Consider the following 72089-nt stretch of genomic DNA (forward strand, 5'->3'; position numbering starts at 1 on the left):
TTGCCTTCAGACAAATGAAATGGTTTTGAATTTGAGTGAACAGAAGCTTCCCAGCTTCCAGGCAACCATAATAGCAAACCAATTCCTTTTCTAGGGGTCCTGCAATGAATAGCGGCTGCCTTGAAGGACATCCTTAGAGACACTTGAGAAACTGCATGGCCATCTGTTCTGGATGATGCAGAAGAAATTACTGCATGCAAATAGAAGGTCACTCTAGACAATTTCCAAGTTGACTTCTAATTCTAAACGTGCTATAAAAGATTATGTAGAATACAATCAGTATGAGTACCATTTAAAATTTCTCTTCTTGTTGATATATATATTTCTCAACTTACAAAATAACAAATTATGTTGGTCAATGCAATCAAAAGGGGCAGTAATTTGAAAGACAATGCCTCAAACAAGATTCCCTTATGAAGAGAGATGATGAGAATGTTCCTGATATGCAAAATAAAACTGTTTCCTAAAAAAGAAATGGCAATTCTCCTCAGGAAACACTGGCATTGATGTTTCCTGCTCTTTAAAAATAACATAAGTGTGTAAGAGTCTTTTTTCTTTATGAAACTAATGTTTTATTGTTAGGTCTCCTTGGAGAAATATAATTTTTTTACGATTTTAACGGGCATCTGAAATCTATTTTTGTGGCTTAACAAGAGAAGCAACACTACCATCATGTGGCAAAGAGATTAAATTTATTTTTTTAAAAAAGTTCTAGTTAGAAATGAAATTTAAATACACAAATAAAAATTCTATCCAAATGCATCTTCATTCTTACAATATTTACATAAAATTTCTGTCTCTCATTAAATAATTTGCAATTATAATAAAGGCAAAATTTATATGAGTTAAGAAACTGTAATTAGTTTTCTCACTTAAGTTACACTGTTAGTAGTGGCTTCCTGTTTCCTTGTGCATTATCAGAAAAGCAAAGAAAAAATTGAAAGCCCAGAAATGTATTGCTGATTTTACTGCAACACAGATGCTAAAACAAACAAGCAAGCAAAGAACTCTACAAAGACAATCAAGCAAAGCTAGATTTTTTTTTTATATTATGAGGTATGTTCACATGTGTTATCTTAATTGCTCTTGACAACAACCCCTACTATAATTATTAATACCCCATTTTACTTACTTAGAGAAACTAAGATGCAAAGATAATAGTTTACTCCTCTGGAACAACACCTATAACAGGGTAATGTTGTTCCAACAAAGGCCTCAACACATCTTACAAGGAACTCTGAGCCCTTCAGTGCTGAGATCAGAGACTCTGGATTCCCACATCAACCACTGAATACAGCCAGGGAGGGGTATAACCTTATGCAAGACAATTCCCTTCTGCAAAGGGTAATCCTAGAGAGGAACTGACCTGTGATCCATCAACAGCTGGAGAAAGGAGAGTTTTGGTCCAGTTAGGGGCTCATGTTTGGGATTGCTTTCAATGCCTGAAAACTAAAGGAAAAAATGCAGAATTAGAGAAGACTAAACAAAAATTAAGCATTATAATGTTGGTGCTATTTACCCTGCTATGTCTTTTCAATTTGTCTTCATGTTTAGTTACCTCTTTTAAATCATAATTACCGGAGACATAAGAGGTTCATATAGGACATAAGGAATTGTGTCTCTGTAATTAGCAATCCTAGTCAGGACACTTCACTAATTTGTCATTTCAAAATATCATACTGAGCTTTCTTTATAATATTGAGTTTTCAATCCATAAACATGATGTCTTTTTATATATTTAGGTATAATCCTAAATAATAAAAGGCTAATATGCAAATTGTCCCCTTGGAAGTTCTACGGACCAGGAGTTTGACTGCTTGCTATGACATGTGCTGACCACCAGGGGATGGCACAGAACAAAGGAAGAGCAGCTGGCAGCTGGGGGAAGGAAGGCCCCTGCTGGCAGCCAGAAGGCCCCAATTAGCCCAGATTGCTGGCCAGGCCTAGGGACCCTACCCATGCATGATTTTCATGCACTGGGCCTCTAGTTTAATAATATCTTTCAATAAGATGTCTTAAACTTTTATGTTATATTCAAAAAACAGCCCGGCTGGCGTAGATCAGTGATTGAGCATCAACCTATGAACGAGGAGGTCATGGTTCCATTCCCAGTCAGGGTGTATGCCCAGGTTGTGGGCTCAATCCCCAGTGTGGGGTTTGCAGGAGGCAGCCAATCAATGATCCTCTCTCATCATTGATGTTTCTATCTCTCTAGCCCTTTTCCTTCCTCTCTGAAATCAATAAAAACGTATTTAAAAAAAAACACATTGTGTGGCTATTGCAAATGATATCTTCTTAAATTACATTTTCTAATTAGTTGTGATAGAATATAAAAATAAAATTGATTTAAGTATCAATATTATATATTACTAGAAGCCTGGTACATGAAATTCATGGACTGGGAGGTGGGGGAGGTGTCCCTCAGCCCAGCCTGCACCCTCTCCAATCTGGGACCCCTCGGGGGATGTCCGACTGCTGGTGTAGGCCCAATCCCACAGGATCAGCAGTAGGACATCCCTCTCACAATCTGGGACTGAGGGCTCCCAACAGCTCATCTGCCTGCCTGCCTGATTGTCCCTAACCGCTTCTGCCTGCCAGCCTGATCACCCCCTAACCACTCCCCTGCCAGCTTGATTGACGCCTAACTACTCCCCTGCCAGCCCGATTGCCCCCAATTGCCCTCCCCTGCTGAGCTGGTCCCTCCCCCCCACCCCCAACTGCCCTCCCCTGCTGGCCTGTTCGCCCCTAACTGCCCTCCCTTGCTGGCCTGATCACCCACAACACCCTCTCCTGCTGACCATCTTATGGTGGCCATCTTGTGACTACATGGGGCGGACATCTTTTGCAAGGGCGTGATCATCAATTTGGATATTACCTCTTTACTATATAGGATAGCCTTGAAAAAACTCTCATTACTTTTAATAATTTCTCTGTAAATTCCTCTGAAATTCTTAAATTTCAAGTAGGCAATTATATTGGCTGAAAATAATAATTCAAATTTTCCTATGTATTCCAAAGGTTGTTTTAATTGACTTATAAAAAAAAGGCTGATAAGAAAATGTTGAATTAAAGTGGTAATATCAGACACCTGAGTTTTGTTTCAAATTTAAGAAAATTCTCTAGGGAGCGATGTTTGGTGTGAATTTTTGTGGGTATCTTTGTCAGGCTAAGGAAGTTCTCTTCTATAATTTGTTTTCTAAGAGTTTTTATTTTAATATTGAATTAGTATTACATTTTTTCAATTATATTTTATATCTTGAGATGACAGTATTATTCTTGTCCTTGAAATTGTTATTAGAGTGAAAAACATTGATTTTCTAATTCTAAACCGATGTCATATTCCTAGAATAAATCTAATTTCATAATGATGCATTAGCTTTTGATGAATTCTGTTCTCTAATATTTATTTATTTATTTGTGTGTGTTTCTGTGTGAAACAAATCTATCATATTTTTTCTTATTCTTTTCTCATTTGGTTTTGTAGTAAAAGATTAGGTACATGCAAGTTTACAATTTTATATTTTCATAGTGAACAGAAACTTTTATCAAGGTGTACTGTTTTTCACTAGTAATGCTTGTATTACATTTAAGTAGCAGGCAGTTTATACAAAAACCTTTTGGTGTGGTATTAACATACAATAGATATGAAATTCCACACCAAGTCTAAATTTTTCAATGACAGATCTGAGAACTGGTTTCACATATTTAAAAATCATTTGCTCACAAGCAGGATCAAACATATCAAAAGTGATAAATAGGTAGGATTTAATTAAAATAATTCTGATTAATAGTCAACCCTTCAACTATCACCATAGGCAGAAAAACAATGTTAGAAATAATTCTCTCCATGTATATTTTCAGTTCTGTTCTCCAGTCAAAATAATTATGAGTAATTGGATCTCTTTTGTATCTCTTCCATGCCTATACATGTCTCTCTAGCCTTTTATTATTTTCCTATGGCTACTGTTATAAATTACCACAAACTTGGTTTAAAACAATACACATTTGTTCTCTTACAGTTCTAGAGGTCAAAGTCTGACATGGGTTTCACTGGGCCAAAACCAAGATATGGGTGGGACTGTGCTCCCTCTGGAATTTCTAGGAGACAATCTGTTCCATCTTCAGAGTCAACAACATATTATCTTTAAATCTACCTCTTCTTTGTCATTACATCACCTTCTCCTTTTCTGTCTTTGTAGTCAAATCTCCCTCTGTCTTCTTTCTATAAGGACCCTTTTGACAATCACAAGGATAATCTCCCCACTTCAAGATGCTTAACCACATCTGCAAAGTCACCTTTGCCATATGGGTAACATTCATAGGTTTCAAGGGTTAGAATCTAGATCTCTTTGAGGCCATTATTCAATACTATAAATCCTCTTTAATTACGTATTCATTTCCAATTCATTTTGGTAGCTTCTCCCACTCTTACTGTGTTTTCAACAACAGTTTCTGTTCTCTGTTATTATTCACATGTGATCATCATCTCAGGGAACATTTTACTTTTCTCGATGATTTCTTAAGATCTGAGCTCATGATTTTTTTTAAATTGATATTTAATATTTAAAACCTTCAAAAACCACTATGATGATTTTAAAATATTTGAAAATTCTTTGATCCTATCCCATCAAAAGTTGGAGCCTAACTTCCCTCCCTTTTAATGTGGGTTGGACTGTTGACTCACTTCTAACAAACAGAATATGGCAGAAGAGATAACATGAGCTTAGGAAGCTAGGTCATAAAAGGCACTGAACCACCAATCATGGAGATATGAACCACAATGTTGTGAGGATACTCAAGCAGCCTGTGAGGATGCTCACATGGGGAGAAACTGAGGCTTCCCACCGAAAACTAGCACCAATTTTCCAGCCATTTGAGTAGGCTACCTTCAGATGACTGTAGCTCTAACTGATCATTTATCTGCAACTTCTTGAGAGACTTCAAACTAACTAAATTGTTTCTGAATTCCTGACTTAGGAACTCTAAGGACAATATTTTTTTAAGTCACTCAGTTTTGGAATAATTTGTTATGCAGCAGTAGAATACTAATACATACATGTAACATATTGTAAGTTAGGAAATATAACAATAAAACAGAGAGCCATGAAGTAACCACCATCTGAAATCCAGAATATTGCCAATACCATTGCACCAGAGGTGTTGATAATACTGTCTCCCACTTTGCCTCATCTACTGACTGTTCTCTTAAAACATCTGTATGATTCCTCTTTCAGCTCATGTGATTCTTCTCTGTGCTAACCTGAACCCTGAAAAGTTTCTTCAATTAGCCCAACAATCCCACTCCTCGTTTAAAGGGAATTATTGGTATATTTACTTTCATTTTCATGGCACCAATTTTGGAAAATGATACTCTGTTTATTTTCTCTCCTTTTTTATTTCCCTGCTCTTAAAAGACCATGATTTCAGAGATGTTATGTAAGAGATATGCTTTAAGGACTACATTAGTTTCTAATTTTTTATAAGATTCCTAAAATGTTATCCATGCATTAGGCAAAGCTTTATTAAAAGTAGCATTACTGAATCACTACATTCTCTAGTTTCATTTTACCCCACCCACTCACCAGCTACTAACCATTTCTGCATATACCTGTGCTTTCTCATTATTTCACTGACTTTCATTGAAGGCCACTATAAAGAAAAAAGTAGAGAAACACCATTGAACTTCCTTTAAAGTTGCTCTCAATTTCACTTTCTATTATGATATTTTTAATAAATTTATCTTAGGATTCAAGGCCAAGGAGGGAAAAATGGTTTTATAATGAACTAGTATATAATTCCTTACTAGTAAATGAGAATTACATAGTTCAGAGTTTACAACAATGGGATTCATTTGCTTATATTTAGTGTGAGCATTACATTAATACCAAGTAGAAAGGAAGATTTAATGGTCAGTGTAATAAAAGACAGGGGGGAAAAAATGATGGAAGAATTGAATCTTACAGAAGAGAAATTAGTAAAAGATTCCTCTGTTCAACTTAACACCAGAAAAACAAACCACCCAATTAAAAAGTGGACAGAACCCCTGAATAGACACTTCTCTAAGGAGGACATACAAATGGCTAATAGATATATGAAAAGTTGCTCCATATCACTAATCATCAGAGAAATGCAAGGCAAAACCACAATGAGATATCCCCTCACATTAGCTAGAATGACGATCATCAATAAATCAACAAACAAGTGTTGATGATGATGTAGAGAAAAGGGAACCCTTGTGCACTGTTGGGATTGCAGATTTTGTACAGCCCACTGTGGAAAACAGGAGTTACCTAAAAAAAGTAAAATTTCTTTTAACCCAGTGGATTCCATCTCTCAGAACGTATGCAAAGAGAATAAAAACACTAATTTGAAAGAATATATAAACAACTATGTTCATTATTTACAATTAAGCCAAGGTTTGGAAGCAACCCAAATGCCCATCAGTAGATGAGTGGATAAAAAAGCTGTGGGTATGAACCAGCGGGTCACGATTTGATTCCAGGTCAGGGCACATGCCCAGGCTGCAGACTCAATCCCCAGTAGGAGGGCGTGCAGGAGAGAGCTAATCAATGATTCTCTCTCATCACTGATGTTTCTATCTCTCTCTCCCTCTCCCTTCCTCTCTCTGAAATCAATAAAAAAAAAATTTTTTTAAATAGTTAAATCATGGGTTGGAAACTCACCCTGCAGCTTGTTTTTGAATGGCCCATGAGCTAAGAATAGGTTACAAAGAAGAAAGAGGACAAGGAGCAAAAGATGTAGGAGAAGGGGAAAAAAGGAGGAGAAAGGGGAGGAGATGAGAAGGAGGAGGAAGAGGAGGAGATGTGACAGATTATATGAAGCCCATATGCCTAAAATATTTACTGTTGGCCCTTAAATGAAAATGTTTGCCAATTTCTAGACTATATCCTGAAGTCTTTATGACTGAAGAACTCTTCTTATATTATGGCATTGGGAATTCAGCATAATTAGCTGTACAGAAATAATAAATAAAAACCTGGACTTGGAAATAACTATGTTTATCAACAACATAAAACAAAAGAAGATTGAAGGTATAACAAATCTGTGATTAGTTTTAGATATTAGAAAAAATAATTCTTAGTTACCTAGAGTCAAAATTAAATTCATATGAATTGTTGCGTAAATTATTGGAGGGCTTCCAGTTTTGCAACCAAAAAGGCTCATTGCATCATATATTATTTAAATATTATGGTAGCGAAAGTTAAAAATGCTTAATTAAAATGCCTGAACAGTAACATTATTAGTTATTTATTAAGCTATTTTAGAGCTTTAGAGGAAATACAATTTATATCTTAAGCAGTCAATAAAAACCCCAGCATGAAAGTCAAACTTCCAATGACCTTTAAATCCAACAGAAATTTAAGTTTCTTGCCAAACCCAATTTATTTTCACATATTCAGGCATATAGAAATGAGCCTAGAATTTAATCAAAATACAAAAGAATCAAACTGTGGCCAAGAAGTCTAATAAAAATTAGAAAGGTAACCCATGATATTACTGGTCTTCAGTCTATGAGTCCTGATATTCATCGTATAGATAGATATATGAGCCCCCTTTTTGTAAAATAGCAACACACAAGCCTGAGCCCCCTATAGCCCTGCTTGTCCCAAATGATCCTGTCAGCCTGGCCATCCAAAGTTAGATAATCAAATTTTTCTCCTAAAATTAGGCTCCCCAGTCATTAATAAGACTCTGTTAACTAAGTACTTGTAAAGCTAAGAAAGGGTTACTTGACTACTTATAGGGAAGTAGAAAGAAAAATATTTAAACAAGGAAAAATTCAGAAGATTCAGAGCAAGACCAAGACAGACCATGCCATTTACATTTAAAGTGATTATTGATAGATACACATTCATTGCCATTTTATTCTTTTACCTATGTTCTCTGTTTTCTTCTCCTCCTCCTTCTTCTTGTTCAAGCAGGCCCTTTAACATTTTTTGTAATACTAGTTGGTGGTAATGAACTCCTTTAGCTTTTGCTTGTTGGGGAAGCTCTTTATTTCTCCTTCAATTTTAAATTATATCTTTGATGGGTAAAGTAGTCTTGCTCATAGGTCCTTGCTTTCATCACTTTGAATATTTCATGTCAATCCCTTCTGGTCTGAAATGTTTCTGTTGAGACATCAGCTGACAGTCCCATGGGAGCTCCGTTGTGGGTAACTATTTTTCTCTTATGGCTTTTAGGATTATCTCTGACTTTAACCTTTGTCATTTTAATTACGATGTGTCTTGGTGTGGGCCTCTTTGGCTTCATCTTATTTGAGACTGTGTTTCCAACAGTGCGTAAGTTCGGCAGGGGGTCAACAGGGAGTCCAGAGAGCGAGCGGGGCTATTGCTTTCTCCCAGGCTGATGCCACATGGAGGGGAGTGCTCCACCCAAGGAAGATGGCATCTGTAGTGTGGCAGAGTGACTTAGCACAGGGATCCTGGCAGCTGACCCTTTAGCTCCTTCCCCAGAGCCACAAACTACAGACTTCTCAGGAAACTCTAGTACACTCTGCCTTCCCTCTGCTGGAGCCCAGGGTGTGTGTCTGTGAGCAAAATTCTGTGTTGGCCCTTTAAGAGGGTGCCTGTGTCTCTACCAGACTTATCTCTCCCTGGTGGACAGAAACCCTGCTACTTTTCACAGCCAAAAGTTATGTGGGCACCTCTTCTCAGCTCTGGTGATCTGGGCTGGGAAGCCCAGCTCCATTGAGACCCCATGCTTCTCAGAGGGAACCCCAAAAGCTAAAATAGCCCTCTGGAACCTCAGCTGCCAGCCTGTGGGAGTGGGGCCAGCTCTTTTGGCATCTAGGTCTCAATGTGGCTTCTTCTGTGAATCCTTGGTTATAAGACTTCTCTTTAGCTAGTCTTCTGTTGGTTATTCTGGGTCAGTGGTTGGCAAACCGCGGCTCGCGAGCCACATGCGGCTCTTTGGCCCCTTGAGTGTGGCTCTTCCACAAAATACCACATGCGGGCGCACACGTACAGTGCGATTGAAACTTCGTGGCCCATGCGCAGAAGTTGGTTTTTGGCCTGGGCGAGTCTATTTTGAAGAAGTGGCTTTAGAAGAAGTGGGGAGGGGTCAGTCAGTTGAGCGACTGGCGATGCGGTGCAGGCGGCCGCGGGATACACAGCGCTGGGGAGGTGCGTGTGATTCATGCACCAGTTGAGTGAGAGTGGCTACAAGATGAGTGTGGATGGGAGAGTTGGAAGGGGTCAACCTCAGCGAACATACCTCAATCAGATTGAGGACGTTTTTAGCAAAGGCCAGCTTAGGAGTACCCTAATTAAGTTAATAACAATGTACCTACCTATATAGTTTAAGTTTAAAAAATTTGGCTCTCAAAAGAAATTTCAGTTGTTGTACTGTTGATATTTGGCTCTGTTGACTAATGAGTTTGCCAACCACTGTTCTGGGTGATTATTCTATAATTTAATTGTAATTCCCATTTGGCCCAGGGAGGATGTGAACGTAGCTTCCACATACTCTGCCACCATCTTGGATCTCCTCTCCTGATGGCTTTTCTGTTTCTGTTTCCTATCCCTCATGAGGCCCAAATGACCTTCCTGTTCCCAACTTATGTGAAATATGATCAATCCACATGCAGTACATATAAATTTGTTCTACAGCACTACTCCCTAGAGTTTCTGATTTGTAGGCCTGATAATTTGTATTTCTAAAATGTTTACAGGTGATTCTGATATGTGAGAAGGGGACCACACTTTAAGAATTACTACTACCCTAGGATCATATATCACTGGGTTGGAGTGATGGGATGGGGTGGTTACATAGTTCAACAAATTAGAGAGTCTTCAATTCTAGATGTGATATGAATTATCCCTGTGATATCAATTGTCCAATCATCCAAGCATCCCTTTATAGAGTAGTGTTTCTACCCCCCTCTGTGATAACTTAGGACTACAGGAACTATTAATGTGTCTCAACCAATGAATTCTAGTGCCACAATCCATTCAGTATTACAGAAAAACCAAGATTTCCAAGAATTATGGGTATGATGAGAACAAGATGCTGGTTCCTATTACTCAACAACCTTCTACCATCAGTGACACCCATACCTAAGGACTCTAACTAACATTGTCTCTTCCAGGATGGACCACTTTCTTGGAATCCTTCTCAGCCCCAAACAATCAATTTCCATTTCCCTGATGAGCCTAGATTTTAAAAACAAAGGTTCTATTTGATATCCTGTGAAGGCAAGAGGCTAAGTTGCTGGAGGAGGAGGATGAGTTAAAATCTCTGAATGAAGAATGCAGGTAGTTATTTTTTGGCAAGTACTGAAGTAGATATCTAATAAATCTGTACTAAGCACAAGCTTCATAAAGTATAGGGTCTATGTCCCAGCCTTGAAGAAAAAAACATACCAACAAGTCCTTAAGGTCAGAATTTCAGAATATCAAGTCACTTTGGCATCAAAATCGATTCCTGAAGGTATTTATTTATTCAACAAATATTCATTGGGCATTCATATCTCAGTGGTGGATCTGGCTTTATGACATCTTACTATTATACAATTTGGGAGAAAAGGGTCATCTTTTCTCAAAATCATCTAGGAAAGTATTTATTTTGAATAAGAACATAAATCACCACAAATTACAAATTTTATACAATACCTAAAACATAAAATCTAAAGATGGAACATTTCTATTAATTAATTTCCTTTACTAAATTAACTTTCAGTTTCACAATTAGTTACTGGTAGAACCTTGCAAAATATGTTGTCATATTTCTGAAAACTTCAGTCTGGAAGAGAAGTGTTTTTGATTAAGTCTTGATAGCATCCATTTTTCTACTTACATTTTACTAAAATTAGCTTCTGGATCTGAACATTTCCAACTTTGTTCTCCTCTTTCTACATATTTTGTGTACTGAGGCTGTAGAATGAATTCATAGCATGAACTATCTATGATGCACTTTTATGTCTCAACCCTGATAAAGTCAAAAGAGCAGATTACAGTAACATTCCTAGAAAAGATTTTTGCAATAACATGGCTAGCAGTAATTTAACTATGCAGGGGAATGACTGCCAATCACATAAATAAATTTCATTACATCAAATATATTGCAAATCAATTCCTCTAAGCCAGATCCCAAAACTGCCCCCAACTACCTGAATGCCAACTCAATACAAGGGGAAGTAAGAAGTATGCAGTGGAAACACTGATCATAGATTGAAAAAATTTTGCTTTTAAAAAATATTGCCCAAATTTACAAAAATATATGAACATTGTTAGGGCCTCTCCCAAGAATTTGGAACAAGCCCATGCAAAGTGAGGGATCCTGAAACTATGTTTTCTTTAATTCATGTTAAACCTACCTCTGCATCTTCTCACAAGCAAGAATAAGAATTAGGATTATTTTAGAAAAATGGGTGATGCGTAAAGTGTAAATGCTCTGGAATCAAGGAAGCTGGGAACAACTTACAAGTTCCTTCCTACTTAAACCCTGTTGGCGACAGGCCATGTACTTCACTTTAGTTTCCTCATTTCCAATATGAGGGACATGACAATGCTGTCTCCCAAAAGACTAACTTAAGTGGGTGCAGTTTTTAACTATAGAATGTTTTATAAATTTTATAATTATTTTTATTAATTGTATCAGTACTACTGTTAGCAATATGATTAGTATGAATACTAAACTTAAGGTTATAAAATTGCTTTTGCTCTTCTGTATTCCTAGCATCCAGTTTCTACAATGTTTGCTCTCTGTGGCTAACCTAGATGAAATGAAAGCATAGCAAGATTATAGCCTTGCTATGCATGGACTCACAGAACACAATTATTCTTTTCCAGTGAGGAAAAGGTTTCCCTGGTAACTTGTCTTACTAAGCCCATTTCTCATAGGTACCTGAAATAGCCAAGCAATTGGTTGAGAATACAAGTTATGTTTTAGCAATCTCTATAAATTCCAAGCCATTTTTTAAACAGATTTCTTCAAAAGATTATATCTTTTTCCTTTTTCTTAAATATTATTAAAATGCACTGGAACAGAACCTTATGATTATTCTTATTTGTATTTTTAATAAAGAAATGTAGGAATTTGCTCATACCAAGTGATCAAACTAATAGATCTCAAGATAACTCATGGCTTATCTCTAAGGAAAATTTACTTGGGAATCCAGTAATATTCTCAAAATTTCTAAGGAATAAAACATATCATTCAGTAATTTTAATCAAATGTCCTGGCACACTAAATTAAATTACAATTTAGATTTAAATTTTCTCTTAAATTCTTTGCTTAGAAATCAATTTTTTAGAAAAGAAAATTTTAAATCTAGGAAAATAATCAGCCATTTTAAACTAAGCATAGAACTCTTACAAAAGCACTTACGTGCAAAAGGGACTGTTTTAATGTGATTTGAAAAAGCATGAACAAAAATAAAAAATATTTCTTGGACTGTACCTTTTAATAATCCTGAGTAGACCTGAGATCATTTCATGTCATTTTCTTATAGCAGAACTCTCTGCACAAGCACAATAAAGATTTAAATTTATTCCTCCAGTTCTCATAAAGTAATTATTTAACTAATTTGTAGAAAGTGAAACCAAAGCATATGAAAATCTACACAATAAACACAATGGTATCAAAGGGACCAATTTAAGAACATTAGGTGTTATAAACTATTAAGATGATAGCAATTTCTCTGGGTACCTATTTCCAGGATTGTCTCTTCTCTATCTATTGTGTGCCATAAAGCTTAAGGTCAGCTTTTCCATGTATTGTAATTTGCTTTTCATTCATTCAACAAATATTTATTGAAAACCTATTATTTTAAGATCATATATTCAACACTGGAATATAAAGTGAGAACAAAGACTAATGGCCCCATTTCTGTGGTATAGGCAATTTTGGTAAAGTGTAACAGATTCATATGAGATTTTGTCCTGTTTTCCAGGAATAACTGCAGAGGCTCAAAATTATACACAATACATGCAAAGTTCTGGCATTCTAAACTCAGAGATTCACCAGTAGTTGGAGCAACGCACTTTTATCTTCAAGGTCTAATGAGAGGCAAGAATCAAGAATCTTCTTCACCACACCCAATGCCCATCATCTCTGACAATCAAACACATAGAAGACTGGAAGTAAGAGAGTGAATTGCCTTTTCAGATACATGGTATCCAAGGAGAAAGACTATTTTCTTTCTTTCTCAACACAAGTCTACAGGACTGCTTCTCTTTCTAAAATCAACTAGAAATAGGGAGCTTCATGAAAATCACTTATACAATAGTGGAATTTCTACAGGAGAAGGAGAAAAGCATTTTGTTCCCCAGTTATACACTTGTGTAACCAGCAGAGTCACTAATCTGCTCTCATGGGTCACCATGAGCTGGGAAGAGAGAAGGAAGATGGGGCTAAGAGAAGAAAGCAGTGAGACTACACCTTGACTGTGAGGGCTGGAGCAGTGAACACCTCGGAGGCAGCTGGATTTGAGCTATCTCTCAGGAGCTTCTCACAAAAGGAACCACAGTGGCAAGATGCTGTGAGACAAGCCAGGAGCTAACGGTGCAGGGGGTGGAAAATACAGAGACAGATCTCCCCTATCTAGGAATCAGTAGGAAATCTGAACAGGGCCTTCCTGAGTCCCATGAAAAAAACTAACCAATGTGAACCAGAGACCGCTCCTCAATTCACAAGTAATTGCTTCTACTCACAGCTCAATAAAGACAGGTTTGCCTTTTTCCTCTCCTTCCTCTTCACCATGTTCTGAGATAGAAGCTAGCACCTAGCAGATGGAAAACTTTGCTCTAGCTGCTGAAGACAGATCATCTTAGCTATGCTTTGAAGAGAAAAGGTAGCTTTGAATAGAGTTTGAGACAGCCGTCTCAAAATATACGAGACTTGATGTTAAATGCTGAAATGGTACTGTTCTAACAACTGAAAGTGCCTGGAATATTAAACAGACTGTTCACAATTCCATTAGGCAAAGTGAATGGCCTTGCTCTCCCCAGTGTTTGGCCTAAGTCATGAGCGAAGCTATCAGCAACAGAAATGGAGTTAAGTAGATGGGTTGCTGAAAGCTAGATGTGAGGTTTAATTTAAGCAGCCTGAATCCCAGAAAAGATACCTTAACTGAAGATACAAATTTGGAAGCCCTCAGTACTTTAAGATGATAGCACCGCCCAGCTGGTGTGTCTAAGGGAACGAGCATCGACCTATGAACCAGGAGATTCCAGTTCAATTCCCAGTCAGGGTACATGCCTAGGGATGCGGACTTGACCCCCCAGTGTGGGGCATGCAGGAAACAGCTGGTCAATGATTCTCTCTCATCACTGATGTTTCTATCTATCTCTCCCTCTCCCTTCCTCTCTGAAACCAATAAAAATATACCTAAAATAAATAAATAAAATGATAGAACTGACAAATAATATTAACAAAAATATAATATTAACAATAACAATTAACATTTATTGGCCTCTAACTATTTTCCAGACACAGTACTAAGAGTTTTATATGGGTTATATAATTTAATACTTAGGACATCTTGATGTACCAAGGGTACCACTTTTTTGTCCATTTTATATAGAAGGGAAAAAGTTAGAGACTTTAATGAACTTGCCCCAGTTTCCCAGCTGGTAAACAATAGTACAGGTATCCAAACTAAAGTAGTCCTGACTCCAGTGGTCACTTGCTTAACTGAATTCATTAAACTGCCTTCTGAACATTTTCAACAGTATAAAAGTAGATGTTATCCTTTAGAGATACATAATGAAGGAGAATTCTGAAAAACACTAGATCAGACAAACCAGAAAAATATATTTTAAAAAGTGATTAATTTAGATATTTTGTCAGATGAGGACAGTGAGAAAATTACAGAAATATAAGAGTTTCTTTTTGTGCTGTTTTTTTTTTTTATCCCCCAACAATCTTGAAAGCCAATTTAGGATGGAGAACATGAATTTATAATAGCACCTATTTTGCTGGTGATTGATATATTTCTTGTTTTCTTTAAGAAATAATACTTCATCTCTCAGTTCCAGTCTCTATTCATTGATAATAGCAGCACAAAATAGAGTACATAATTAATAACTTTGTAAACACACACCCCTTTATGGAAAAGATACAACAACTGAATGGGCATATATACCTTTTCAAAAATAAAAGTTTACTGTACAGATCACATTCTTTTAGCCTGATTAATTTCATGGGATACTTACAGCATATTCTAGATTTACAGAACCATTCAGGCAATTGAACAAAGACTGTAGTCCAAAACTATGGCATTCACTATCCCTTTTATTTTAAATTGTCATACCTAACTTAACTGACACTGCTCAGGAATGAGGTGTGCAACATAAATCAATTTTCAGGTAGTTGAAGCTTACCCAGTGTTATATCGAACTGATTCTATTTTACTGAATTTAATAGAAACCTAAAATATATTCCATACTTCTAGTCCTTCTTATAGAAGATATAAAATGTATCCTTTCCTAGATAGTCTAGAATCATCATTACACACATCAGTATTTGTGCTATACTATAGTACAAATAGTATAGTAAAGTGTCAATGCCCTGAGGAGCTATGCAGGTAGTTTTCCCTTTGACTAAGACCACTTCAGAGTTGGCATAATATTTTGAATAAAACAAAGCACAACAAAGAACACCATGTGCCTTAGATCTGGCCATTTATAGATTAAAATCTTGGCTGTCCCATTTACGAGTTTGTTAGGTAAGCTTTTAACCACTTATGAGCCTTGGTTTTCCCATTAGCAAAATGGAGGTAGAACACGAGCTAACACTGAGCGTGTACTGAGTGCTGGCCGCAGTGCTATGGTTTTGACTCCAGAATGAGATGCAGTATATCTTGTGCAGGTACTAAATACACGGATTCTGGAGCGGAACCATTTCTAGCTCTGCTCTAAGTAGTAAGCAAACTACTTAACCCCTCCATGCCTTAGATTCCTTATAAGTAAAGATAAGAGCATGAAAAATAGTTTTTATAGAGTTATTGTCAAAGTCAATATATTCAGAATACTTAGAGTACCTGGATCCTAGGAAGCATTGAATAAATGATGATGGTGATGACAACTCATTTAATCCTCATAGCAATCCTGAGAAGTACTTAATATGATGATTCATTATTTTGAAAATGATGAAACTAAGGCTGAGAGACCTGCACCGCTCTGGGAAGCAGTCCTGCCACTAAGGCTGCCTCCCATCTCATGCAATATTTTTTGAAGGTTACATGAAAGTATGGAGGCACCCCACACAATTTTTTGCACACAACCTTTCACTAAATGATAACGTCTTGTCACCTCTCCATGCTTCAGTTTCTTTAGCCCTTTTTGGCTGCATCCAATACACCCTGAGCCTAATGAGAAATGAGATACTTGGTCAATTCAATAATTAATGCTAAGCCACTTTCTGGCCTAAGTGATATGCTTTTACCTCTTCCTAGGAAAGGTTCATGGCTTGTTGACAGATATTTTAACCTGGGTGTGGCAGGCAGTTTCTAACATGGCCCCCAATGATCCATCCCCACCTCCTGCTATCTATGCCTTTGTACAACCTATTTCCCTTGAGAGGGGTTAATCTAGTGACGTGCCTCTAACAAATAGGACAGGGCAAAAGTGATGGATATCACTTCTGACATTACATTATAATTTAATGACTCCCATGTTGCTTGCACTCCCCTCTCACCCTCTCACTTTCTCACTTTAATAAAGCCAGTGGACATATTATGGGCTGCCCCATGGAGAGGTCCACCTGCTGAGAAACTGAAGGTGGACTCCAAGCAATAGCAACAGAGAACCGAGGCCTTCCATGCAATAACTCACCAGGAACTGAATCCTGCCAACAACCACAACAGTGTGCCTAGAAGCTGATCGACCCCAGACAAACCTGGTGATGACTAGAACTCAACCTTGATTGGTTCTGAGTCAGAGAACCCACTAGGCCAGCCCCGGCTACTGACCCACAGAAACTTCCACATAACAAGTACTGTGTTAAGCCCGTGGTCGGCAAACTGCGGCTCGCGAGCCACATGCGGCAATTTGGCCCCTTGAGTGTGGCCCTTCCACAAAATACTGACTTCTGAGCATGGGCCACAAAGTTTCAATCGCACTGTACGTGCGCGCCCACACGTGGTATTTTGTGGAAGAGCCACACTCAAGGGGCCAAATTGCCACATGTGGCTCGCGAGTCGCGGTTTGCCGGCCACAGTGTTAAGCCATTAAGTTCTGGGATAATTTGTTACATAGCAATAGAAAAGTGATATACTGGGGCCTTTTCTATTGTGTCTCAAATCCTTGCTTATGGGAATGTGTTGGACCAAGACACACTACTAAAAATAAGCAATCTCTGACACAACTTTTGCCACATAGTACTCTCCTTATCCGATTCCTTTTTTGTCTTTCATACTAGACTATCAGCACCTTGAAAAATAAAACTATCTTTTGCCCTTGTTTTGGCCTCATTATTTAATAAGTAAAATATCTGGACAAGGTTGAAAGCCAAATATGAAGTGCAAGTTCAGAAGAAGCAATGATATTAGAGGGAAGAGGAGGCTATGATTAGAGAGAGATTTCAAAATTTTAAATCCGACCAAAAATTTTTTTGAAATGATGACAATGTGTGAAATGGTGGCAGTACTCTATTGGGCACACAATCAATTAATTAGCCCTTGAGTAGTAGCTTATCAAAGGCAACAGCCACATGAGAAAGAATTAGTGGGGAGCCAAGCTCCCTTGATTTTAAGAAAGCAATCTAGAGTTAATGCAGACAACTCACTGCCTCTCTAACGTTTCTGGGACGCAGGGATGACAGCCCAGGACCAGCACATCACACCTAATTCCATTTCCAGACACAGCATGCCAAGAAGAACCTTGTCACGGGGGGGCAAAAACCTTGACACATCACTTAGAACAGACTGATATAAAATAAAACAAAACTTTCTATATGAAGGCTCATGAGCAGAACTTTGAAAGCTTAATATTATGTTGAATTAAGAAAAATAAATTGGTTAGTGCACTTTAGCTGCCCAAGTTGACCCGATTTTGGTGAGAATTGATTTTCCATAATTTGGGGGGACTAACTCAGAAATGTCATAATCAGTTTTTAATAACTATTCTACTCTTAATGGCTTAAGTTTCCTTAGTTTGCTGTCCCTGCATTTTTATACTGTTAATTAAAATGAGAAAAATAGCTGAAACCGGTTTGGCTCAGTGGATAGAGCGTCGGCCTGCGGACTATAAGGTCCCAGGTTCGATTCCTGTCAAGGGCATGTACCTGGGTTGCGAGCACATCCCCAGTAGGGGGTGTGCAGGATGCAGCTAAATCGATGTTTCTCTCTCATCGATGTTTCTAACTCTCTCTCTCTCTCTCACTTCCTCTCTGTAAAAAATCAATAAAATATATTTTTAAAAAATGAGAAAAATATTAGAATATCCATGATTTTCTATACTATTATTTGTTATTTATATAATGAGGGATGAGATTAGAAAGAGATTATATCCTGTGGAAATAACACAGCTCAGAACTCTAGAGATTTTGAGTTCAAGTCTCAGATATTCAGTTAACAAAATTTGCCCTAAGATAATACTTGACTTTGGTCTAGTTTCCTCATTAATTCAACTGGTATTATAAATGCTAATTTCTGTCTGGATAATGTGAGAGGATAAATGTTGAAAGCCTATTATAAGATTAAGTGAGCTGTTCAATACAAAGTAGAAAATAATCTGTATTTATGACCTCCTTTAAGAAACAATTAACTTACCTGCTTTAAGAAACTTTCTCTACGGCCCGAACCAATATGCTCAATTAATATTTGACAAAGGAGGCAAGAACATACGATGGAGCCAAGATAGTCTCTTCAATAAATGGTGTTGGGAAAATTGGACAGATATATGCAAGAAAATGAAACTAGACCACCAACTTACACCATACACAAAAATAAACTCAAAATGGATAAAGGACTTAAATGTACGACAGGAAACCATAAAAATTCTAGAAGAATCCAAAGGCAACAAAATCTCAGACATATGCCGAAGCAATTTCTTCACTGATACAGCTCCTAGGGCACTTGAAACTAAAGAGAAAATGAACAAATGGGACTACATCAAAATAAAAAGCTTCTGCACAGCAAAAGAAACCATCAACAAAACAACGAGAAAACCCACTGTGTGGGAAAACATATTTGCCAATGTCATATCTGATAAGGGCCTAATCTCTAAAATCTATAGGGAACTCATACAACTTAACAAAAGGAAGATAAACAATCCAATCAAAAAATGGGCAAAGGACCTAAATAGACACCTTTCAAAAGAGGACATTCAGAAAGCCAAGAGACATATGAAAACATGCTCAAAGTCACTAATCATCCGAGAGATGCAAATCAAAACAACAATGAGGTACCATCTCACACCTGTCAGACTGGCTATCATCAACAATTCAACAAACGACAAGTGCTGGAGAGGATGTGGAGAAAAAGGAACACTTGTGCACTGCTGGTGGGAATGCAGACTGGTGCAGCCACTATGGAAGACAGTATGGAGTTTCCTTAAAAAACTGAAAATGGAACTCCCATTTGACCCTGTGATCCCACTTCTAGGAATATATCCCAAGAAACCAGAAACACCAATCAGAAAAGATATATGCACCCCTATGTTCATAGCAGCACAATTCACCATAGCTAAGATCTGGAAACAGCCTAAGTGTCCATCAGTAGATGAATGGATTAGAAAACTGTGGTACATCTACACGATGGAATACTATGCTGCTCTAAAAAGGAAGGAACTCTTACCATTTGCAACGTCATGGATGGAACTGGAGAGCATTATGCTAAGTGAAATAAGCCAGTCAATGAAGGAAACATACCACATGATCTCACTCATTCATGGATAATAGAGACCATTATAAACTTTTAAACAATAATAGATACAGAGGCAGAGCTGCCTCAAACAGATTGTCAAACTGCAGCGGGAAGGCCGGGGAGGGTTGGGGGGCAGGAGGTAGGGGGGTAAGAGATCAACTAAAGGACTTGTATGCATGCATATAAGCATAACCAATGGACATAAGACACTGGGGAATAGGGGAGGCTGGGGGACTGTCTAGGGCGGGGGGGAAAAAAGGACACATATGTAATACCTTTTGTAATACTTTAACCAATAAAAAAATAAAAAATAAAAAAAATTAAAAAATTAAAAAAAAAGAAAAAAAGAAACTTTCTCTAGCCGAAACCGGTTTGGCTCAGTGGATAGAGCATTGGCCTGCGGACTGAAGGGTCCCAGGTTCGATTCCGGTCAAGGGCATGTACCTGGGTTGCGGGCACATCCCCGGTGGGGGATGTGCAGGAGGCGGCTGGTCGATGTTTCTCTCTCATCGATGTTTCTGACTCTCTATCTCTCTCCCTTCCTCTCTGTAAAAAGTCAATAAAAATATATTTTTTAAAAAAAAGAAACTTTCTCTAACTCCAGCTTCATCTGCAATCTCCTTGCCACTAGAGTTCTTGTGTGGTTTATGTTATCATGAACTTATTTATAATTATAATAATTTTCACTCAAGTTAAAGATACAAATGTACAAAAAGGTTTTTAAGGTCAATATCAAAGTCAAGTTTATCTTCCCATTAGCTCCAAGCAAAATTAAATGTCTGCTCCCATGTAACTTGTTAATCTCTCCAATAACCTCTTATACATCTAGAATATTCTACCATATCATCTCTCACCACCAGCAACAATTGGTCAACTTTTCAGAATCTTATTTTCCAGGATGTACAATAGCATTACTTCCAGGAAATTGGAGTTTGTTTATGGCGAATTAAAACCTCCAAGTTTCAGGAAAATCCCTGCAAAAGACAAAATCTCATAGTGAAGAAATGGAAAGGAATGTCTCCATTCTGGCCTTAAAAAGCCTGGGTTTCTCCATCCAACTTTACCTAAAACCTGACTGGAGCTGGACCATGGCACAAGCTTCCAACACACAAGTCCACCCTGCCTAGAACTCCAGGCCAGCTGTGAACACATCATATTGTACACTTTCGAGTGCCATCCCCAAACATTCCAGTGAGATCAACTCTGCAGGTTAAAGAGCCCAACATCAGCCTGCTTCTTCCTCTGCTACTGCGGCTGCAGCTCCTCTCACGACTGTTTTCTACAAAACTCTTCTCCCTTGTATCTAGGGAGTTAATCAGAGGGTATTCTTACTTGCTGCTTTACATTAATAATATACTAGGTGTACCAGTTAATAATGCAGATTTTGTAATCAAAGAGAACACGATAGTTTCAAGAGAAACATCAAAAGTGTTTTATTCAAAGTAATATCCATCACTAGCTACACATATTCCCTATCTTTAGATAACTTGTGGATACCATCCCAATAGAACTTTTCTTGTTTTGAGGCAAACCATTCAGAGACCCAGTTTTCCAGTTCTTCGTAAGTTTTGAAGTATTGCTCAGAAAGTGTGTGTGCCATTAATCAGAACAAGTGGTAATCTGAAGGAGGAAGGTCTGATGAATACAGCAGGTGGGTTAATACTTCCCAGGCAAGATCTTTTAATGTGTCTTTAACTGGTTTTGAAGTGTGTGATGGTGTGTTATCATGAAGTAAAATTACTTTGCTGTGTCTTCTGGAACATTTTGGTCGTTTTACCATCAAAGCATGGTTAAAATTGATTATTTGTTTCGGTAGCGATTAGTAGTAAGGTTTCGCCTGGTTTTAGAAGCTCATAATACACCACACCTTCCTGATCCCACCAAACACAGAGCATTGTCTTCTTTTCAAAGCGATTTGGCCTTGCAGTCCATGTTGATGGTTGACCTGGATCAACCCATGATTTTGTGCATTTGGGATTCTCAGAATAAATCCACTTTTCATTACTAGTCACAATTCGATGCAAAACAGACTTTCTTTTGTGCCGTTGAAGCAACTTTTTACTGATGACTTTTCGGTTTTCTATTTGTCTTTCGTTCAGTTGATGTGGCACCCATTTTCCTTCCTTTAAAATCTTTCCCATGGCTTATAAATGATCAGAAATTGTTTGCTGAGCAACGTTTAAACTTTCTGCAAGTTGTTTTTGAGTTTGACACACATCTTCATCCAATAAAGCTTGTAATTGTGGGTCTTCAAACATTTGCGGTTGCCCGGGAGGACGCTCTTTGTCTTTCACATCAAAATCATCACTTTTAAAGCGTTTAAACCAGCGCTCACAAGTATCTTGAGATGGAGCATGTTCACCATAAGCTTACCGAAGTACATGATAACTTTTTCTTCAAAATAAAGTAATAAATTAAAACTTCCCACAAATGCTTTTGTTTTTGGCACGACATTTGACATTTTTACGTGTAAAAATATCCATAATGTTAACACCTTCAGCAAACTTGACATATGAAGTTTTGAAGCTTGCTGTCAATACAACAAAATAGCATACATATCAAATCACACATATATCAACATATGTGTAACTCCATCTATTGAAAAAAATCCACAATATTAACTGGTATACCTAGTAAGTTCTCATAGTAATAAAAACAACATAAATTCAGCTCTATGTAGTGATTCCTGATGGCCCTCTGATTTCAGAGTAGACAAACCTTTTTAGATTATAGTACATAAAACTGGCTATGTTCAGAGGGACCAAATGCTAACCAAGTGTATTTCTCCCTCCAACACTGCTCCAAACTACCCACCCAACCACAAACACACATAAAGAACCTCCAGAGGTACTAATATCATTTTATTTCGCATGAGAGTACAACCTAGCTCTCTCTAAAGAGACAAACAAGGTTGCCTTTTGGGAACTATTGCGGCTTATGCTATGTTGCTTAAATCAGAACACAGGATGTTTTGAATAGCCACAGCATGTCAGCCAACTCCTTCAGAGAATCCAGTCCAATAAGCATATCCCAACATTTGAATTCAATGCATCCTTCAGACTATGGCCAGTCAAGTACAACTTAAGCAACTTCCGTTATTCTCTAAGCCCATCTATTCATACATGTTGTAATACTCAGGTTCTCCATCCATCCCTAAGTCTCCATGTGCTATCACTCTTCTGGAGGTCGAAAGTTTCTCTGAAAATAAATTATCTTGACCTCCAAAAGCTCTCTTGTCCATGAAGATAGAAATATTAATTTCCAACATCACCTTTCAGTCACTCTCGCTCCTGAAGGCTTTGGCCTGTATGGATTATTTTCCTCTCCTTTAATTCATGTTGTCCAGCCAAACAAGATTATTTATTTTTGTCTCTCTATGATGTGGAATGTATTGAAACAAACTTGAAGGCATACACTCAGAAATAAAACTCCCAAGGACACAATGCTAAAAGGAATCAAAAGATATCTGAGAACAAGCCAGCAGAGACATAAAGTTATTACACCCTATATTTAAAAGTCATAGTGATTTGTCTGGAAAACTGAAGATAAAATTGGTGATAAATCTAACAAAAATGGAATTGACATTTCAAAGGACATTTTACAGCTGATATTTCTTATCCTCTATTTATAAAGGATACGATAAATGGAAGCGCTCTGGAAATAACACTGCAAGACAAGCAAATAGATCCATGGATCTGCTACAAGATGAGAAGACAGTAAAGGAAACCTGCCAGCAGATGCCATCAAGAATCATTATAATCAACTTGGTTTATTAGGATGTATACACATAATGTGGTTAGTAATTGGTAATGATGCATTACCTGCAGGGAAACATTTATTCTAATGACTACATCCATCTCCTGGAGGCCAGAAGAAAATGGAACATTTATAAAATGCTGAAAGAAAATAATTATTAACCCAGAATTCCATATCCAGAGGAAGTATATTTTACAAATGAAGTAAAATATAAATATTCTCAGATGAAGGTAAATAAACTAAGAAAATTTCCTGCCAGCAGATTTGTTCCCAAAGAATTATTGAAGGAACTTCTTCAGACAGAGGATAAATAATACCCAAAAGATGCCAACAGAAATGGTAAATATCTAGATAAATATAATTATCATTCATATCTTGTATTGTTTTTAAAATATGTTTAATATTTGAAAGCAATTATAACATATCTTATGGGGTTCCCAATGGATGTAGATATAAAACATGAGATAATTATAATATGAGGGGAGATAACAAAGGAAACTATCTAGTGGAAAGGTGACTGGGTACTTTATGAAGGACAAACTATAGGGAGACGATAGGATATGTAAATATCCAATTGCAATGTGACTGTCTTCAGGACAATGAATTTATTGGGGTGATGTTGATTAATAAAAGTATATATGTTTCAAATATACAATTGTATAATACTAATCAATCTTGCTTCTGATTTTAAAAGTTATTGAAGCAAGATTAATCAGGAATAGTTTGAAGAGTGGTGTAATGTGAAATCCTTTCACAGCATACAAGCATCCTCATGATCTGACCCATGCTTACCTCTCCAGCTTCATCTCACCCTTCCTTTCCTTGCACCACATACATATACTAATCACATAAAAATTATTTGCAGTTCCCCAAATATTCCATACTCATATACATCCATGACTCTGTATAAGCTACTCCTGCTCAGGAGTGTTCCTTCTTTCAGGCATGCATGGTAGGAGCCAAAATCTATATATGTAAAAGCCTAATATGCTAATAGCCCCTCCAACTGTTCGACCGGTAGCTATGCTGCACACTGACCACCAGGGGGCAGACACTCAATGCAGGAGTTTCCCCATGGTGGTCAGTGCGCTCCCACAGCAGGAGCACCGCTCAGCTGACCGACAGGCACCAGAGGCGGAGCTCATGGCTGGGGAGCACTGCTGTGACAGCAGCCTCTCCTGTGGACACTCCCCCTGCACGCCCTTCCCCCATCTTGATGGGGATCTGGACGGCATCCAGACTGACTGGGTGCGAGTGGGCAGCCACATATCAGTCATGGGTGCACAGGTATTGCCCTAGGACAGCGCACAGGGATGGCAGCAGAGCGGCAGCAGCAGGCACAGAGGGCCTGCAAGCATGACCAGAAGCAGTGCAGTACCCACCCCAGGCTCAGGCTCCTCCCAGCTGCCTGCCACTTGGCGCACTACTACATCTCTTGGGGGATGTCAGACTGCCAGTTTCAGCCCGATCCCACAGGCCAGGCTGAGGGACCCCACCGGTGCACGTGCACCGGGCCTCTAGTAATAACGTAAAGGGGCAGAGTCTAGCCTGGAAAACTTGGAAAAGGGAATCAGATGGGATAAGAGACACAGAACCCTGGGAGGTCCAGGTCTAGGGGGAAGGCCCAGCACAAGCCCTGGAAGGGTTAGGTATGAGACTGGCTAGTTTGAATGAAAGCTTGTTCTTGCCCAAGCCCAAGGTAATGTAATCAAAGGCCTGTCTGAGTAACACGCATTTGTTCCTTCTTTGCCCTTTCCTTTGTGCCCTCTCTCTCTGTAGCAGCTGCCCATGCCCAAGTATAACACTGGTGATGGCCCAAGCACAGCTGTGCAGATGGGGAAATGAGACACAAAGAAGTTCTGCATCGCTGGGACCTGATCCTCCTGGGCTTGGTGAGGACAAGTGCGGGATAGCAGCCCCAGAGACTGGAGTTATGCCACAGCAGGACAGAGCTGAGGTACGTGGTTGTAAATGAGACACAGGGCACCTAGGGAACATTCTCTTGTTTTTGCTTCAATAAATCTTACCACTATACCTTATTCTCCTATGTCTGGGTCCCTGAAATGCCTTTCTCAGAACTCCATGGAAGAACCCTATTTCCACTGGCAGCATTTCCCAGAGCAGTGCGCTTTCTAACATACTACCAAGCCTCTCATAGATAAAAGGAATTCTAAACTGATGAATGGATTTTGTTTAAAAAATATATTTATGAATCACTTGTGGTTAGAACTGGGAATTAATTTTTGCCCTAGAAATAATTTCAAAATTGGGTTGAATTATTAAATATAGGTATTCTGAGGAACGTATAGTCCTTCAATTTAACAGTCTACAAAATGGGGAAGAATAAAAGTTAAAGGAAGCGATATTTTCATGGATAAATCCTTGAATCTTACAGGTTAAGCTCCTGGAACATACCACTAATAATTCTTGTTATTATATTTTGGGATTATTGCCCCTCACTAATGGTATCTGCCAAATGTCTTGTAGTTGTTAGCTATCTCAGCTGTGCTAATTCCAAAACCTTCCTATAGGAGCTGTAAGGACTTTTATAAAATATGGAAGATTCAACATTTTCCTTGGTTTAAATCCAACCACACTAACTGCATCCAGCGCCAATTCATGTGCTTATTACCTTAAGGCAATCAGGTCTACCACCAGAATGGGCAGCAGTGTATTTCCCTAAACTTATGGATCATGCATGAATGCGGTGAAATGCCAAAAAAATTCTGGATGTTATATGGAAAGTGGATAAGGGAAACAATTTATAAATGTCCGTACAATAGGAGATAATGTTCCTATGATCTGTGAATTTCCTTCAGGGCAGAATCATTTACAGACTTCATGCAGTCTTTTCTCACCAAAAAATTCAGAAACTGACCTCTCCTCTATAAATCCCCTTCTACTACTGTCATGGTCATACACTGAATTTACCAGATAGTTACAGAGCAGTTCACCAAATGATTTTTTTTCTGATTCGGTAATACATACATGCATATGTTAGGGTGGCGCAACAGTAGGTTTACAGTTGTGAGTACAAACAACAGAATGTATTCTTGTATTATTATTTATTAATTGTATTATTTTCATATGAACAACTGTAAGCCTATTTTGCCACACCCTGTACATACATACAAACATTCTTATGTCTTAGACATGTATAATTATATAGCTAACATCCAAATGATTTTTAATTAATTATCTTTAATTGAAAAAACAACAACATAAAAATCACATTAAAAAGGGCAAACTCAGACATTCAATGGCACATATTACATTAGCATTTTCAACGTACACTGACTGATATTCATTAATAAACTTCACTCCCTGAGCGGTAGTATAAACCCTGACAAAACAGAGTTAAAAGAGGATAATGAATTGGCATTAAAGTTTAAAGAAAAGTAGAAGTCTATAAAATGGCACATATAATATGATAACTAGAATTTCCTACAACCTCCTCCCTTTCTGCCAGAAGAGTAAAAGATAAAGGGAAAAAGGGAAATACAGTGAAGTAAGACATAAGAGAAAACTATTTCCTGAATGGCTATAAGGAAAAAACTAAAGTTCTACATTAATGGCAGAATATAATTTATAAAACTGTATTAGCTTTATTATCATGCACTAAACACACACATACACACTAGAGTTCTCAGGAGGCCAAACTCACCACTAAACATAAAAAGTTATAGGTGTCAAAAATAGCTTAGTTGTCAAACATCTGAGAAGCTCCTCGGAAAGGCCAGCACCTGGTTCTGAGCAATACTGATACTCTCCCCAATGTAGTTATATGGCTTCTTGATTATCTATATGGGACTCCATAACATACTATAATGATAAAAACCTTACCAAGGAGTAAAATAGCATCCTCCCTGAGATATATCATTGTCATTAATAGTCTTAAAAAATCTCTTTTACTGGAGATCTTTGGATGGTAAGTGACAAAAATCTATACAAACTAAAAAATTATATATATAAATATACATACAAATATATATTAAATTCTAGGGATCCTTAGAAAGACTAAAATTAGTCCTTTCTTACTCTCATTTCTGTTTCTCTTAGGCATCAATGCATTTTACCAGACCAGAAGTCTCCATTCAGCTGTAACGGTAGACACCACTGGCTGTGGTTCATATCCTCTCAATTTAATCACCAGAAAGAGAAGGCTCGTTCCTCTTTACCCAGTTTTTGTTTTTGTTTTTGTTTTGTTTTTGGGGGGAGGGGAGAGAAATCTCAAAGGACTCTGTTTGGCACATCTTGGCCATGGGACCACCTCAGTGAGTCAGGGGAGCAGAATGCTATAATTCAGCAGTTGGATATTGTGCTCATTCCTGGGAACAAGGAAGATGGAAGAGTCTATTCAGAATACACACTATAGTAGGAGAAGCAGTTTTCCAAATGAGGAGGTCTGTATTCCATAAAGAAATGAGCCAAATGCCAGACAAAACAATGAATGTAAACTACACTTCTAACTCTAAACTATAGCAGCTGTCTACATACTTAAGAATGCAGGATCTGGGAAAAGTAAAAAGTAGTTATTTTAAAATATTTGCATGGACTTAGCCAGTCTTTACTGGGACTCAGTTCAGTTACTCATGGTAAAATTTTTTAAGTTTCTTATAAAGATATATAAATTAAAGAAAATCAGTGCACACAATGAAAAAAAAATCAGCAGTTCAAAGAAGAGGGTCCTTTTTGAGCACTTTGTAGTGAGTTTCTATAAAACATAAGGAAGTAAAGGAAAGTGGACCAGTGAGTTTAAAGCTAAGTTGAAATTTGAAAGAAAGAAAGAAAAAAAAAAGAAAAGAAGAGATAAGAAATAAAATTATAGAAGGACATTAGAAAATAAGATAGATCCAGGAGACCAAATAATCAATAAAGCTTCTAAAGAAGGGAGGAAAACAGCAGACTGGAGAATTTAAAAGGAGTAATTTTCTCAGGCCAAGTATTAGTCAAGATTCATGATATCAGACTTATAACTAGGCACAGCATGGTAGAATGACTGAACTTCAAGGATAAGTAAATCTTACATACATGCAGAAAGACTATAAAAAGTTTCTGAGGAAGGAAAAATAATTGGATTGTATCACCCATATACAAGCTTTCTTTTAAGTGATTAGAAAAAAACTTATCAATTCACCAACTATTTATTAAATTCCTACCACATGCTGGTAAGCAGCTAGAGATATAACAGGGGATAAACTTATAGATACAGTCTCCGCCATGAAACTTACATTCTAGTGCAAATCCATGGGCAGAGAGGAGAAAGCTTTCTGAGACAGACAATCTTTATCTAGGTGGAAAAATTTTGTTTCATCATATTTAAGAGGTGATGCATGCATTGCATTGCATTTTGTAACATTCATTCTGTCGATTAGGATTAGGCTCAACTGCAAGAGTAAATTAACAGGCTCATATTTTTCTCTTATAAAAGTCCACAGTAAGCAGTTTGTGGGCATTCTAGAAGCTCTACTCCACAAAGTCTTCAGAGACCCAACCTTCTCCATCCATAATATACTCTGTACACACGCTGCCATGTCCCTCCATACACACACATTCCCCCCAAATTGTTTGCAGAAGCCAAGGAATCAACATTTTTAACAAGTATATCAGGTGACTCTAATGCAGGTGGTATATAACCCATCTGAGAAATCCTGATGTAGCAGAATGTGGAAAAAGATGATAAAGCGACTCCTAAAAACTTGCTGAGAGAAAGAAAATTACTTCTAAGAAACTGCTGACAGGATCCAAGACTTTGGTCAAGACTCTTTAACGCTTGGATCTTAGTTTTTGTCATTTGAGAAATGAGATTTACAGCAGATTTCTAAAATCCATAAGTGTATAATGATGATCTAAACATAACCAGGATTCTTTTTTATTATCATTGTTTGAAATATTACAGATGCCCCCCTTTCCCCCACCCACTGACCTACTCCTGCCACTCCCAGGCCTCCACCACACTATTGTCTTTATCCAGGGATTACACATATATGCATATAAGTTCTTTGGTTGTCTCTTCTGGTCCCCTACCCCTTCCCTCTGAGAATCCTCAGTCTGTTGCATGCTTCCATGTAACTGGATCTATTTTGTTTGTGAGTTTATTTTGTTCATTAGATCCAAATGTGAGTGACATCATGTGATACTTGTCTTTCTCTGACTGGCTTATTTCACTTAGCAGAATATTCTCCAGACCCCTCCAGGTTATCTCAAAGGTAAGAGATCCTACTTTTTACAGCTGCATAGTATTCCATTGTGTAAATGTACCACTCTCAGCAAAGTGAGAATAAAAGGGTCACACCTCAACATAATAAAGGCCATATCTGACAAACCAACAGCCAACATCATACTCAACGGTCAGAAACTAAAATCATTTCCCCTAAGAACAGGATAAGACAGGGTGGTCCACTTTCACCACTTTTATTCAACAAAGTACTAGAAGTTCTAGCCACAGCCATCAGACATAAAGAAAACATAAAAAGCATCCAAATTCAATAGGAAGAAGTAAAATTGTCATTATTCCCAGATGACATGAAATTGTACATAGAAAACCCTAAAAGCTCCACCAAAAAAACTAGATTTAATAAATGAATTCGGCAATGTAGCAGAATACAAAATTAACACCCAGAAATCAATGGCATTTCCATACACCAAAAATGAACTCTCAGAAAGAGAAACTTAAAAAAGCAATTCCATTTACCACTGCAACAAAAAAATTAAGATACCTGGCAATAAACTTAACCAAGGAGGTAAAAGATCTATAGTCAGAAAACTATAGGACATTGAAAAAAGAAATAGAGGAAGACACAAAAAAGTGGAAGCATATACCATGGTCATGGATTGGAAGAATTAATATCATTAAAATGTCCATACTACCCAAAGCAATCTATAGCTTGAGTGCAATCCCTATTAAAATACCAACAGTGTATTTCACAGCTCTAGAACAAATACTCCAAAAATGTATATGCAAAAAGACCCTGAACAGCCGCCGCAATCCTGAGAAAGAAGAACAAACTTGGAGGGATCACAATACCAGATATCAAGCTATATTACAAAGTCACTGTAATTAAAACAGCTTGGTCCTGGCACGAGAACAGACATATAGGTCAATGGAATAGAACCTAGACCCCAGAAATCGACCCAAGCCATTACGCTAAATTAATATTTGACAAATGAGGCAAGACCATACAATGGAGTCAAGACAGTCTCTTCAATAAATGGTGTTGGGATAATGCACAGGTACATACAAAGAAAATGAAACTAGACCACCAACTTACACCATACGGAAGAATAAGCTCAAAATGGATAAAAGACTTAAATTTAAGTTGTGAAATCATAAAAATCCTAGAAGAAAATGTAGGCAGCAAAATCTCAGACATCTCTCACAGCAATATCTTTGCTGATACGTCTCCTAGGGCAAGGGAAACAAAAGAGAAAATAAACAAATGGGGCTACATCAAAATAAAAAGCTGCTGCACAGCAAAGAAATCAGCATCAAAATGAAAAGGAAATCCATTTTTTGGGAGAACATATTTGCCAATGATAAATATATAAGGTACTCAAAATATATAAACAAAATATATAAAGTACTCATACCACTCAAGAAAAGGAAGACAAAAATATCCAATTAAAAAATGGGCAGACAGGAACAGACACTTCTCCAAAGAGGACATTTCTCCATACAAATGGCCAAAAGACATATGGAAAAATGCTCAACATCACTAATCATCAGAGAGATGCAAATTAAAATGACAACTAAGTACCTCATACCTGTTAAAATGGCTACCATCAACAAATGACAAATGCTGGCGAGGATGTGGAGAAAAGGGAACCATAGTGCACTGTTGGTGGGAATGCAGACTGGAGCAACCATTATGGAAAACATTGTGGAGTTTCCTCAAAAATTTAAAAATGGAACTGCCACTTGACTCAGGGATCCCACTTCTAGGAATATATCCTAAGAAAGCTAAAATGCCAATCAGAAAGAATATATGTTCATAGCAACATTATTTACAATAGCCAATATCTGGAAACAGCTCAATTGCCCATCAGTAGATGAATGGATAACCTGGATTCTTATAAAGATACTAGTGGCCTGGTGCATGAATTCGTGCACATTGAAAGGAAATTAGAAGAAATATTTTAATATCACTATTCACCCTTTCTCTGTAATAGAAGTGTCAACCAAATTCACTATCGACAATGAAAGATTGAAACACACATGTGCGACTGGCGCTAGCAAGAGCTTTATATGTATCACACATGCGTGAATCAACTTAGCCTTTTATATAGAGAGAAGAAACTTGCTTAATTAGACCTGCTTTCTGATTTAGCTAAACTTTTTCCAGCCCAGTGAAGCACCCCAACTTCTCTTTCAGGTAATTGTCAACAACACAGCAGTAAATATCAACACAAAGCACATTATGATTGTAGATCACACAAGGAGAACAAAGGGTAAAATATATTCTGCACAGTGAGAAAACCTGAAGTCATTTTCAAGGTCCACCATTTCTTACTTCTTTTCAGTCGGGTCAAGTTTCTAAGCTTTCTAAATCTCCATTTTCCAGCTAATGAAAAGAAAATAGGATTCCACCAAGTCTCCTACCTACCTACTCCAGGACTTCGGTGAGGATCAAATGAGATGAGGCATGGGAAAACACTTCACAAACATTTGGTTAAAGTGTAAAATGTTTGCACCTGGCTATAAAGCAAGCTGTGTTCCTGGGCTGAAGAAACTGCAATGAGGCTAGCCATGGCTAGGGAGAGGAAGCAAGGTGTTGCTACTTGACGTCATTACCTGGTCAGAGGGAAGGACACTTAGCATATTAGCCTTTTATATAGATAGAATAGAGGCCCAATGCACAAAATTCATGCAAGAGTAGGCCTTCCTTCCCTCGGCACCCGGGACCCTGGGCTTTCCTCTGGCACCCGGGACCCAGGCTTCCCTCCAGCCCTGGTTTCATCTGGAAGGTCGTTTGGAAGGGCGCCAGGTCTAATTAGCATATTACACTTTTATTTTTATAGACTAGAGGCCTGGTGCATGAAATTCATGCACAGGTGATGGGGTCCCTTAGCCCAGCCTGCACCCTCTCCAATCTGGGACCCCTTGGGGAAGGTCCGACTGCCAGACATCCCTTTCCCAATCCGGGACTGCTGGCTCCTAACCATTCACCTTCCTGCCTGATCGCCCCTAACCACTCTGCCTGCCAGCCTGATCACCCCTAACTGCTCTCCCCTGCTGGCCTGATTGCCCCTGACTGCTCTCCCCTGCCCCGCCACTGTGGCTTTGTCTGGAAGGATGACAGGAAGGATGTCAGAAGATGTGCAGTCTAATTAGCATATTACGCTTTTATTATTATAGACGAGAGCAGTGGTTCTTAACCTTCCTAATGCCGTGACCCTTTAATACAGTTCCTCATGTTGTGGTGACCCCCAATTTCATTGTTACAAATTGAACATAAAGCATAGTGATTAATCACAAAAACAATATGTAATTATATATGTGTTTTCTGATGGTCTTAGGTAACCCATGTGAAAGGGTCATTTGACCCCCAAAGGTGTCGTGACCCACAGATTGAGAACCACTGGACTAGAGGCTCAGAGCACGAAATTCATGCACGTTTGGAGGGGGTCGCTTAGCCCAGCCTGCACCCTCTTCAATCTGGGACCCCTTGGGGGATGTCCGAACTGCCGGACATCCCTCTCCCAATCCAGGACTGCTGGTTCCTAACCGCTCACCTGCCTGCCTGATCACCCCCTAACCACTCTGCCTGCCAGTCTGATTGCCCCTAACTGCCCTCCCCTGATGGCCTGATCAACCCTGACTGCTCTCCCCTGCCCACACCACAGTGGCTTTGTCCAGAAGGACGTTCAGAAGGATGTCTGGAAGATGTCAGGTATAATTAGCATATTACCCTTTTATTATTATAGATGGTAAGTAAATGTTCTTAGGGGAAGCAATTTGGCAAGTTCCACATAACCTTCCCAAAGTCCTTACTGTGTGTACTTATGAAAATCGCCTCATGCACTGAATAAAGGGGGCAAGGGGGTAAACCTACATTTTTGCACTGGGGAGAACGGAATTATGGCACCTGCGTAAAGTTACCCGGCTGACAGTACTGCAACAAATACCACGGAAGATTTTTAGAAGCAAAACCAAGGGGTTTTTCGGGTGAAAGCTATGCCTCTGGGATGCGCTGTTTTGCATGCTAACCACGACTCAAGATCCTTGAATAGCCAAGGTTTGCTTTTTCTTTTCAATTTTCAAATTCCCTTAAACCAAATGCTGGGCTTCAAACAATCTGGTCTGGGAAGAATCCCGCCTCACCCTTCCTGAGTGTGGGAACTTGACTCCGCCTCGCCCACGACCTGGAGAGGGAGAAAGGAACAGCTCCAAGGAAGGCGGGCGAGGCCGGGAAGCCGTCCCAGCAGAGCGGTGAGTACCAGGCACCAGGCACCCGCGGCGCTCCAGGGTCCGAAACGCCTCCGCCGCCCACGCCCGCTGCGCCGGGGCCGCGGCGCGTCACGTGACCGGAGGCGTAGCCAATCAGCGCAGCCACTGCGTTATTCAAATCGGCGGCGCGGCCGGCGGAAACCTGGCCACACAGTCGGCAGGACTCGGCCGTAGTGTCACCTTCCACCGCCATGCACCGCGCCCCGCGCTGACCGACCTCCGGGCCGGAGGGGGAAGGCATGGAGAATCGGAGTGTGCCTCCGGGGCCTTATCGGGCCACCAAGCTGGTAAGCAGAGCCCGCCGGCGTGATGGCCGCCACCATCTTTACGGGAGTGTTGGTAGTTTTACCTGGGCGGAGGGAGGGCGCCCAGGGCCGCTGGGTGCGCTGGAGGGAGATGGAAACAGCATTAAGGGGGATCGCGGAACCGCCGCGGGGCAAGTCTGTCCCCCTTGGTTGCTGCGAGCACCCCGCGAAGGCGCATCCTACACCCGCCTTGTTAGGGCTCCTGCCTGGGCAGCCGCCCCCCACGCCTGGTTTCCTGCACCCACGGGCTCGGAGAAGAATCCCTAGGAGTTCCGCTGCTTTGCGGTGTCAGACGGGGCGCGGGCCCGAACCTGGCAGGTTCGTTCTGTGGCGGGCTCTGTAGAATTTAATGCAGACGGACCAGCCGAATGCCAGTAGGTAGCAGCTGACCCTTTCAAAACGAATACGCCCGGCATATTTGAGGTTCCATCCGGAACACTGCGGGGGCATCGCCTGGTTCTGTGACCTTAGGGGAGACGCCTGACTTCTGGAGCCTCGGTTTCCAGGTAAAATGTGGGGCTGATAATGCATGTCCACCCTATGATGGCTCTGGAGAGGACATGCATGTGGAAGTGTGTTACGATATGTAGAATAAGAAACAACGTATCCAGAGGATCGGTTGCAGCTCATGATGTTTGCTGAATAAGTAAGTGAAATGTGGAGGTGTGGGAAGCAGGGAATGCGGACCTTGTGTTTTGAGCGGTGGGTGAGATTTTGCGTGGTGCTGTTGGGGCCGCATAGGTTAGATCCCTGATCACACAGCCAGCAGTGGCTAGGCCGAGCTTACAAATAAGATTTCTTGACCTCTGACCTCTGGAAGGTTGTTCAAATAAAAGGTGGGTGTTTAGTCTACCCCACCACCACGTTCATGCTCCACAAACCTAAAAGTTTGGGTGATTTGAGCGCCATTTGGAAAATGTGCCTTTTAAAACTGTAGATATATCACAGTGTCATTAAATACACAATGGACTTAAAATTTACTTAATTCACCCCATCTGTTCCATGTTCAATATTGGAATCTTCACATAAGAGATACTATAATAAATATATAAGCTATTTTAATATTAAAGGTGTTTCACCAGTGAAACTACTGCCTGCCATGAGTTTTGTTTGTGGCCAGCCTAGTAGTTACAAGCTCAGGTGCTAGAGTCCATCAAACCTGGGTTAGAATATCTGGGTTCATCACTGAGTTGTGTGACATTCCTCAAATTATCAAATCTCTCTGTGCTTCTCATCTAAAACTGGGATAATAATGTTCATAGAATTGCAAGAATTAAAGTGAAATGATTAATGTAAAGCGTAGCGTCCGACACAAATGCTACCACCATATTATTAGTATTAATTGAGGTGGTTTTTTTTAAAAAACACAGGAATAAATACTTCCTCTTTTTAGAGAACTAAAGTATAGGTTCATTGCAGCTCTTTGTTATTCCTAGGTTTCCTAAGTAAGCCAACCAGCCAATGAAGTGTTTTTATTCAAAAAACTTATATGAAAATATTATCACAACAGTAGAATTAATTAAAATAAATCTGTATGAGATAACAAATTTTCAGTAATAAGGTGAGTGATTTCTTTATGAAGTTTTATGATGTAATCAGATGTAAGTGAAAGAATTTCCTTTGTCTAATTTATTTTAAATCAGTAAGAGATTTCATTTTTGTTGATTTTTTAAAATATTTTACTTCTTTTGCAGTGGAATGAAGTTACGACATCTTTTCGAGCAGGAATGCCTCTAAGAAAACACAGGCAACACTTTAAAAAATATGGCAATTGTTTCACAGCAGGAGAAGCAGTGGATTGGCTTTATGACCTATTAAGAAATAATAATAATTTTGGTCCCGAGGTAACAAGGCAACAGACTATCCAATTATTGAGAAAATTTCTTAAGAATCATGTCATTGAAGATATCAAAGGGAGATGGGGATCAGAAAATCTTTATGACAACGGTCAGCTATTCAGGTACTGAATAAAGAAATAACTGGAAAACTGAATTACTTAAAGTTTAACTCCACTTCTAGTACACTGTTACTAAAACAGCAGCTTCTTTTCTGTAGAGACACTGCGCTTAGTCTGATTAAGACCATTTAAAGAAGTTAAATAGCTGCACAATTCAAACTTTTAAAATGTTAGATAGTATATATAATAAAACAGGGAATTGGGAGGAAAGTGAGATATTAGCACTTCTGAAAGCTCTATAACATTTTAAGGACAGATCATTATTAATCTTTAATTTCATAGATTTAAGAATTACAAGACAAATTGTCACAGATCCTTGTCTTCAAGTACCATGATCTTATATAATTTAAGAATGCATGTGATAAGATAAATATTAGCAAACTTTATATAATAAATAACAGAAGAAACATACCACTGATTAAAGAGAATAATTAAGTGTTTATTGTGTATCAGAGACCCTGCTTTATGACTTACATGTTTTCTTATTTGTCACTGTAATAGTTAAGAAGGGTAGGTGTTAGCTCCTTTTTATAGATGCGGAAGCTGAGACTGCTCTAACAAATCATGTTACCTCTGTCTGAATATGTTCTTCCACCGTGAAACACTGTACCCACTTATCAAACTACTAAATACATTTCTCATGTCAGCTCTATTGTAGCCTTTTCCATGGAGCCTTGCTGAGTTTCTCAGGCACATAATTGCTTTTTCTCTCATGCACCCAGGATTCTTTGTTATATTTCCTTTAAAGTAGGTCTTTGGATTCTAATATCCATGTTTTTTTTCCTCTGCAGAATTGGTACTTTTCAAATGAAATATCTTAGAAATGGATTCTTGCCTATGTTATCTAAGATGACTTATGCCGTACAAATAAACTGCAATAAGGGCTATATGAACAGTTCATTTTGTATAACACCCTAGAAATCTTTCCTCTCTTAAGGACTCCTTAGTCACCTTGGTGGGCTCCTTGGCTGCTGCTCATCCTTCAGTTGTTACTGGTTTGCAAGGTCCTAGACTTTTCTCCACCTCTCTCCCTAAGTAATCTTATGCTATGCCTTCACCTGCTTTTCTTAAGACTTGCAAAACTCCAGCCAAAATATCTCTCCTGAGTTTTAGCCACTTTTTTTTTTTGCCTATTAGGCACTTCAAATATAGCAAGTAGAAAATCACTATCATCGAAAGAATGGCACTGTCTTCCCTTTAGATACCTTGACTCCCTCCTTCTCCCCTTTAAATATGATTTAATTATAAAACAATTTCTATTGTGCTGCCTCAATAATTCTCTGTTCTGTCCACTTTTCTTTCCACTAAGAATGTTTTTTTGGTTAGACCATTATTCTCTCTTAACTGGAATTCTACATAACTCTTCAATTAGACCCTCTGCCTTAGTATTTTACATAGCAATTATAAAGTACATAATAAAGTTTTCCAGAAATATATAAGACCTTCCTGGGGGAAATTATAAAATTGAAGATAATAAATGGAGAAGGATATCCTCTTCATGAATGAGAAGACTTAGTATCACAGTCGCTTTTTCATAAATTGATAAATTCAGTGCATTTTTATTCAAGACCTCTATCTATATAATTGTTTTTGTTGAATTTGACTAGCAGATTCTAAAGTTTACTTAATAATGTAAAGGTCCAAGGCAATTTTGAAGAACAAGGAGGGAAGAATTGCCTTAACCTGGTATCTGGGCCTAAATTGAAACAATTAACGGGAGAATACAAACCCATACATATATGAGAAATTGGCATAACATATATGAATTAAATAACTATATATGAAAATACAACTCTTATGAGATAATATAAGAAAATATTTTAGGATGAAGGAATAAGAAAGAACTTTTAAGGTAACTTAAAAACTTATGCATAAATTAAATGTATGATAAAAGATACCACTGAGTGAAAAAAATACCAAACCATATACTGTTTTTGTATGTTTATTAAAAGTATAAAAACATGAACAAGAAAGAAATATGCTAAATATAGGTTAATGATTTCCCTTAGGAAGAGAAAACTAGAATAAGCAAATAATTTCTTTCATTAAAAAAAAAAAAAAAAAAAGATGCCCTGGCCGGTGTTTTTCAATGGTTAGAGCGTGGGCCCATGCACCAAAAGGTTGTGCATTTGATTCCCATCTAGGGCAAGTACCTGGACTTCAGGTTCGCTCCCTGCCCCTGTTAGGGCAACCAGTCACGTCTCTCTCAGGTCATGTTTCTCTCTTTCCTTCTCCTTCCATCCCTTCTACCTTCTACTCTCTCTGAAAAGCAATGGAAAAAATATCCCCAAGTGACGATTAAAAAAAAAAACACATAATGAGATATTTGGTTAAATGTTAATTGCATTGGTTGATGGTTACATACATAGATGTTTTATATTATTTTCTGTATATATGTTTTTGTATATTTGAAATATTTATATTAAAATAAAAGGAAAAAGCTATATAATAATAAAGTGGCCCGGTTGGTGTGATTGAGCGTCAACCCATGAGCCAAAAGGTCCCCAGTGGGGGTCACATGCCCAGGTTTTGGGCACAATCCCCAGTAGGGAGTGTGTAGGAGGCAGCCAATCAATGTTTCTTTCTCATCAATGTTTCTATCTCTCCCTCGCTCTCTAAAATCAATAAAAACATTTAAAAAAAAAAAAAAGTAACAGACACCAACTTCTGGAAATTAGAGCAGAAAATATATACAAATTAGATAACTTGGGGAAAATGTAACATTCTAAACTATTTTATATGTAAATGATACCTCCCCAACATAATTGATTTAATAATAACCTTGAATTATCCAGAAATAAATTTAAAATAGCCAGTGTACTAAAGAAAGCAGGAAACTATTAAAGTAACTTTAAAAGTTTAATGGGAAAAATCTATGTAGACTTTTCATTCCTTGATAATGTAAATCAGTTTTTTATGTGATTGTTAAGATAAACAAGCAGTAAGTTTGTTTCTGAACTACATTATTTAATTGCATATTATTCTTAAATCAGATTTCCTGCAAATTCTCCACTTAAAACTCTTCCACGAAGGCATCCAGAATTGAGAAAAAACAGCATAGAGAACTTTTCCAAGGATAAAGACAGTATTTTTAAATTACGAAACTTATCTCGTAGAACTCCTAAAAAGCATGGATTGCAATTCTCTCAGGTAAAACATCTTTTTTACCAATCACTAGTTTAAATATAACTACTATGTGCTTAATAATAGAATCATTAAAAGTAAATTATTTTTTTAATATTTGTAGCCAGTATTTGACACTCTTAACTTTCATTATACTTTAAAAATGTATGGAACTCATAAAAACAGTAATAAAAAGTGGTAGTGAGACATACTTGAAATAGTAATTATATGATTTAAGCGTGTTTTATTTTAAATTTATTTGAGTGTGATTTGCCCAACTGCAAAACCAAAAGCTTTATGTTACATTATTTCATCAGGTAACACTTACCTCAGAGATCCACATGGAGTGGGGTCAGTTCAAAATATCCTTAATTTGAGCATAACATATTAACCCAAAGTAATTCTCTTTTCAGGAAAATATTGAAAACATGAACTGTGAAATAATCAATGAAGATCAAGAAAACTCAGTTGATAATAGAGAAATAAGTCAGAAAGATATTGAAGAAGTTTGGAGATACATTATTCTGAACTAGTAAGCTAAAACAAACCAAGTTCCACAGATGTTTAGAATTTTAATTTTTCTTTTTTCATCCATATATGCTAAAGCAAAAGAGCAGTTTAATTCTCAAAGCTTAGAACTTAACCTGTATATGTGTTTCTTAGTGTTTTTGCTGTAATTCTAGGATAGTAGAAATAGAATGTTTTCAGTATGATTTGGTGTGGTGTTGTTTTTTAATTGTAGCTGTATATTAGAATATATATTGGAATCCTTAAAAATTATAAAAATAAATATTTTTAAAATTAGATACTAAATATAAGCCTTCGAAGTCTAGTTTCAGGAAAAACAAAAACAGTATACTCTGAGGGCTTTATTTGTTTGCCATACCCTTTCATATTTATATTCTATTGTACTTATTTTATGGAGGAAAAATGTTTGTGTTCTTTCTTCTCTTTAGCCTTCAAACCATTTTAGGGGTGTCATCCCTAGAAGAAGTCATAAACCCAAAACAAGTGATTCCTCAATATATAATGTACAACATGACCAATACAAGTAAACATGGAGTAGTTGTACTACAAGACAAATCAGGTTCGTATCAATAAAAGAAGTTGGACTCTTTTTAAACTTGCAAACAAAGGTGATAGCTATTGTGGGGGTGCACAGAGACCACAGTGTAGAAGGCAAAATAGTTTAATTGAAAGAGCATCAGGGACAATATTGCTTTATCACAGGTGCTTTAGCAATCACAGTGGAATATTTTTTAAGTCAATATCATATTATATTATTTTAGCTATTAGGATAGAGTCATGATTTTTTTTTTAATGGCATGGTTAAACAGCCAAAAAAAGGTATCTATATATATAAAAGCCTAAGTGACCGAACAACCCATCAAGCGGTCACTATGACGAGCACTGACCATTGGGACAGACGCTCAACACACAGGATTGGGCTCCCTCCTGTCTGGATCAGGCCTGTGGGAATCAGGCTCCCTCCCTTCTGGATCAGACCTGCGAGGATGGGGCCGAAACTGTCTCTCTGACATCCCCATAGGGTCCTGGATTGTGAGAGGGTATTATGCCAGGCGAGGGACCCCACCAGTGCATGAATCAGTGCACCAGGCCTCTAATACAAATATAATTAAAATCATTGATTAGTCACATTTTATTGAAGACCTATAATGCCAGGCATTGTCCCCAAGATTTAGTGATGAACAAGAGGGAATGGCCATGCCTTCCTGGAGCTTACATGAGCATATAAATTTAAAGGGGTCAAGACATATGCAAAACTGAAGTAACACAATAAAATAAGCCCAAACTCTCAACACCAGTACTCTAAAGAGCACTGGCTTTGTATTATGTATATGTTTTTTATATTATATACATTTATATAATGTATTAATTTCAGATATAAGATAGGAAAATCAGAAATAATTCAAGGCAGATACATTAGAAAATATTACAAAAAGTATATCAATAAATGCACTCACAATGTTGTCTTTTTTGTTTTTCATCCTCATGGGAAGATATGTTTATTGATTTTTGAGAGAAAGGACAGGAGGAGAGAGAAACATCAGTCAGTTGCCTCCCATATGCACCCTGATGGGGGATCAAACCCCAAACTTAGGTATGTGCCCTTATCGGGAATTGAACCTGTGACCTTCTGGTGCACAGGATGGCGTTCCAATCAACTGAGCCATCCAGCCAGGGCTTGAGTAATTTTTTAATAATCAATTGCTATTTATAGAATTAATTGAAATGTATTACTTTGAGTTTCTTTTTGTATGCAAGAACTTTGAGGTTTTAATTGTAGGAACAAATAGTAAATGTCAAAACTTAAGAGTTATGTTACATATGCATTTGGCTTTGGACCATTCCAGTGGTCCAAAATAACTATAAAATAACTGTATATGCTCTCATCCAAGCTTTCTATTCTTTATATCTATAAACTTTTGAAGTCAAGTGTTTGTATGGTTTTTATGTTTGTATCAAAAAACTGCTGGATTTTATGCAGCATATTTCAATTAGTGATAATGAAAAGATTTGAAGCAGGCCTCACTGTGAAAGCACACTAATATTCAAATATACCTTGTTTCAATTATAGGTCTCTCTCTAGTCAGTAATATTAATGTAATATAGCTATAGTCAGAACAGAAATGAGGATAAAGTAAAGATGGTGGTAATGGGTAGAGATTAATGTTAATTTATTCCTAACCACCTCCCATAAAATAATCCTTGATTTGGGGGTAAGTATTAAGTTTTAAATATACTATCAAAAACGTGAATTACTAAACAATGTTCATAATTTTTTTATGTGTAGATGATCTTCCTCATTGGGTATTATCTGCCATGAAGTGTCTAGCAAATTGTAAGTTAAACAGTATGTATATATGTTTTATATTGATAGTGTTTAATAAGAACAGAGAAATATTTTTAAATAATGTATTAAATTTCTGATAAAATTAAAGTATATAATTTATTTTGATGTTTAAATGAAAATCTAGTAGAACTGATTACATTTCTTTCCATGCGGAGTATGTTATAGAGCCCTTAATTTTTTCTTTGCAGATGGTGATTTTATAATTCAAGCTCATAATTTATAGTTCAATTTTCATAAATCATAAAATCCTAGGCTAGAAGATCTCAAATTATTTTTTGGTATAATCTACATCAGTTGTCTCAGTAAGAACCAGAGTTCAAATAGCAACTTGTAGGTAAAGCAGCTATAAATGGAAAGTTTCAATCAGAAATGAAGTCTCATTAAATCCACTTCAAACCCTTTGCCATTGTACACAGCTATAACATTCAGATGTTCCATGAACAAGCTTCTACTCTATAGGATATACCAGGGATAGTCAACAGGTGTGCTGCAAGAATTTTTAAAACATGCAATACCTGACTATTTAGTCAGAGGCACTGACCTCTTTTCCCTTAAACTGTCAAATAAAAAAATGATAATAGTCAACACAGGAATAGCTATTTGATGTGAATGCCCTCTCTTGAACTGTAAATATATAGATCATTTAGTAGTGTTGTATCTTATTGGGCACATCTCATAATAAGGTTGTGCCTGATTGGTTAATTCTAGGTATCAGAAATCCTTATATACAAGTATAGGCACTTAATTTTTTTAAAAGTTACTTTGGAGCAAAAAGGATGGGTAATTATTATTATTTTTTTGTAAGTCAATCAAAAGTATACATATATTTTTGTGAGATCGGCAAAAAATATATTTTATGGTATGTCGCAGAATTTTAATGATTAGTTTATGTGTAGATGAAAAGGGTTGAAAATTGCTGGGATATACTAATGAGAATTTTGTGAAAAAAAATCTGTTACTAATCAGCAAATTATTTTTTAACATTGTCATCAAGCTTTTTTCACAGTGATCAGTGATTACTGATTTTTATAATTTAAGATTCCAATCAGGTACAAAAACCTAATTGCTTTCAAGAGCAATTTGAAAAATTTACAGAGGTGTGTGAGTCTAAATCATCAAAAGTTGTTTAATATTTTAATATTTTGTTACAAAGGTATTTTTCTGGTCTTTATAAAATTAATATTTTACTAATGTTCAATATAAGTATATATTCCCTTGTTGTCCACTGGGTGTCAATATGACAAAATAACAGAACAGTAATGTATATTATAGAAAGATTTTATTTATTAAATCGAGGTAAAGATTTTGGTCATAATCTTAAAATTTTTGAGTTTTTCTTTCTACCTTCCCCCTACCTCACTGCCCTCCACTCTCATACCTTGGCTCATGGTTTGCAGGTCAGATAAGCATACCTCCAGGTATTTCTCTGATGCCCCATCTTGAGATATTTGTGTCTTCCCTTTCTTCACAGTCCATGTTATACCTAAATGATACCAAAAATGTAATTTACTGAATTCTACTTTAATGAGAGTATATGTAGCCAAGTATTAAGACTTTTACTTGTTATTTAGTCCCCCACAGTTATCCTGTCACATATAAGAATTAGTGGTCAGTATACTATTACATTTTTTTTTCTAGAAAGAAAACCTAGGCTTAGAAAAGTATTCTAATGCATAGATTCTATAACTATAAATTATATAGTTTTCATTCCAGTAAAATGTTTCATCTTAGAAAATTTCTATTAATTTTTTATTCTACATATTAAGAATATTTCTTATATCCTCCTTAGAAAAAAGTTTATTTTGCTCTACATAAAACCCATATTAGCCTCTGCTATTAAATGTGTGTGTAATATATGATTTGTTTTCTTTAATCCTTTTTTTAGTGTGTGTACGCTGTGGAGCCATACAAAAGTTTAGAAACAGAAATAATAAATCATTTGGATTTAGGAAGAGAAGGATTTTAACTTGAAAGATAGCACGCTGACTCTCAATTACTAGGCAAGATTTAACCTCTCAGGAATCTTTTTTTTTTTTTTTTTTTGTAACTATGCCTCCAGATCCTTAAGGCAAGCCCAGATCAGTGTTTAGAAACTACTAGATTAGTAAAGCAGAAACAAACATTTCTAGGTCAGTAATTCCAAGCTCCCCCTCCATAGATTCTCATCTGTATAGAGGAGTTTTTATTTTTAATAGGCACATTGGATAATTTCCATGATATAGTCCATGGACCACACTTGAAATGTTGGACCTCAAGGTCCTGGGTGCTGCTCTCACTTTACATTGCTCTAAGCTAAGGCAAGCATGTCAAACTCAAAGGCTAACATGGGCCAAATAAACAAGGCTTAAGTTTATGTGGGCCGCAAAAAAACCAAAAGTTTCAATTTTCATAGAAACGTAGGTTTATTTTGATAGAGACATGCTGAATACAAAGGGCTGAAATAAATAAATAATCGTTAACGTAAAATAATAAAACATTTTAATGAAAATTAATATTTTTTCTTGAGCATTAACTTACCAGACATTGAATAACTGCACAGATTAATAAGTGTAACGCAAATAAAATCAGGCAAAATTTATTCATGAAGACGTAAATTTGCAAAGACAATTTGTAGGAATTATTTGTATTATCCAAATATTCTTTGCTTTTTAAAATGAATTGTGGTAAAATTCCATTAAAATAAACGTCCCTAATGCTTTTAATATATATTTCAAATTTTGCTTTATATGCAGTTTTTCGGGCTTATAGATATTTAAAAAATGATAGTAATTGCAGTGACTTCTGCTGAAAAGATGATGAGAAGGAATGAGGTGTGCACAACCCTTTAAATGTTTGAACTGTGACAGAATTTGTTGTTAAACATAGTTCCTTCATGAAACACAGGTTTCATATTTTATATTTAAAAATCTGTTTATAAATATCACTTATATTTTTTTGCCTTTTACTTCTTAGGGCCAAGAAGTAATGATATGAATAATCCAACCTACGTTGGATTTGAACGAGATGTATTTAGAACAATTGCAGATTATTTTCTAGATCTCCCTGAACCTCTACTTACCTTTGAATATTATGAATTATTTGTGAACATTTTGGGTATGTATGGATTTTACTTATTGTTTAAATTTATTTCATTAAAGTTTTCAAGTCTCCCATAATTTACAATATCAAAAAATATAGTATAGGTAAATATGAAGGCAGCAAGCTATAACATATTTTTAAATTCAGAAATATTCTGATTGCTGTTGTGTTGTTTTCCAATAATTTATATATATCAATCCAACACCAATTCTCCACATCAATCAGGTGTCCTACAATTCAATTTATTTTTGATACTAGCCAAGACCCCACAAGTTAAAGAAAAAGTCTGATACAGACTACCCATTGTTAGTGCAGACTCCACAGATTAAGGGCTGAGTTCCACAAGGCTGCTCTAACTTCAGGCTCTATCTGCAAATGAGGTCCTCAGGTTTACTCACTCTCTACCCCTGCCCACCTCTGGCTAACTACCAATTCAGGAGTTAACATGAAACCCCTCAGGTTGAATAATTCACTACAGGGACTCAGAGCTCTGGGAAGTGCTTTACTTAATGATTACCATGTGTTATAAAGGATGCAAGTCTGAAAGAGCCAAATGGAAGGAGAGACATAGGGTAAGTTATGGGCTGTGCAAAGCTTCCATGCCCTCTCCAAGAGTGCCACCCTCCTAAGCACATCCAAGTGCTCACCAACCCGTAAGCTTCCTTAAACTAATTATTTCAGAGTTTTAACTGAGGTTTCATTACATAGGCATGATTGATTAATTCATTCATTGGTTGTTGGTGATTACATTACTTCTCCAACACCTTCAGGGAGGTCTGAGTTAGGGCTGAGGATTCCAACCTTCTAAACAAGGCCAGCCCTAAGTCCCCTCATTAGCATAAACTCAGATTGCTCTAATAGGCTTATTATGAATAATAGAAGATTCCTTTCACTCCAGAAATTCCAAGGATTTTAGGAGCTCTCTGCCAAGAACCAGAAACAAAGACCAAATACATATTTTATTATACTATATGTTAGTTATAATTAAGAGCTTTTTAATACTTTTAGACTTTGAGCAGATATTTTAATGTATTTGACTCAATCCATTTAATTCAATTGTTGAAATAAATTTTAGTTATTGGTATCACAAATTGAAAACCTCTAGTCAGTCTTGCACTTTGTAACTGAATGTTGCATGTGTCCTGTTTAAGTGGCTTCTGAATTCAGCAACTGCTATTTGTATTATACTAACAATATGTACTATAGTGATGCTTTATTTTTTTAACTTTACTGTTGTTTTTGTTTTATTTTTGTCCACTGTCATACAGTTGCATCTTAATTTTTGTTTCATTTCCTGGTAGTTGTTTGTGGCTACATCACAGTTTCAGATAGACCCAGTGGGATACATAAAATCCAAGATGATCTACAGTCTTCAAAAATCCTTCACTTAAACAGTTTGAATTCCTTCAAATCAACTGAGTGTCTTCTTCTCAGTCTGCTTCGCAAAGACAAAAACAAAGAAGAATCAAATACTGCTGAGAGACTGCAGATAAGCGATCACGGATTTCAAGAAAAATGTGTTAAGAAAGTGCAGCTAGTTGATTTAAAAAACAGAAGAGCCAGTGCTAATGACATAATAGGAGGAAGCTGTCATAGTTTAATAGGCTTAAGTAGTATGCATGCTTTATCCTCTAACATCAAACCAAGGTGCTATTCTTTAGAAGGAATTATAGATTTGCCAGGGAGTTCATGTAAAGAGGTCTCCAATGTCATCCATCAATCTATTCTGAATATAGAAGGACAAAATAATAAACAATTTTTAGAGTCTGAGATCAAACAGGAATCCATAATGAATCTTCATTCAGAGGAAAGTATTCAAAAGCCACTCTGTGTTGGTTTTAAGAGAACCTCTACTATGACTGTTCAAGACCAAGAGGAGTTATATAATGGGAAAAGCAAATCAAGACAGCTTTGTAGATCTCAGAGTTTACTTTTAAGAAGTAGTACGAAGAGGAATAGTAATATCAATATGCCAGTGGCTGAAATTATCATGAAACCAAATCTTGGACAAGGCAGCACAAGTGTGCAAACAGCTATGGAAGGTGAACATGGAGAGTTTAGTGCCACAATCAATAAAAGACTCTGCAAAAGTACAATAGAACTTTCAGGAAATTCTTTACCTTCAGCCTCTTCTATGTTGACTGGCACACAAAGTAAGGTTGATGCTTTCATTGCACCTAATATTAACTGTTACTGTTTACTAACTATTTTTGCTTGCCTGGCTTTTCTTCTCTGAAATTGCTTTTTTCTCCCTCCAAAAAGAAAGTTTCTTACTGTAAAAGACTTGTCATGATATAACCAAGATTTATTCTACTTACCTAAAGCACTTAAGTTCCTTTTTTTTCAATTTCACTTATTCTGTCTCATTTTAGTTGTAATAACTATAGGATGTTAATACTCAAATAAGTTATGAAGAAATTAATGAGAATCTTAATCATGCTTTTGAGGAATGTGGAAATTTCTAGTTAAAAGAAATGAAATATACAAATATTATTTTACTTTCTTTAAGTAACTCCATATGCTAATAGTATGAAAGCAACTAATGTTATTGATTATTTTTTTCGGGGTTGGGGACTTTGCTTTCTAGGTTTGCTGCAACCTCATTTAGAGAGGGTTGCCATCAATGCACTACAGTTATGTTGCTTGTTACTTCCCCCACCAAATCGTAGAAAGCTTCAACTTCTGATGCGCATGATTTCTCGGATGAGTCAAAATGTTGATATGCCCCAACTTCACGATGCAATGGGTACAAGATCACTGGTAAGTTGATTTCTTAAGGAAAGAATAAGCCCTGGTTCAAAAAACAAAAAAGGAAACCAAACCATCTAAAAGTACTACTTGAGTGTTGTCATGGTCTTGACATCCTCGTTTCTTAGGTTAGAAATGCTCTTAAAAGTCTAACATTTCCTAGAAATAAAATGTTGACATATTAATCCTTTGTGCCCAGTCTGTTATACTTTAACATCTTGATCTTTAGTCTGAAAATTTTGCCTCTTCACTCATCCTGTATCACTTCATAGTCGGACCATATTATATGGCATTTCTGTTTGGTGGGAAGGAAGAGGAGATGTAGGTGTTGTTGGAAGCTTAAGGGTACTAACTCTGAAGCAGAAAGTTAATGGAAATGCATGTATAGTAAATCTTAATGTTTCAGAGATTGTGGTAAGCTGTATTTGATGAATTATGTGAATTAGAATGGCACATCATTGTGGTCAAGGAGTTGAAAGAGTCTACTCTGTAGCCATCTCAGGTTCTATATGAGGATGAGGGCAGAGGTATTTATGTGCAGATATTGATTGCAGTATGAACTCTTTAATGTAGTCTCCTCTCAACCCTTCCCTTCCCTTCTTTTGTCCTTCCCACCTCTCCCCTCTCTTCCCCTCCCCTCCCCTCTCCTCCTCTTCAGAGCTAACTCTCCTCACAATGGAGTTTCAATTTACAAGAGGTTTTTGTACCAAGGGATTTGGAGCTAATCTCTATTTTTCCACTCATCAGGGACAGTTCTTTTACAATGATAGACCTAATATAAGGAGGAAGAATTATTCTTGAGTAATTGTAGCACCACCTTTTGAAAAAAGGTATTTTGTGAAAATAATTTGAGAGACATGAGTAGAAAGGAGATAATTTTGTTTTTACACTTTTTGAGTGCGAGGTTATGGGACATCTGAGTGAAATTTATCTAACAGAATGTTGGAAATGTGAGTCTGGTGAAGAAAGTTCAGGGCAGAAGGCAGATTTTTGGAAGAGGTAGTAGTTGAAGCTATGAGAGTAAATGAGCTCTACAAAGCTGAGAAAGAAGAAAACACTGAGTACTAAGCTTTGGAGGGAGATAGGAAACCTGCCTGATATGCAGGAATAAAACCAAAAGTATTCCAATTCATTATGCTCATCATATATTATGTGAAAAATACTTAAAACAGAATTCTGATATTCTAATTATTTTAGAATGAGGTATGCATGTGTGTGAGTTTTATAAGCTAGTGGATTATATGGATATTGTTATGCCCAGATTTCAAGATCCCCAATTGACCAACAGGGAGCCAGCCGAGTCTGATGCAAAAGCAGAGAGTCTTTATTATTATTACAGACCCGGGTCTGGCTCCCAGCCTCTACCGACGCAACGGCGGCGAGACGAGAGTGCCAGCCCCGTGGGAAAAAAGGAGTTTTAATAGGGGGGTGGAGTGAGGGGAGGAGAGATGACTGTGGACCCTGCCGATTGGCCAGGTGCAAGTCGGGTCTTGTTACACAGGATGTGGTCATATCTATGGCGCGCACGTCCCTTGATTGTCATTGGTTAGTTTAAAGAAGTCCTGGGTGTGGCTAGCAGAGGCTTGGGCTTCCGGGAAGAAGCTTTCCGAGCACATGGCCAAGGTAAGATGGAGGGCATAGCCCTCGCCCTTTCAGATATGAATAAGAGTAAATGAGCTCTGAAATATAAAATGTATTCCAGAATTTGAAGACTCTTTGTAACCATTAACATTTATGTTATATTAGAGGCCTGATGCATGAAATTTGTACAAGAGTAGGCTTTCCTTCCCCCAGATGTTGGCACCGGCTTCCCTCTGGCACCCAGGATCCGGGCTCCCCTCCAGGACCCAGGCTTCCCTCACAGTCTGGGCTTCATCTGGAAGGTCATCTGGTCTAATTAGCATATTACACTTTTATTATTATAGATAGTCTCCTGGTTTGTGTTTTTGTGAGATTAATGTAATAAGTCGTTGCTCTCTAATAGTCTTTAAGCAACATATCTATATGGTATTAATGGGACCTATGGTCTTTGCTGACAAAATTGTAACAAAGTTAAAAGTTAAGCCTTTCATAATGGAATAATATTAAGGAAATACATAGCAAATACTTTAAAAAGAAGAATAGACATTCTTACCTTTCTAATAAAATTATTTTTCTCATTTTTAATCTGAAGCCTGCTTATCATGTGCTACCCAGAAATTACTGTTATTATAGCATATAAAACCTTAGGTTTTTAAATTCACATCTCTTAATATGTTTTTAGATGATACACACGTTTTCTCGATGTGTGCTGTGCTGTGCCGAAGAAGTGGATCTTGATGAGCTTCTTGCTGCAAGATTAGTTTCTTTCTTAATGGATCATCATCAGGAAATTCTTCAAGTACCCTCTTACTTACAGGCTGCAGTGGAGAAACATCTTGACTACTTAAAAAGGGGCCTTGTATGTATTATATAAGTCAAACTTATCTGCATTAGGTGCTCTCCTTCCCAGGTGCATACCCTGCGCCGCCTCTCCCTTCCTCCAACCCCTCCCTTCTCCCCTAGGTGCCTCACCTTTACCTTCCGCACTTGTAAGCTCCAAGGGCCCTTCCTTTGCCTCTATACTTTGGTTCCTAAGCCCACTTCTTATACGAATTACTTCTACCTCTGTGGTTTTTCAAAGAAATTATCTCTTATAGTTTGAAACAAACAAAAATATTCTCTGCATTAAGTCAGTTGCAAGTGGCAAACTCATCTCAAACTAGCCTAGTCAGAATGGAACACTTTATCAGCTTACATTAATAACCTCTAAAAGTCAGGACTGTAGACAGAATCTGGGGAGTCAAATAGCAATAGGACTCTCTTTTCATCCTTCTGTTTCTTATTTCCATTTTGGTCCTGTATTTGACAAATGGCCCTTCAACATGATGGGAGTATGACTGATTAAAGCTCTTGAGTTACAAACTTATGTTTGCAATCCAAAGGAAAAAATAGCAATCCTCCATCTCCAATTTGAAAAGTTCTTAGTATGGACTCTGACCCAATCTAGGATATCTAAATGCATAACCTTTGGGTGATTGAGAGTGAGTAGCTTGGAGAGAGGACCTTGTTCTTCAAAAAAGGTCAGGATTGTGAGTGTACAATGGGGAGGAACTGTTTACAAAGAGGAGAGAAGACGTACTGAGCAGCCAAAAACAACAGATGTCTACTACATTCAGTCTTTGGCTACCCAGCACATATATTCATGTTTCTTCCCATACATACCATTCTAACATTGCCCTGCTTACAATTACAACTATCCCCTATACTTTCTTTTTTTTTTCCAACAGGATGTTATGGGCTCAACCCATGTCATTGCACCTCAAAAACAGTAGAAGAGTACTTTTAACTGTTACTGTGTCAAATATTCATGTTTTAAGATGCATTAAAATACCACTTCAGTTAATGTTTTGTAGTTAAAATAATAAAATCCATGATTAATAGTTATAATGATGGTAGCTACTTTTATTTAATACTTCTTGTGTGCTAAACACTTTTTATATATTATTTCAAGGAATCAGGGACACTTCACACACCAAGAAAAGTTAAAATACTGAATCAAAACTGGTAGGTTATGAAGCTGAAATTTAAACCTTAAAGTGTTGAATGTTTGGTGGCAAAATAATAGGTACTAAAAGCCATCAAAAGAACACTTTATCAAATAGGAACATGACCAGAATTAATAGACCATCATTTTGTTCACTACAGATTAAAAATCCTGGAGATGGACTGATTGCTCCTTTGCCAACATATTCATACTGTATGCAGATCAGTGCTCAGGAGTTTGATGAACAAAAAGTTTCTACCTCTCAAGATGCAATTGCAGAACTTTTGGAGAATATTATTAAAAGCAAGAGTTTGCCTTTAAAGGAGAAAAGGAAAAAACTAAAACAGGTAAGAGGATGAGCAAGTTCTCAATCATGTAAGTAATTTTTAAAATGCTGTTGCTGATTATTACTTAATAACACTTAGCATTTAATTTCTCGCTTTAATATTTTTTTTTTAATATTGGATATATAAGCTGCATATGACTACCTGCCTGGTTTTACTCTTTGCTCTTAAATTTTAATAATAATAATAACAGTTACACTCCTTTACTTCTAGTGTTCTGTATGATTATAGTTTGGATTAGGATGGTAAAACAATTACAAAATTTGGATTATATTACATAACTTTTAGTGACTCATCATTACCATTTAGAATTTTTAGCTCTACATCAAGAACCAGTCGCCACATGATTCTGATAAGTTCAATTTCAAGTCCCTGAAATATAATAGACACCTGTAACCTTCATAGGCTTTATCAGTGGGAAGGAAGAAGATCTGGAGATTAGAGGGAGATTTAGCAGAAGAGAATCCTAGAAAGTTAATACTGAAATCTTAAGAAATCTTACAGTGTACCTTTTATATATGACAAAGCAGAGGGAGAACAAGGATAAGTTGAAAGGTATTCATCTCTGTAATACAGTCAAACCTTATTTCTTGAATGTCTCCCATCTCCAACAGTTGGGTTCTGGACCAAGTTGAACACAGGAAAACTGTCTCAATTGTCAACCAAAACTTCAGTTTTTGCCCTGACAGCCCTTTCATGCTGACAACTCAGCATGACAAAAAGTGTCTCTCAGGCAACAAAGGAGAGAATGCTTTTGTTGCGATGATGATTAGCACAATTTTAAAACATAAAGTGGCCATCAAGAGTGCTAATGTTGCTAAGGGTGTGAAAGTGCTCACTAAACAACAACCACAAGCAAATGAATAGGTAGAAAAGCTGTTGTTGATTGGATAAAGGAAAAGCAGTTAGCAGGTGACAGCATTTTAGAGGCAGTGGTATATAACAAATTCCTTTAAGGCTAGTAGGCGTGGTTCCATAAATTTAAGAAAAGAAGTGTTTATTTATAGGTTAACAGTACTTTAGACTTAGACATGTACTGTATATAAGAAAGGTTAAAACGGAATCAATTGGGGGTCTGGGATGGATTAATTCAATTTACATTATTTCTAATGGGGGAAAAATGATTCGGTTTTCAAACAAATCACTTCTCAAATAGGCTTCTGAAACCTTGACTGAATTAAGTTCAAGAAATGAGGTTCCACTCTACATCTTTGAGGAAAGCACAGAATTAATTTAAAATATATACTGGCTTCAGCTAGAATAATAATGTTAAATAACTCTCTAAGTCCTTATGTCATTTTTAAGTTTCAGAAGGAATATCCACAGATATATCAGAAAAGATTTCCAACCACGGAAAGTGAAGCAGCACTTTTTGGTGACAAACCTACAATCAAGCAACCAATGCTAATTTTAAGAAAACCAAAGTTTCGTAGTATGAGATAATAACTGAATTAAAAATTATATAATACTTATGAAACTTAAGTAAATAAAGCCATATCTAAGAATACAGCTACTTTTTAAAAAGGAAGCCTGTTTATTATTTAGTTTTTTCCTAAACAAAGCACATTGTGCAAGGAAGTGCCAAAATAGTTTTTATCAATGTGAAATTGCTAAGAAACTAGTGGATCCCAACTGAGAGAAAATAATAATAGATGATACCAGATATTTTAATAGAAATCAATCTTTGTTTTTTTATAGATCTGGAAAAGCTATCATCGTGTGTACTAAAATTATATTTACTTGAATTTTAAAACTGACATGTTCAGTAAAATTAAGCTCTAATTCTATTTTCAAAAGAAAACTCAGCATGTGTACATATGGATATTAGCTTAAAGAATTAGTTGTATAGGGTTTTGTTTTTAAGAATGTGAAGAATATTTGAAAACTCAAAGAATTCTCAACTGCTAAATATTGCACTCATTATTTTTATTTTTGATCTATTTATATATGTATGTGTTTTTAAAATGTGTATATATAGACTTTGGTTTGCCTTAAAAATGTATCCTAATTGCTTCAGTCATCATTTTTTTCAGTAAATATGTAAGACAATCATGTATTCATTCATAAGATATTTATTTAGCAACTACTATGAGCCTTTCATTATTTTAGGTATGGAGAGACAATGATGAATAACATAAAACCTCTTCCCTTAAAGTACTTTCTAATTAAGGGAGATACACCTAACAGATACTTAAAAATAACAATACACCCACCCCCCAAAAATCAAGTCATGGGGAGTCCTTCAGCTGAAGACTGACCTCTTTGATTATGAGACAGTTCTCTAAGCTAGTATTTTGTATTTTTCAAACTGTTACATATTAGAATCACTTGGAGAGCTTTTAGTAATATATTCTTAGGCCCTACCTTATAGCAATTAAATCCAAATTTTGAGGGATGGTATATAGCAGCAATTTTCAACCTTTTTCATCTCATGGCACACATAAACTAATTATAATATTCTGTGGCACACTGAAAAATCTTATTATATTTTTGCCAGTCTGACAAAAAGAAGGGTATAATTCTGATTCAGTCTCTGGACAGCTCTTGCTGTTTTGGCTGTTGTTTTTTTATTTGACAACCTAAGGGAAGAGAGGTCAGTGCCCCTGACTAAATAGTCATATAGTGCATGTTTTAAAAGTTCTTATGGCATACCAGTTGAAAATAGGTGGTATATAGTATAGGTATCAGTATTTTTCAAGTTTCTATGTGATTCCAGTATTCAGCCAACTTTGAGAATCAGTGCCCAAAACACTTTGTAAAATAAATGTCAGGCTGGGGCACACTGGCTTTTTATTAGAAGAAAATTTATAATAAAAGGGTAATATGCTAATTAGACCAGATGTCCTTCCTTCCAGACAAAGCCACTGTGGTGATGGGCAGGGCCACAGTAGAGACCCCCAGCCACAGTGTGGTGGTGGGCAGGGGCCAGGGCCAAGGCCCTTGCACGAATTTCGTGCATCAGGCCTCTAGTACCAGTATAAATGCCTCTCATCTTAACACATTTCGTACCGCTCAGGAGTTTTCTCGTGTTTCGCGTGCCATCTGTTAAGGACTGCTCACGAGTGTTCTCGTTTTTCACGCCCATGGAAAAAGGAGCGAATCTAGATACTTATGTAAATTTTGTTTGGTCCCTCTTCATAGAGGAAAATGTTTTATGCATTACCATACATTAAAAAAGTACTAGGAACTTTAATTGTTTAATTGTTTTTGTAAATAAAAATGTTATAATTATTGAAAAACAACACCTAAAGTGCATTATGATGATTTAAATAACGTGCAGTTTGCCCAAAAATGTGCGGGCCCTGGCGTATGTCTTAGAGATTTCTATGCGGTACGCAATGTGTTAATACAAAATTCTCAAATATAGGTTTGATTTGGCACAAACTCGAAGCAGTTTTCCTTCCCTATTTTATTGCAAGATTGTTTAATATCCATTTCTTAAGTGTAAAGATATACATAATGCCTGGGATGTAGTAAACACTTATTCAATGACTGTTTTTGATTTCTCAATGTAATGTACTATAAAATGATAATGTTCTATTTGAAGTTACTGTCTTTTTATTAAAAATTTGGACAGAAAATAATAAATATATTTTGCCCAGAATAGTTATGAAAAGTATTGGATCAGATTATAATTCTTTCCAAGGTGTTCGTGTGCTAAAAGTTTTTCTGTTTAAAGGTGTGTAATGTGAATTATGTTGCATATTGAGATAAAAATTATGGGTTTTGTAACAATTTTTGCCTTTGTATTTATTGATTGATATTAAATAAATATTCTAAAGACACAGTAAACTTTCATCTGCATTAGTCTTGAGATTACAAAATAAATATGATGTAACACTTTAATAATGTGAGCTCTGAAGTCAGTTTGGAATCCTATTGTGCAATTACTATGTAACCTCAGACAAGTTACTTTCTAAGTCCCAGTTTTTTCTTATCTGTAAGATATTGTACCTTTTAGGATTGTTGTGAGGATTAAATAGAATAATGCATGTGAAGTATTTAGCGTTTAGCAGAGTATCTAGTGTAGAATAAGCACCCTATAAATGTTAGCAGTTATTATTAAGACCACCTAGAATCAAAGCACTAGGTGAGGTCTTGCAAAAACATAATGCTCTCAATTGCTTTTGTTATGGGCCAACATTCGCGAGAGTAAGACCACCGACTCCAGTTAGGTCTTAAGCAGCAAGCGAGGACTTATTGAGCTGGCCAGCGACTGCCACAGGCGTCTCCACACAGGGAGCTCTCCTCCTGCAGCCGCCCTGACCTTGGTGCTAGGCAAGCTTTTATTCACAGAAACCATAAACGTCCTTGATCACAGTTACAAGGGTCTAATCAGGGCCTTGACGCACATATGTCAGGAAGTAGGAAACTTGGTGTTATGCCTGGTTACCCATCCTTGACCCCATCCTTGATCTCTTGTCAGTTTACAGAGAACTCTAACTGAGGCACGGCTGGGGAACAGATTTGAAAATTTTCTATTGACATTCAATACCACTTAGTGTGTGTGTGTGTGTGTGTGTGTGTGTGCTTGTATATGTATGTAGTCTTATTGTTGAAATGAAGCATTTCATTTCATGAGAGAAATGAAGGATTGTTAGTTTAATATTAAACTTAAAATCAAATGAAACAAAATGTCATTTCTCTAAATAAACAGTTATAAATGTGATAAGGCACACCAACTAAGAATCTTTTCTATTAATTAAAAATTTTGTTTTCTACCCTATCAGCATGTCTCAGTGGTTGAGTGTAGACTATGAACCAGGAGGTCATGGTTTGATTTCCAGTCAGGGCACATGCCAGAGTTGTGGGCTCAATCCCCATTGTGGCAGCCAATCTATGATTCTCTCATCATTGATGTTTCTATTTCTCCCTTTCCCTTCCTCTGAAATCAATAAAATACATATATATATAAAAGGCTAATATGCTAAGTGTCCATCCGGGAATGACATCACATACCAATGCCCAGCTTGCTCTCCCTAGCAACGACTAGCCTCCTTGCAGTTTCTTCAGCCCAGGAACTCGGCTTGCTTTATACCCAGGTGAAAACATTTTACACTTTAACCAAATGTCTGTGAAGCATTTTCCCATGCCTCATCTCATTTGATCCTCACAGAAGTCCTGGAGTAGGTAGGTAGGATACTCAGTGGAATCCTATTTTCTTTTCATTAGCCAGAAAACGGAGATTTAGAAAGCTTAGAAACTTGACCCGACTGAAAAGAAGTAAGAAATGGTGGACCTTGAAAATGACTTCAGGTTTTCTCACTGCGCAGAATATATTTAAACGCTGCAGTTAAATATTTTACTCTTTGTTCTCCCTGTGTGATCTACAATTATAATGTGCTTCGTGTTGACATTTACTGCTGTGCTGCTGACAATTACCTGAAAGAGAAGTTGGGGTGCTTTACTGGGCTGGAAAAAGTTTAGCTAAATCAGAAAGCAGGTCTAATTAAGAAAGTTTGTTCTATATCTATAAAAGACTAGTTGACTTGTGCATGCATGATACATATAAAGCTCTCGCTGGGTCCAATCGCATGCATGTGTTTCAATCTGTCATTGTTGATAGTGAATTTGGTTGACATTTATATTATAGAGAAAGGGCGAATAGTGATATTAAAATATTTTTTCTAATTAATTTCCTTTCAATGTACACACATTCGTGCACTGGGCCTCTAGTATATACATATTTTTTTTAAAAATTTCATTTTCTAAGACTTGAAAAAAATGTACAAAATAGCTTTTTTTTTCTTTCCCTGAAAACCTCACAATGTGTACTGAAGAAACACTGAATGTATAACAGAAGTTTAAGTAGTGTTGACTCTTGCTCATTATAAAAACAATTTTTGTATCAAAACCTAGCCTCAAATATATCAGCTGATTTCTGAATTTCCTTTTCGTCCTTAAGCAACTGGAAAACCAGTGTACATGAAACAACTGTTTTTAGACATTAGACTACAATCAAAGTAGTGAGCCTAGTGACTGCCCCGAGATTACTGCCTGGAGGCAATTGCCAGGCCACAGTGCAGGGAAGAAAAACAAATATAAAGCCCAGGGTCTGACTTCATTAAAGAGCTAGATAGAGATCAGAGTTCCGAATCACTGAGGGAACTGCAAATCAACAACAAAAAAAGCCCCAGAGGTCTGCAGTATAATCTAGAGATTTCTGTTGAGTACTAATTGGGATAGGGCAGGGTGAAGGAAGTCCGTTGAGTACTAATCAGCAAGGCCAAGGAAAGAATAACTGGAAAGCAGAAAACAAAACAATTGCTGGACCTCACAAAGCTGGAAATCGCTCATGTTTCCACCAGTCAGAACTGAGAGAGCTAATAGCTGAGGCATTGGGTAGCATCTTCAGAAGAGTTGAGTTGTACTCTTGTAGTGGGGCCAAATTAGCCCCACTCCAAGTGTACAAACTGCTATGGATTCAGCCTGGTAAATATTAAAAAACAAGCCTCAAAATGTTCATATTATAACTTCCTGTGTGCCAGAACAAAGTCTAATACTTGAAAGAAATACAAGAGCCAGCATTCAACAATGTAAGAAACTGTTCAATATCCAACCAAAATTTACCAGACATACAAAGAAAAAAAAAATATATATATAACCCATGACCAGGATTTTTAATATCTATAATAATAAAAGTGTAATATGCTAATTAGACCAGATGACCTTCCAGACGAAGCCGGGGCTGTGAGGGAAGCCCAGGTCCTGGGTGCCAGAGGGAAGCCAGTGCCAGCAGCTGGGGGAAGGAAGGCCTACTCTTGCATGAATTTCATGCATTGGGCCTCTAGTTTATTGTAAATATATTCCAGGATATAAAGAAAATCATGACTATAGTGATAGAAATGAAAGATATAAAAAAAGATGTAAATAGAAATTCTAGAGATTAAAAATATGTGAAATGAAATTTGGAGAACATCAACCAACAGCAGAAGAAAATATCTGTGAACTTGAAAACAGCAATAGAACTACCCAAAATAAAGTAAAAAGGAAACAAAAGGGGGAAGAAAACACACACACACAAAAACTAGGCCTTCAGTTAACTATGTAAAAATATGAAACTGAGTGATGTGTTCAATAGGAGCCTACAGGTGAGAGAAGAAAAAGGGAAGACAAAAATTATTGGCCAGAAATAATGGCTGAATTTTTTCTAAATGTAATAAAGACCATAAACCCCATAGAAGCTCAAGTAACCTTCCAGCAAAAGAGCCATAAAACCTCACCAAGGCAAATATAATCAAGTTGCTAAAAACAAGTGAAAAAGAAAAAAAAACAAAAAACCTTAAATGCATCCGGAGAAAAAACATTTTATACAGAGGAACAAAAGTAAGAATTATTTTTGGACTAGTCTTAGTTCTGTCTTAGGTTATGCTCCCGATAGTATTGAGACAAATACTGTATATATGTGTTTGAGGTTAGTGGGAAGTACACTTGGGAACAATACAGGAAAGAGACGAAGTTGGGATGGGGCAAAACAAAAGGTTGACTAGCAATGCAATGGCAGCAAAGGCCACAGCTGATCCCTTAGGGGACTAGAGCTAGATAGCCCCTCAGGATTGTCTCAAATTGAGGGAAGGGCTGGGTCTCAATACTTCACATAAACCATCAATGATCATGGGTGAATTCTAGGGAGGAGGTGTAACCTTGGATGAGGCAACTCCCTTCGGCCAAGCACATTTCCTAAAGAGGAATGCAGCCATTATTAGTGATAGCCAGGACAATGTATTACTCAGCACTGAGTCGGGATCTATGCAGAACACCACCAAAAGAGATCCCTGGTATTAAAAAGAACAAAAAAAAAAAAAGGGGGGGGGGGGGTTGTGTTAATATGAGAGCGATAGGGCTTATGAGTATGGATGTTTTGTATTACTTTTTACTTTAGCATTTATTGACTTACCTTTATTAAAAGTGAAGTCTATTTATTATAGATGACTTGGAAGTGAACATTTAAATCACCTATAATTTTATCAATCACATACAATCAAATCATATGAAAATCTTGGCATATTCTGTCTCCAGAACTGTATGCCTCTTAAAGACCCAAGAAAAAGTAGCTCTTGTTTTGTCTTCCAAAGTGTGTGTGATTAGCTAGGATTAGAGATTAGCAACAATTTTTCTTAAAAATGTATAATAAAGCTAAAATACAGTGAAAAGACCTGCATTTTTGTTCATTATGTACAATGTGTCAGACTTCAGTATTTGTGGGTTTTCATCAGCTTTCTGATTTACAACTTGGAAATTCTAAAGACTACTTGGATTTTAGCATCCCCAATCCATCTCCTGACTTAAGTGATCTGATTTGTCAGGCAATACCTTATGCTCAAGGAAAGAGTCCACATCTCTTTCTCTTCCCCAGCTTGATAGTCATGTGTCCTCTCCATCCAGATTTGTTGTCTGCCTGTTGCTAGGCTGGAATGCTATTAAGCATTACAAACTCATTGTTCATTAAGTTGAAAATTAAATTTTAACATCACACCATAAATTGGAAGGAATTATTACACAATTCAAAAATCACTCAAATGTTGGTTGAAAATTAACTTTTGGAATCAGTGTTGTATAATTCCTAAAGTGACCCTGTATATTTATTTTGTAAGAAAACTGAAGTTAGATTCCAGTGACTCCTGGGCAGCACTGCCATCTGCAGGCCTCGTTTGATGCAGCTCTTTTTAGTGTCCAGGTTCCTTCTTAAAGGGGTTTTGAATCGAAGGAGACTTGACTTTGAGTAATGAACACAGAATACAATATACAGATGACATATTATAGAATTGTACACCTGAAACCTATATAATTTTATTAACCAATGTCACTCCAATAAATTCAACTTTAAAAAGGGATTTGGATCTACTGAATATTTATGGCGTTACTAGTATAATGTCAAGTATGCAATACTAGTAAACAAAATTTTAAGGGTGAATTCACAGGTACAGATCCCCATAAGGAATTTTTAAACCATTGAGCTAATATCAACTATCATATCCACATTTGTAATCAAAATATTAAACATAATGTATAGGATGCACAATATATATGGAATGAACATGGATACCAGAATCATGCAGAACTGGATTCTAATTGAGTCTTCGTTACTTATTAGCTCTGTGACATTAAAAAAATTTGCTTAACCTCTCTGAGATGCAGTTTTCTTATTTATAAAATGGGGATAATACTTAATTCATGGCAACTTTGAGAGCTCAAATTTGATAACATGTATAAAGTGCCTAAGCACAGAGTCTGCATATAATGTGCCCCAACTAATAATAGTTCACTTTCCCTCGTATATATATATAGCCTGAGATGGTTAATAGGATCTGACTATTTCACACACTTAGAAAATTCCCAAAACGGAAGCTTTGTTTCAAAAAGCAGTTTTGGGAAAAAGCTGAGTCCACATTTCAGGTCACTTTAGAAAGGATGATTTAACTTGGACAGATCCATGACAGATTTTATGCTTCTAAAAATAAACTACACCAATGGGAGTTCCTCTTGGCCTTCCATCCAGAGAGGAAGGGCAGTGTGTTTCTGTGTCTCTTTTTCCCAGTCGTGACCTGTCAACAGTGTTGTCTTTTTCCTAGTGTGAAGATGCATGAATGTCACTACCTATGTTCCCATGTGTTGTCCAAGAGGCTGACAAAATCCCTCCACATATGGCCTAGTGTCTCATTGCTGCCGTTCCCAGTACAGCTCTGCTGACCGCACCCATGGCTGCTGCCTTCCTGCACTTTGTGATTTCTCTTCTCTCTGCTTTTACTTTGCATTCTGCTTTTCTCTCCTGCACGCTGCAGGGTCTCTCTCTGCATCCTGTTCTTCTGCCTCCGCTCTCACATGCTGGAGGCACTTTTTATATTTGGGAAATGATTTTATTTTGCCATCAGAAAAGCCAACCTCTTCCCCCAAGTTCTTCTTCTCTAACACACCTGAATCTTGGGAACAGGAAACAGTAAGTAGTTTTTCTTCATTCCAGAACATCCTGGGCCGCAGCGACTCAGCAGGGATCAAAGCAGGCACACATCAAAAGCACCCCAACCAGGAGGAGCAGCCCTGAAGCTTCCAGTGCCTTCGGCTCTTATCATCACTGCCTGTGCATTATGTACATCTCATCTCATCTCTGCCCTGTCTGCTGTTCCTCCTCCAGGCTCAGCAAAGAAATCTGTTCTTTACCAAACTTTCTTAACAACTCAAGATAAAAACTCCTTTAAATTCACTTGCCTCCTTTCTCCTGCCTATAATTAGCTAATCAATAAATAATTTCAGTGATACTCATTCATCTGACATTTTTTAAGCCCTTACTGTGTGCTTGGTACTATGCTGGACAAATGCATGGCACACTCCCTATTCTCAAGGACTTTGCAAGACAGCAAACACATAAACACATCATTATAATATAATATACTAAAGGCAGAAGTTCTCCCTAAGGAACAAGGAGTCCCAGCCTCACACCAGGCTCCCCAGCCCAGGGGTTCAGTGTCAGGAAGAGAAGTCACCATATCGCTTCTGGCTGTAAAAACCAGGGGAAATTATGGCTGAGTGAGACCAAGGGCTGCATTTATCTTAAAGTGCCTGTGCACGGATTTACTTGGAATCACTCACTGTGAGTTCCAGCCCTGGGGCACCAGGCTCATATGGGGAAGAACTGAGTTGTCTGGCATTGGGGTGAGAGCTAGAGTAGCAGCTTTCTCCCTGACGGAAGTGCTGGCAGAAGCCATTATTCTTTTTCTGAGCCCTCCCCCAGCAGATGGGTGCCAAATCTGAGTGTCCATCAACCAGGCTAACACTGTTCGCCCCACTCTGGTGATTCCCTGAAACTCTGCACCACCCCAGCTATAGGCCCAATCCAAGACATTTCCAGTGGCTTTTCCATACAAACAGCCTATCTTGGCTCATGCTTCAGACTTTCCTAAAATCTCTCAAACAAGCAGCATCTGGCCTCAGCATTCTGCATACCCCTTGCTAAGTGTCCTGGGGAAGCCAGCCTTTGTTCTCAGCTTGGCATCTCCTGGGTACCGCTAAGCCCAGCACAAGAAGCAACCATCTACAAATCACTTTGTAGCTAATGCCAGGTGGCCTCAGGCAGGGCACAGGTGGTGGCTAACCTTGGCCTGTACCTTCCAGGAGGCCCCAGAGATAGTGCACCCAGTCGACAGCTTCAGACTATGTTGAAGCACCACCAACCACTCCACAAGAGACACACTCAAGGGGTGAACTCAATGAGTGCCAGAACCCCACTGAAGTAAGTCCTACTCCATGGGGTGGACCCCTGCACAACTGATCCTCCACAGTGGTCACAGCCAATTGGACTGGATGGAAATCCTTCCCACTGACATGCCAACAAAAGTCAAGGCTCAACTTCATCAGACTGTGAACTGATTTCTCAACAGAAACTCTGCAGGCTACAAAGGATTGACAAGAAATATTCGAAGTGATGAAAAGCAAGGAACTACAACTAAGATTACTCTACCCAGCAAAGCTATCTTCAGACTGAAAAGACATGTAAAGTGCATTTCTTTTTGGACAAGAAAAAGCTAAAGGAGTTCATCACCATCAAACCAATATTATAAGAAATGTTAAAGGGTCTTCTATAAGAAGAAGGGAAAAAAGGAACTAAAATATGAATAACAAAATGGCAATAACACATATTTATCAATAATTACTTTAAATGCAAATGGATGAAATGCTCCAACTAAAAGACATATGCAGGCTGGGTAGATAACAAAACAAGACCCTTACATCTGCTGACTACATAAGACTCATTTCAGATCAAAAGACACACACAGCCCTAACCAGTTTGGCTCAGTGGATAGAGTGTTGGCCTGCGGACTCAAGGGTCCCAGGTTCGATTCTGGTCAAGGGCATGTACCTTGGTTGTGGGCACATCCCCAGTGGGGGGTGTGCAGGAGGCAGCTGATCGATGTTTCTCTCTCACTGATGTTTCTAACTCTCTATCCCTCTCCCTTCCTCTCTGTAAAAATTCAATAAAATATATTTTTAAAAAAAGACACACACAAAGACTGAAAGTAAAGGGACAGAAAAAGATATTTCATGAAAATGTAAACAAACAAACAAAAACAGCTGAACAGCAATACTTATACCAGACAAAACAGCAATACTTATACTAGACAAAATAGACTTTAAAACAAAGGCTATATAACAAGAGACAAAGAAGGACCCAGCAAGTCCACTTCTGGGTATTTATCTGAAGAAACCCAAAATACTAAATTGAAAAAGACATATACATCTATATGTTCATTGTAGCATTATTTACAATAGCCAAGATACGGAAGCAACCTAAGTGTTCGTCAATAGATGAATGGATAATAAAGTGGTGCATGAATAAAAGGGAATATCTATCAGCCTTAACAAAGAATGAAATCTTACCATCTACAACAACATGAATGGACCTAGAGAGTATTTTGCTGAGTGAAATAAGTCAGACAGAGAAAAACAAATGATTTAATTTATATGTGGAATCTAAAAGCCAAAACAAGCAAATCAGCAGAACTGAAACAGACTCATAAATACAGAAAACAATTTGATGTTTTTCAGATGGGAGGGGGGTTGGGAGGATGGATAAAAAAGGCGAAGAGATCAAGAAGTACAAATTGGTAGTTACAGAATAGTCACAGGGGTGTAAAGTACAGTACAGGGAATATAGTCAATATTGTAATATATACCTGGTATGGTGTCAGCTGGGTACCAGAGTTATCAGAGTGATCACTTTGTCAGTTATATTGTGTCTAATTACTGGGTGTTACACCTGAAACTATATGATGTTGTATGTCAACTGTAATTGAAAAATAAAAAAGTAAAAAATGAAATTATAAACATTAGAGATTAAAATTTTTACCAGTAGACCAAGATTCTTCAGATAATTGTTTCAACAACACACAACTGTGGCAGATATGCTTCACTTAGCTAAAGCTAAAGAAAGATTATGAGAGACTTACAGTGGGGGAAAAATCACTAGCAAATCTGACTGTGGATTTCTGCATTTATGGTTGATGCCAAGAAAAGACATCATGGCAGCTTCGTGGAATATCTCACAACTCTAATGCATATTTTGTGCCATTATCAGCAGTTGCAAACGGATTGACAAAGCTTGTAAGAAGAGCTATTAGAATCTAATCATCTGCTTTTTTACTCCCTCAGCTTTTTATTTTTCCCTGTATGCAAGATAAGCAGAGACTGGAAATAAGTAATTCAACAAGTCTTATTTAGGCATCTTTAATGGTTTCTTTTCTGATGTATCTCCTTTTCATAATTATATTTGATGTCTTATCAAATATTTGGCCAAATGTTTAATTATAAAATATCATTAAAGCATTATAACTTATGCATAACTGTACCACGTTTTCTTTTGTGGGAGGCTTTTCTCCTTCTCTTGCCCTGTGTGCCCTGGTCCTAGTCTGCTGATTACACAGAAGGACCTTCTGAGAAGCAATTTAACTCTGACAGAGATTTTCAATCTGACCTCATTTTACAAACTTGATTGGAATTCAGGGTATTGAATCATGGCTTGAATAGGTTGGCCGGAGCTAAAGCATTAGATTCCACAGATATTCTACAAAACGATCTGATTGCCCATTTGTGCAGAGGCCCAAGTCCATTTGGTTATAAAATATCTACTTTTTTGAATAGACAGTTTTAGAAGAAATCCTTTGGGAAATGAGAATTCTCTTCATAAACCATAATAGCATCCTCATCAGATATAGATATTATTTTTGGAAATGGGTTTATCTTTTCTTTTTTTTTTCAGCTATTATCTCAGAGTCATTTTGCTGATAATGAATTAAACTTGAGAGGATGAGTTGTTCATCTATTTATTCATTCACTTCTAGGTATTGTTCTAGATACTAGAAACACGTTCAAAGATTCTTCTGCCATAGACATGGTCCACAAGTAACTACTGCTCTTGTTTTCCCCCTTTACATTGGAAGATCACAAAGCTACCTTTCCCATATTGTGAAGTACTGAGTAATGCTCAAGTGGACGCATAATTAGCATCTCAGTACTCTAAATTTAGAAAGTGCTATTGTTCTCTTTTCTTTTAAATTTAAAAGCAAAAAACTTGAAGTTCTCAATAGAAGATTAGTACTTAAACTTTACAAAACATATACTGAGCACTTAACCTATTATTATTACATACCACTTTCAGTTGGGCTTGAGAATAAATATGTTGGCCATTTTGATTGATATGCGCCAGGGCAGTGATCTAAAAGTAACCAAAAAACCCATTTATCAAAAATAACTCCTTTAACAGTCAACCCTAGTACAAAACTTTTATATCACTCATTTATTCATACATCCATTTATTTATTCACTCAGTAATATTTGCTATGTGCTCTGTATTGTGCTAGACAATGAGGAGAAAAGTCTAAATAAGGCACTCTACTCCTGATGCAGAGAAGCTCACAGACTTCTTAGAGGAAGAGATGAATAAATTGTCAATTATAATATAATGTAACAAGTGCTATGATAGAAGTATAAAGCTATGAAGTAACATATCATATGTTGTGTATTTCAGGGGTTATATTGCCTATCTCTCCATTGGATGAATTTTGCTGAAGAAAGGGACCCTGTCTTTTTATTTACTTCCATTTACATAGTGTATGACACTATTTACTTCTTCTTCATCTTAACAGTAGTTTTTCTTAAGCTTCCTGCTTCTTGCTTTACCCAATCACCATATCACACCTAATGCCTTCAGTCATGAAATTCCATAATCTCATGTTTCAACTTCCAAAGACACACAATGCAAGTGCCCTGGGCTGTTCTATATGATGCTCAGGAAGTTCTCTGAAATTTACTTCAAAACAAGTATTTATCAATTGGTGAACTTCAGCTCCCAACCTAAATTAAGCACGCAGGACCAGATTTACCTTCTTGCCTGAAATAATTAAAAAAAAATAATTAAAAACAATTTTAAAAAGCGTTCAAGATACTGGACATCAGCCAATAAAGAATAATGATCCCTAAATAAGGCAAGCCATCTGATTGCACCAACTTAATGTTATGAAAAGCTTCTAAGTGTGATGCCCAGTAAATGAACCCAGATAGAGTTGGAAAGACTCCCTGAGTTGAGGATATAGAGCTGAGAATGTGAAGAGAATGAAGTGACTAGCGTTCACACTGAGCCCTATAGAGGGGAATATCTAGAGCGATAACTCTGAAGTTCTGCAGAGTGTTCCCCTTGATTATTCAGTTGAAACACTTACCAGTTCTTCTGTAAGAGGAAATTACCCAAAGCCAAGAGAACCACTTAAATGGATTAGAGGTAACAGTGCTAGCACCCCCACAGAGCTGAGACTAGTGCCTCTTCCCACTGCCCAAAATATTCTACCAGTAGAAAACTTCATGATTCACGAAGAATTTGGTAGAACACAGAAGAATCTTGACTCAGAATTGAGTAGTAATCCTTGTATAATACAGTGTTGGGAAAAATTGGCCTTACATTGAGCCCTGCTTCAATCCCACTAACAAATCTTAAAAGCAAAACCCAAAAGGATCAAACTATTTCTGATAACACTGAGTTCCAGAACAAAGCTCAAGAATATTTAAAGGAATGCGAATAACCCCAGCAGCCAGTGAGATAAAATTTAAAATTTCTGGCATCCAATCAAAAATTACCAGGCATGTAAAGCAGTAGAAAAGATATAAGCCATAATTAAGACCAATCAATGGACACTAACCCAGAACTAACACATATATTATAATTATCAGACAGGTACATTAAAACATTCAAGAAGTAGAGATATGGGCAATATTAATAGAAAACGCAAATAGAAATTCAAGGTATAAAAACCACAAAGTCTGATTTGAAAAATATATTAGATAGGATTAACAACAACAAAAAAGTAAGAGTTATCCAAAGAAGGCAGAAAAATAAGAGGAAAGGAGAGCAAAGTACAGAAGAAATGCACAGAAAACAAATAAGATGATAAACTCAAAGTTCGATCACATCAATAATCACATAAAATGTAAATGGTCTACATATTCCAATTAAAAACACATATTACGGTACTCGCCTCCTCCCACAACCACATCAAAATTACAACTAGCCGAAGCTGGTTTGGCTCAGTGGATAGAGCGTCGGCCTGCGGACTGAGAGGTCCCAGGTTCGATTCCGGTCAAGGGCATGTGCCTGGGTTGCGGGCATATCCCCAGTAGGAGATGTGCAGGAGGCAGCTGATCGATGATTCTCTCTCATCGATGTTTCTGGCTCTCTATCTCTCTCCCTTCCTCTCTGTAAAAAATCAATAAAATATATTTAAAAAAAATTACAACTAAATTACAAAACAACCATCATTCAGAAACACCTGAACCCAAGCTGAATAGAAGTTCTACAGCCAGGGAATTAAAGAAGCCACACTGAGACTGGTGGGAGGAGCAGGGAGGGATGCTGAACGGGCTGGTCTCACACCCATGTGTGGTGGGTAAAAATCAGGAGGGATATCTTGGCTCTGGAGGTCCCCTCTGAGGAGTGAGGGGTCCCAGGCTCACACAAGGCCCCGGGTTCAGAGTTCCAGTGCCTGCAAGTGAAGTCCCCATACCATCAGGCTGTAAAAGCCGGCAGGGAGTATGGCTGAGTGAGACAGAGGCTGCTGGAATACCAGGCTAACATCATGGCGAAAAACTCACTACTAACATAATAGTGAGCAACTCAATACCTTCTACTTAGAGCAGGAACACAAGGTCTTCTTTCATTCAACATTGCATTGAAGGCTCTAGCTAGTGCAATAGGCAAGGAAATAAAATATTGGAAAGGAAGAAGTAAACTGTTTATTCACAGACAACATGACCTATGTAGATAGAATATGATGGAAACTATAAAAAGGCTACTAGAACTAATAAATGAATTTAGAAAGATTGCAGGATAAAAGATCAATATACAGCTATCAAATGTATTTATATACACTAGTGCCCAGCAAGCAGAAGTTCAAATTTTTAGAAAAGCAATGCAATATACAATAGCCTAGAATATTTAATAACTACTTAATAGGTGTTGGGCCCTATGTTATAGTGACAAACAGGGCCATGGCTTTCACAAAACGAACATAACAACAGGTCATACACTCTGATAAGTAGAGGAACAGAAGAGGAAATTCAGTCAATTATTATTAACTTTCTCCTGTTAGAAAACCTGTTCTCCCCTTGTCTGAGAAGGACCCATAAATAATCTAAAAATTCTGTAAACTAGATCAGCACAAGCAGGATTCCTAATGCTATTAGAACAGCACTTTTCCTGATGTCCATGTGCCTTGTAGTTAAGAGGATAAGTCATTCCTAATTTGTATTTGTCTAATACACCAGTTCTCTGGCCCAGAGAGGGGGTAAAACGTCTGTTCTAAAAGATTTCAGCTGCCCATTTGTACCAACTGGCAGAAGCTGAGAACGTAAAAGTATACTGAGCCCCTCAATAGCTGAGGCGCCATTAATCCAATAGTGCTGGCCCAGAATCCAATCAAGTTTGTAAGTAAAATATTTCAAATTCTTTGGTGGGGGTGGGGGGGTGGAGTGGGGGGGAACAACCCCAAATCTTTAACACTCATTTATAAGCACAATTTTGGAATTATTCTTGTGCTCAGTTAAGGCAGTTTTTCTAAAGGTTTCTACTAACTTGGCTGAACAAATTAGTTTTATTGAGCTTTTTACTGAAACCTTGAGCATAATGATGCATAAGTATTACAGTAAAGTTTCTGTCAGGCTCTACCTTTTAAAGCTATCAGATATCAAAATACATCACACCCAAACCTGAGACCCCACATAATTTAAATGTTTGTTACACACTGGTGTGTACAAAGCAAGCGGGATTCCCTGAGTGAAAGGGAAGATGTCACTGATGTCCCCTGGAGGAGAAGAGAGAGAGTATACGTGGGCATAACTGTGTATATGTATTTCTTCTTTCCCATGATATTTTTGAATGATGCCCAGCAAACTAAGTTCTGGGGGTGGTGGGAAGGCAGAGGGACAGAGGGGCTGGATGTGTTACCTCACATGTAATTATGGGGGTGAGCAGAAGTGAATGTAGAGCTTTTGCTAGTCTGATTTTCACCTTGGGGGAGCTGCTGGGGTGGTTGCCAGTCTCCATCTTGACAGGTGTTGAAAGATTTAGCCAAGCGCCATTGTGCTGGTGTGATTAATTCTGTGTTGCTACAATAAGTAGAGAGAGACATGCTAACAAATCAAACAACATGTTGTGATACAGACAAAAATAAACATATATAAGTTTCAAAAAAAATTACAAAGGAAAGCATCCTGTCTGGAGCATAATGGGGAAGTGATACTCTATCAGGGTTGTGATGGAAACTGGGCATTTCCCAGATGGACAAGGGGAAGAAGGAAACAAAGGGCCTACACTCTAAGGAAAGGGCAGCATGAAATGGTATGAAATCAATGGGAAGCAGTGAACAGCGTGGTCGTGCTGGCATGCAAATGAAAGGGGAGAGTGGCAGATGATGACACTGAGAAGTATGCATCTTACAGCTGTGCCAAAGTGCACTTTATCCATAAGGAATGCAGCCCTCTTGAAAGATCCCAAGTGTAGAAGGGACGTGGTCTGATTTGCCTTGAAGAGGATTGACACTGCGGTTGAAGGCACAGGGTAGAGGCAAGTCAGCTGGAAAGCTTCCAGGAGCGCATGTCCACAAGGAGCTCTAACAGGGTGAAGGTGAGAGCACAGAAGGCGTAGAGGAAGCTGGGTACCAGAGCATGGTGCCAGGTTCCACTGGGGTGACCTGGATCAGCTCTGGCCTGATGCTAGCCACGCCCACGCAGCTCCTTTCTTTCTAATCCACTTCTCATTCTCTTCGGGAAGGATTGAGGTCTCTGGAAAATAGCCCAAAAAACTGTTATGGGAACAGCAAGCCCAAGTAATGCTCACGCATTAGGAGGATCTGAGTGCTGAAAGCCACCTCTGTTTTCCTTCCCTCGGCTACGGGGGGCAGAAAAGGGTTCTCAAAGCCGCAACTCCTTTTAGGAGGATTGAGGAGACATATAAAGGGCCCTGGCTGAGGACTCGCTTCCTCATTCCACAGTTGGTGCCAGAACTCTCAGTTCTCCACTGAGAGAAAATGTCCATCCAGTGAGTATCTCTGGGAGATTTCTTTTAAATGCCTTGGTGGGTTGATGGTAAATAGGCTATTTCACGAGCTCCTGAAGAGGACTGATGTCCTGTTTAGGGAAGGCCTGGGTCTTGTTGAGGGAGTTTCTTCCTATTTATATATTGAAGCAAATATCGAGAATTCAAGTGGAATCTATGTGACTTAGAATGGACCTCAGAAGCAGCTGTGAGCATGAGGATTTCAATAAGGCAGACCTGGGTTTCACGTCTCACTCAACCACTTCCCATCTGCATGATTTGGGGCAAATTACTTAACATTTTAAAGTCTAGGTTTCTCCATATACAAGATGCATGTAACAATAGTACTTACCCCATTGTGTTTTTGTGAGATTTAAATGTGCTAATAACATACAATGTTGTTTTTAATGGTGCATGGCACATAGTAAGTGCTTAATAAAAGATAATTATCATTAGTTATTAGGGAGCTGGTCAGATCTCCTACTCTTAAGAAGTTATACAATGGAGCTAAAGTGAGGAGGCAGAAAATAAGCAAAAATATAAAACTATTTATTTAAAAGTACTTGAAGTCTTTTTTAAAAGCTCTTGGAGATGAGTGAAGACCTGAGATGACAGTAAGAGATGTTGGTATAATAAGGGTGAAGAACAAAGGATGAGGTACTAACCCAAAAAGCTGTCTTCTCTAAACTTATAGGAGGGAGAGGGATGAGACTGTCTGTAAGGGAGGAGTACCTAATGGAGTAAGCTGAGAGTATCGACTGGGCAGCGTAATTGCATGGGATGGACTCTGTTAGGAAGAGAAGTGACAGCAGCAGGTTTGGTTGATTTATCTTCAGAACTATGGGAAAACTGCAGGGGGCAGGACTAAGTCCACTGCGACATTAAAAAGGTCAATTCTCCTGACATTGAAGAAGGAGCGCTGACCTGGGCCCCTCTTGCAAACCTGAGCATGTTTTTAACCCCCAAGCCCCGTGTGTTCCCTGGCAGA

General features: G+C 37.5%; 1 protein-coding gene across 1 annotated transcript; it reads left to right on the top strand.

The window, feature by feature from the left end:
• Positions 1 to 34226: 34226 nt before the first annotated feature.
• Positions 34227 to 53472, top strand: DEPDC1 (DEP domain containing 1; the record flags this gene model as incomplete). The annotated part of the gene is made up of 12 exons (XM_081087649.1): positions 34227 to 34321; positions 36034 to 36299; positions 39290 to 39446; positions 39833 to 39951; positions 40376 to 40506; positions 42235 to 42282; positions 45247 to 45387; positions 46674 to 47525; positions 47960 to 48132; positions 50384 to 50560; positions 51847 to 52032; positions 53335 to 53472. The coding sequence occupies exons 1-12, from the start codon at positions 34274 to 34276 to the stop codon at positions 53470 to 53472; spliced, it is 2436 nt and encodes an 811-aa protein (XP_080943775.1). The 5' UTR covers positions 34227 to 34273.
• Between the last annotated feature and the right edge of the window lie 18617 nt (positions 53473 to 72089).

The sequence above is a fragment of the Myotis nattereri genome (genome assembly GCF_964212035.1).
Source record: "Myotis nattereri genome assembly, chromosome: 3".
Taxonomy (NCBI): Eukaryota; Metazoa; Chordata; class Mammalia; order Chiroptera; family Vespertilionidae; genus Myotis; species Myotis nattereri.